The sequence below is a fragment of the Capra hircus genome, chromosome 5 (assembly GCF_001704415.2).
Source record: "Capra hircus breed San Clemente chromosome 5, ASM170441v1, whole genome shotgun sequence".
Classification (NCBI taxonomy): domain Eukaryota; kingdom Metazoa; phylum Chordata; class Mammalia; order Artiodactyla; family Bovidae; genus Capra; species Capra hircus.
In genome coordinates, this window is record NC_030812.1 from 109,493,590 (window position 1) to 109,564,324 (window position 70,735).

The following is a 70,735-nucleotide window of genomic DNA, read 5'->3' on the forward strand; positions in this document are numbered from 1 at the left end:
TGTAAAACTATTTTAAAGGCACAATTTTGCAAAAGAATACTCTCATTTCTACTCTGTGGAGGGAAAACTCTCCAAGATAAGAAGATAGCTCATTTCCCATGAAGACACTACCAAGTGTGAAAAATTCAATTGGTCTTTAAATACTTCTTAAAGGTTGTTTCTGTCACACCTACAGTTTTAGCTATTCAAGGTCAAGGTGCAACATACGTGCTATGAAGATAAATCCTCTTGTCTGAAATGTGAAGGGTCTAAGCCTTGAGTTGTCTGGGTGTCCCCAGGACAGGGGAGTTTCCCAGGACGTGGAGACTTCAGGGCTAAAATCAGGAAGACTCTGGGCAGACGGGGCAGTGGTTGTCTCGGATGTGCTGTAAATGGGATTTCCCTTCTGGTCTGGCCGCCAGTTCCCCTCACCGGGAGTATGAACTTTAGGGGAGGTCAGTGGCGGGTAACAAAAGGTCACAGTCCAGAGACGGTCTCTTTAGCAGTTGCTTTCCAAACCCACCTAAAGTTTTACTGATTAACACGAGGGATGTTAGGTTTCCATTGATGAGATAGGTTTCCACTGGTGAAATCTGTGGCTTTGCTAATTAGAATGCCAGATACCAGAAATGGTTTTTCATTGGTGGAACCGGTGGTGTTTCAGTGAGTCAGCAGGAAATATGGCAAAGCTTTTCCGGCCTTGTAGGATAATGTTACAACCCAGGGTCCAGGCTGTGAGGGCATCCTTGGTTTGGTTCCTGTGTCCAGATGCCAGTTCCGATGCTCTGAGGTCACCTGTGTCTGACGCGATGATAGGCCAAGTGACATTACCGTGGATGGTGGGTCCAAAAGGACAGTGGTCTGAGGCCATCAAGCCTCCCAGGCTTGTTCAGGTTGGCATCTGCTTGGCCTTGAGTGTCCACTTGCGGTGGGGCTCTGGCCAGAGCGTGTCTTCCTACACCTCCCTGGGGTCTGGCAGGAAGGCTCCTGGTTGTATCCACCTGCTTCAATTTGTGCAAAGCCAGCAGCATTTATTGAAAAGAAATGGGATTTATTGAAATCCCATGGACAGAGGAGCCTGGCAGGCTACAGTCTATGGGGTCACAAAGAGTCAGACACGACTTAGTGACTAAACTCCGAAGCCCTGGGGGTGTCTGGTCTACAACCCATCTCCTCTGGCCTCAGGCACCCTGATCGGATTCTGATCAAGATACAGATGCTTGAGGAGGGTGGGGTTAATGAGTGAGTGAGTGAGTGAAGGAATACCTAATGAAGGGAAGACGGAGGTCCTTTCCTTGTGCTACGGGCAAGCTCACATACTAGAACCTGGTGGTTCTGCATTTCCACATGGGCTGGGCCACTTTGCAATGTATTACATGAAGGAAAGCAAGATACGAAATAAAATACTTTACAGAGTACAAGCGTAATGGGCGGGGGGAGAAAAAGCTAAGTGAGTGCTTCCACCAAAAGTGTCTGTGGCAACACAGCCTTGGTGACAGCAGGTTTTCCTGGTCATGTACCTCTGTGCTCTTTCTACAGACAGAAGTGCGATACACACACTTCAGCCAAGAGCGCAAAGAGTTAAAGGGAAAACACCAGCTTCCATCCCCCCACTCCCCAAAGAGAATGGGTTCTGATATTAGACACAGGATTGAGATGCTTGTGGGACCTACACAGAGGGGTCTGGGGCTCAGGACAAAGATGTGAGAGCCGAGGAAGGACATGCCGTGTTCAGCTCTCGGGGCACCCCTGCCCCACCCCAGCCCAGGCATCCTACCTGCGGTGTCCTCTAGCATGGACTGGAGTGGGGGGATCTCTCAGGTCAGAGGTGGGAGGTGGTCTCTGAGGTGGGAGAACTCATGCTCTTCGTCTCCCTCCCCGGTCTCCCTGGTCAGCCAAGAAGGAAGAGACCCTCCCATACCTCCCCTTAAGGGCCCAGGTGAGCCCAAGGAATTGGGTTCAGAATATAACCGAGCCTAGGGTGACGCCAGAGAAAGAACACTCTCTGCCTCTTGGATTTTCTCCTTCCTTGTTGCACAGAAACACAATGAATCTGCTAAGAGAAACGCTGTTCAAGCAGCAGTTTGGCAACCAGCCCCGGGTCCCACCACCTTACTACCGGAGGAAGACCTACCTGTGCTACCAGCTGAAGCAGCTTGACGACTTGACGCTTGACAAAGGCTGCTTCCGAAACAAGGTGCCAATCGGGTCCTCCAGGTGCAGGGCAGGCAGAGGCTGACCCCATCCATGCAGGGGGATCCCAAGGCTTGGCAGAGGCTCAGTTAACCCAGCTTCCCGGGAACGCTCCACCTTCTTCCCCATCCCCAGGCCGCCACAGAAGCCCTTCCCTCCAGCACAAAGTCTTCCTGCTCCTCTTTGAGAAGTTCGTGTTTTCTCATCCTCCAGGGCTCAGCTCAGTCATCACTCTGGGAAGCCAAGCGCTCTTCCAAGGACTGAGCACCTAACCTCACCTGCAAGATCTCCATCACATTTCTGCCTTTCTGCTCACCTTTCTACCTGTCTGTTCCTCCTGTCTCCCTCCCTGACCTGCTCCTTGGTACCCTCAGGTTCAAACATCTCCAGACAACCTCCTGATTGTGTCCAAACACCAGCTCACACTCTACCTGGTGGCTCAGTGGTAACGAATCCACCTGCCAATACAGGAGATGCGGGTTTGATCCCTGAGTTGGGGAGATCCCCTGGAGAAGAGAATGGCGACACACTCCAGGATCCTTGCCTGGGAAATCCCATGGACAGAGGCGACTGGGGGGCTATATATCGTCCATGGGGTCGCAAAGAGTTAGACACGACTTAGTGACTAAATAACTACGAAGTCTGGGGGTGTCTGGTCTACAACCCATCTCCTCTGGTCACAAGGACCCTCATCAGGTTCTGATCAGGATACAGATATGTGGGGTTAATGGATGAGTGAGTGAGTGAGTGAAGGAATACATGATGAGCGAAAGGAGGTTCTTTCCTTGTGCTATCGGCAAGCTCACATACTGGAAAGTTCACAGGATAGAGCCCCTCATCCCCAACTTCACCCTCCACGTGTGACGTCCGGCCTCTGCCTTCTAACCAGCCCTTCCTGCTCTCTGTCCGATACCCTTTCCAGAGGCAGCGGCATGCAGAAATTCGCTTTATTGACAAGATCAACTCACTGAATCTGAACCCGAGCCAGAGCTACAAAATCATCTGCTATATCACATGGAGCCCTTGCCCGAACTGCGCCAGTGAACTGGTCGATTTCATCACCAGGAATGACCACCTGAACCTGCAGATCTTTGCCTCCCGCCTGTACTTCCACTGGATCAAGCCGTTTTGGAAGGGGCTGCAGAAGCTGCAGAAAGCTGGGATCTCAGTGGCTGTCATGACCCACACAGGTAGGAAGAGAGACAGAGCTGTCAGTGGCCTGGAGGTTCTGCAAGTTCCAAGTACGAAAGGCACTGAGTGGGAGAGGGAGAAGAGGGGAGGCTGGGCAGGAAGGATGCAGGCCCAGCCAGGACTCAAGGTGTGATACCACCTGGAAGGTGAAATTCCAGGGAGAGGAAGAGAAAGGAGGGGGAAGGAAGGAGGGAACCTGGGTTGCTTGCTGCTCCTCTGCCCTCGGGGCCTGACTCTATTTCTCTCTCTAATATCTCAAGAGTTTGAAGACTGCTGGGAACAGTTTGTGGACAACCAGCTGAGGCCCTTCCAGCCCTGGGACAAGCTGGAGCAATACAGTGCTAGCATAAGGCGAAGGCTCCAGAGGATCCTGACAGTGAGAAGCTGGCCCTGAGGCAGGCCCTGGCCTCTCCCCTACTCCCTTCCCAGCTTCAGCCTCCCCACTTCTGTCTTCTGTCCTCTCCTTGCTGGCTCCCACCCCCCACCCCTTTCTCTTTTCTCATGACACCTCCCCTCGGCTCCCTCTCCCAGGCGTTTGCAGTTCCTTCCATGTCTCTCTCGATAGACCCTTTTAGTTTGTTTGTTTGCTTCAAGTCTTCTTTGTGGCTTCCCCGATGGCTCAGAGAGTAAAGAATCTGCCTGCGATGCAGGAGGTCCGGATGTGATCCCTGGGTCAGGAAGATCCCCTGGAGAAGGGAATGGCTAGCCACTCCCTTGTTCCTGCCTGGAGAAGTCCATGGACAGAGGAGCCTGGCACGCTACTGTGGACTACAGTCCATGGGGCCGCAAAGAGTTGGACACGACTGAGTGACTGACGCTTCTCTGTGGCACGCAGCCTCTTCGATGCCCTGCAGCATGTGAGATATTAGTTCCTCTACCAGGGCTCCAACTCGAGTCCCCTGCATGGGAAGGCAAACTCTGTATCGCTGCACCACCAGGGAAGCCCCTTAAAAATTCTCGTTAGCGCTCTGTTTCCCTCCAGGCCTCCAGGGCACACTTGAGTTCTTTCCCTTTGCATTTCCAGTCCCTGCATTTTCAGCATCACCTCTCCTCCTCTACCTCCCTCACAGTTTCCTGCCAATCAAAGCTTTCTCATTCCTCTCTCACAGGCGCCAACTTAGAAAAGATCTTCAGAGGCTTGAGCATCAGACTCTCATCCCCTTTTTCATGAAGAAGTGACTCAAGATGACAGTTCCTGGGGCATCTCAATGCTTCATGAACTGCTGACTCTCCAGATCGAGTAACAAGCTCCACGGGCATGCCTGACCCTCTCCCAAGTCCAGAGTCCTTTCTTCAGTTTTCTAAGTGGGAAAATATTTTTTAATTGAAAAAAAAAAGATAAATAAAGACAATTTGAAAGTCTGTAAAACTTTACTTTCTAAAAGGGTTAGGTTAGGATTAGTATTTCCTTCATTAAACGATGAGAGGAGCCTGGTAGGCTACAGTCTATGGAGTCGCAAAGAGTCAGACATGACTGAACGACTTCACGGTCATGTTCACAAAGAACTTTAGTGGTACAGCACTAAGGAAAAATTTGCTTTAGAATTCCTAGTAGAGTCTGGAATAGTGGGATCATTTTGTGGTCCAACTATGCTCTATTCCTTCTCTGTATCTAACATTTGTCTAAATAAATAAGATAAGGACTTCCCTGGTGGTCCAGGGGCTAAGACTCCTTGCTCCCAATGCAAGGGGTCAGGGTTTGAGCCCTGGTCAGGGGACAACGAGATCCCACTTGCCACAACTAAAGATCCTACAAGCCAAAACAAAAAGACCCCATATGTTACAACTACGACCTGGCACAGCCAAGCAAAATAATACTTCAAATGTTGTTAATAAGTAAAGTAAAACTTTATCGCATGAAGTTGACCGCAGACTTGACTGGGGAAACAACACACTTGAAACTGTGTTTTCGTGTTCTTGGTTGAAGCAACAGACATCCCCGACCAACTGAAACAGAAAAAACATTAAAGAGAAAGGTGTTGGATGGTTCACAGAATCTCTAGGAAAGATGAGGAACTAGATTTGGAGGCTTCACTGCCAGGAAGCCTCCAGACTGTGCTGCTAGCTGGTCTAGTGACCAGGACTGCTGATGACGACATGCTTTACCCACAGCAGCTGGATACTAACAAAGAATCCCTGCTTCGACTGCCCCACTGCCAACAGTCCCATCAGGATGGAGGAAAGGGATAGGAAACAGTTACAATAATGAACACAGCATAAGATGAGAAGAGTAAAATCTAATGTTTTACACTGAATGTGAACCGAGGGGCTTCCCTGGTGGCTCAGATGGTCAAGAATTTGCCCGTAATGCATAATAGGTTCGATTCCTGGGTTGGAAAGATCGCCTGAAGAAGGGAATGGCAACCTGCTTCCAGTATTCTTGCCTGGAAAATTCCATAGACAGAGGAGACTGGTGGGCTACAGTCAATGGGGTCCCAAGGAATCAGACACGATTGAGCAACTAACACAGCACAAAATGTGACCAGAATAAACATTTCCACGCTACTTACAAAAAAAAATACTCTTTAAGTGATAGAGCTTGGAAATAAAGGGATGAACAAAAAGACAAAGGGATGAACAATAAGATATCAGGCAAATTAAACTTTATGCAATTAACATTTTTGAAAAATAACAGCTAAAAAAGAAAGCTGAATGCCAAAGAATGAATGCTTTTGAACTGTGGTATTGGAAAAGACTCTTGAAACTCCCTTGGACTGCAAGGAGATCCAATCAGTCAATCCTAAAGGAAATTGGTCCCGAATATTCATTGGAAGGACTGATGCTGAAACTCTAATACTTTGGCCATCTGATGCAAAGAACTGACTCACTGGAAAAGACCCTGATGCTGGGAAAGATTGAAGGCAGGAGAAGAAGGGGACGACGGAGGATGAGATGGCTGGATGGCATCACTGATGCAATGGACATGAGTCTGAGTAAGCTCCAGGAGTTGGTGATGGACAGGGAGGCCTGGCGTGCTGCAGTCCATGGGGTCGAAAAGAGTTGGACACAACTGAGTGACTGAACTGACTGAAATTAACCGGTGTAGAGCTTTGTTCTCCAACCCTGTGGTACAGGCTTTACTTTTTTTAAAAAAAATTAATTTGTTTGGTTTTTGGTCCTTAGTTGTGACATGCGGAATCTTTTTGTTTGCGGCATGCAAACTCTTGGTTGCAGCATGTGGGATCTGGTTCTCCAACCAAGGGTCAAACCTGGGCCCCCTGCATTGGGAATATGGAGTCCTAGCCACTGGATTGAGGAAATCCCCAATTTTAAAATTATTAATTAGTTAATTGTTGGCTGCATTGGGTTTTCCTGGCTGCGGGTGGGCTTTCTTTAGTAGTTGCAGCAAGCGGATGCTGCTCTTCATTGCGGTACTCAGGTTTCTCTTTGCAGTGATTTCTTCTGTTGCGGAGCACAGACGTAGTTGCACAGGCCTTAGTAATTACAGCTCACAGGCTAAGTTGGTCCGAGGCAAGTGGGATCTTCCTGGACCAGGGATCGAACCTGTGTCTCCTGCATTGGCAGGTGGATTCTTAACCTCTGGACCTCTAGGGAAGTCCCAAATTAAGTTTAAAAGGAAAGAAAGAGTGGCACTATTACACTAGGTGGAGTATAAGGCTCAGCTGGTTAAAGAGGGACTAAATATAGTACAAAGGAGCAATTAAAGACTAAAATGTAACAATTATAAACTGTATGTACCAAATAACATAGCAGCCAGCTACATAAAGGAAAAATAATTGTAAACCCTAGTTGAGTTGGAGTGGCAATGCTTATACCCCAGGGGATGGATCACGGTTGGCCTAAGTCTGCTCAACAGTACGATAACCATGAACTTCCAGATGTTTCTCCCTCAGTCAGTCTCTCCCATCTGGAAGCTCCCATAAGCCTCTTATCCACCTCCATCAGAGGGCAGACAGACTGAAAACCACAATCACAGAAAACTAACCAATCTAACCACAAGGACCACAGCCTTGTCTAACTCAATGAAACTATGAGCCATGCCATGTAGGGCCACCCAAAATGGACGGGTCATGGTGGAGAATTCTGACAAAATGTGGTCCACTGGAGAAAGGAATCGCAAACCACTTCAATATTTTTGCCTTGAGAACCTCATAAACAGTATGAAAATGCAAAAAGATAAGACACTGAAAGATGAACTCCCCAGGTCATAAGTGCCCAATATGCTACTGGATATCAGTGGAGAAATAACTCCAGAAAGAATGAAGGGATGGAACCAAAGGAAAAACAACACCCAGCTGTGGATGTGACTGGTGATGGAAGCAGGGTTCGATGCTGTAAAGAGCAATATTGCATAGGAACCTAGAATGCTAGGTCCATGAATCAAGGCATATTGGAAGTGGTCAAACAGGAGATGGCAAGACTGAACATTGACATTTTAGGAATCAGCGAACTAAAATGGACTGGAATGGGTGAATTTAACTCAAATGACCATTATATCTACTACTGTGGGCAGGTATCCCTTAGAAGAAATGGAGTAGCCATCATGGTCAACAAAAGAGTCTGAAATGCAGTACTTCTATGCAGTCTCAAAAATGACAGAATGATCTGTTCATTTCCAAGGCAAACCATTCAATATCACAGTAATCCAAGTCTATGCCCCGACCAGTAATGCTGAAGAAGCTGAAGTTGAAAGGTTCTATGAAGACCTATAAGACCTTCTAGAATTAACACTCAAGAAAGATGTCCTTTTCTTTATAGAGGACTGGAATGCAAAAGTAGGAAGTCAAGAAACACCTGGAATAACAGCCAAATTTGACCTTGGAGTACAGAATGAAGCAAGGCAAAGGCTAATAGTTTTGCCAAGAGAACGCACTGGGCAATCACCCCCTTCCAACCACACAAGAGAAGACTCTACACATGGGCATCACCAGATGGGCAACACCAAAATCAGATTGATTGTATTCTTTGCAGCCAAAGATGGAGAAGCTCTATACAGTCAGCAAAAATAAGACCGGAAGCTGACTGTGGCTCAGATCATGAGGTCCTTATTGCCAAATTCAGACTCAAATTAAAGAAAGTAGGGAAAACTACTAGACCATTCAGGTATGACCTAAATCAAATCCCTAACGATTATACAGTGGAAGTGAGAAATAGATTTAAGGGCCTAGATCTGATAGATAGAGTGCCTGATGAACTATGGATGGAAGTTCACGACATTGTACAGGAGACAGGGATCAAGACCATCCCAAGAAAAAGAAATGCAAAAAAGCAAAATGGCTGTCTGAGGAGGCCTTACAAATAGCTGTGAAAAGAAGAGAAGCAAAAAGCGAAGGAGAAAAGGAAAGATATACCCATCTGAAGGCAGAGTTCCAAAGAATAGCAAGGAGAGATAAGAAAGCCTTCCTCAGTCATCAATGCAAAGAAATAGAGGAAAACAATAGAATGGGAAATACTAGAGATCTCTTCAAGAAAATGATACCAATGGAACATTTCAAGCAAAGATGGGCTCGATAAAGGACAGAAATGGTATGGACCTAACAGAAGCAGAAGATATTAAGAAGAGCTGGCAAGAATACACAGAAGAACTGTACAAAAAAGATCTTTATGACCCAGATAATCAGGATGGTGGAAACACTCACCTAGAGCCAGACATCCTGGAATGTGAAGTCAAGTGGACCTAAGCTAGTGGAGGTGATGGAATTCTAGTTGAGCTATTTTTAATCCTAAAAGATGATGCTGTGAAAGTGCTGCACTCAAGATGCCAGCAAATTTGGAAAACTCAGCAGTGGCCCCAGGACTGGAAAAGGTCAAGTTTTCATTCCAGTCCCTAAGAAAGGCAATGCCAAAGAATGCTCAAACTACCGCACAGTTGCACTCAGCTCAGCTCAGTTCAGTCGCTCAGTTGTCTGACCCTTCGTGACCCCATGAACCACAGCCCGCCAGGTCTCCCTGTCCACCACTGACTCCCGGAATTCACCCAAACTCATGTCCATCGAGTCAGTGATGCCATCCAGCCATCTCATCCTCTGTCGTCCCCTTCTCCTCCTGTCCCCAATCCCTCCCAGCATCAGGGTCTTTTCCAATGAGTCAGCTCTTCGCATGAGGTGGCCAAAGTATTGGAGTTTCAGCCTCAGCATCAGTCCTTCCAATGAACACCCAGGACTGATCTCCTTTAGGATGGACTGGTTGGATCTCCTTGCAGTCCAAGGGACTCTCAAGAGTCTTCTCCAACACCACAGCTCAAAAGCATCAATTCTTCGGCACTCAGCTTTCTTTATAGCCCAGCTCTCACATCCATACATGACCACTGGAAAAACCATAGCCTTGACTAGACGGACCTTTGTTGCCAAAGTAATGTCTCTGCTTTTCAACATGCTATCTAGGTTGGTCATAACTTTCCTTCCAAGGAGTAAGCGTCTTTTCATTTCATGGCTGTAATCACCATCTGCAGTGATTTTGGAGCCCAGAAATATAAAGTCAGCCATTGTTTCCACTGTTTCCCCATCTATCTGCCATGGAGTGATGGGACCGGATACCATGATCTTAGTTTCCTGAATGTTCAGCTTTAAGCCAACTTTTTCACTCTCCTCTTTCACTTTCATCAAGAGGATCTTTAGTTCCTCTTCACTTTCTGCCATACGGGTGGTGTCATTTGCATATCTGAGGTTATTGATATTTCTCCCAGCAATCTTGATTCCAGCTTGTGCTTCTTCCAGCCCAGCGCTTCTCATGATGTACTCTGCATATAAGTTAAATAAGCAGGGTGACAATATACAGCCTTGACGTACTCCTTTTCCTATTTGGAACTAGTCTGTTGTTCCATGTCCAGTTCTAACTGTTGCTTCCTGACCTGCATATAGGTTTCTCAAGAGGCATGTCAGGTGGTCTGGTATTCCCATCTCTTTCAGAATTTTCCAGTGCAGGGGGCCAGGTCTTGGTCCCTGGTCAGAGACCTGGTTCCCACAGGCTGCAACTAAAGATCCCACGTGCTGCCACTAAGACTCAGTGCAGCCAAATAAATAATTTTTTTTTAAAAAGAAACAGAAATTAAGGAAACAATCCCATTTACCATCACAGCAAAAAGAATAAAATACTTAGGAATGAATCTACCTAAGGATGCAAAAGACATATTCTTGGAAAACTGTAAGACACTGAATGAAGCTGAAGCTCCAATACTTTGGCCACCTGATGTGAAGAGCTGACTCATTTGAAAAGCCCCTGATGCTGGGAAAGATTGAGGGCAGGAGGAGAAGGGGACGACAGAGGGTGAGATGGTTGGATGGCAACACCAACTCAATGGACATGAGTTTGGGTAAACCCCGGGAGTTGGTGATGGACAGGGAGGCCTGACGTGCCGTCCATGGGGTCGCAAAGAGTCGGAGACGACTGAGCGACTGAACTGAAGTGAAGACACTGATGAAAGAAACTGAAGATGACACAGATGGAAAGATAGACGGTGTTCTTGGCAATATTGTTAAAATGAGCACGCTACTCAAGGCAGTCTACAGATTCAATACAATCACTATCAAAATGCCATGGGCTTTTTTTTTTTTTTTTTAACAGAAGTACAATGAACAATTGCGTGGAAATACAAAAGACTCCGAATAGCCCAAACTAGAGTCTGCCTTCCAGTGCAGGGGTCAGTCCTTGGGAACTAAGATCCTACGTGCCTTGGGGCAACTAAGCCAGCACAGCATTCACTGCCGCCTGTGCTCCGCGACTAGAGAAGGCCTTGCCCTGCAACAAGAGATGCCTGGGTGCCACCACAGAAACCCAGCACAGCCAAAATTCAGAGAAAAGAGACAGAGAGAGACAGAGAGCTTTGACTAATAAATGTGAAATATGTATGCACCAAGTTGAGCAGTATCCGCCCAAATTGATACCCTTCCCAGGACCTCAGAATGTTGTCCTTATGGAAATAGAGTCACTGCAGAGATAATTATGTGTGGTCAGATCACGGTGGACCCTTCATCTAACACGACTGGTAATCCTCTAAGAAGAGGAAAGACACAGACTTGCATGGAGAATTTCATGTGGGGACAGAGGTGGAGGCTGGAGTAATGATCTACAAGCCCAGGAATGCCAAGCACGAGAAAAAGGCCCCCTGAAGAAGACGTGGGCAGGAGTCTTCCCTAGCGTCTTCATCGGATTCTTTACCCCTGCGCCACCTGGGAAGCCCAATCACTAGCTTATCAGACCACTATTTGTAGATACTTACATCGGACTGGATTCCAAGGCTGCCATAATAAAGTACGGCCAGTGGGGTGACTTTGAGCGACAGAAATGTATCCTTTTACACTTCTGGAGAGCGGAAGTCTGGAATCAAGGTGTGGGCACAAATTAGTGATAACGAATTTAGAAATATTTGTGTGTGTCTGGTATAGGGGATGCTATTCATAACTGTGATAAAATTTATGAAATGGCTAGGATGAGTCTGAAGATGAAATATGTGGTGGTTTAGTTGCTAAGTAGGGTCTGACTCTTGTGACCCCATGGACTGTAATCCACCAGGCTCCTCTGTCCATGAGATTTCCCAGGCAAGAAGACTGGAGTGGGTTGCCATTTCCTACTCCAGCGGATCTTCCCGACCCAGGGATGGAACCCTCGTCTTCTGCATTGCTACTGGATTCTTTACTGCTGAGCCACCAGGGACACCCAAGAAGAAATATGTACACTTTATGAACAGAATTGCAACAATATAATAAAGGACATAAAATAGAGCTACATAAAGTGAAGAAACATTTACTGTTCCCAGGGAAAACATTTTACTTTTCCTTCTCGTCTATAAATTCAAAAGAGTATTAACGAAGATTTCATTTGAAATTCTCACATAATTTGACAAATCCAATTCTAAGCTCAATATGGAAAGAGAAAAAATCTGCAGGAATAGCCAAAATAATTCTGAGAAAGAACAACAATGTTGCGGAAAGAGGAATTGCCTTGTCAGATATTTGAAAACTTTGAACATAGTAAATGTCAAACATACCCTTAAAGCTATAGTAGCCAACTAGGTTAATACTGGCCCAAACTGATAAATGTTGAGCTTTCGAGCAAGTTGTGATAATAATGGAGGACAGTCATTGAATAAAATAGGGAACCATGAATCCATACTAATATAAATAAATATTAATAACTACATTGAATGTGTGATGAGGATTTTCCATAGTTTCAAATTGCAGGCCGACTTCATTTAATCGTGTTGCCCTCTTTTGCGTTTCATAGGCTCTGCATTTTTTGCAAACTGAAGGGCTGTGGTAACCTGCACGGAGCAAGCCCGCTAGCAGCTTTTCTTACAATATTTGCTCACGTTGTGTCTCTGTGTCATGTGTTAGCAATACTTTCAATATTTCAAAGGTTTTCATTATTATTTTGTTTGTGATGGCGATCTGTGATTTTTTCTTATTATTTTTAAAATCTATTTTTAATATAAATTTATTTTAATTGGATGCTAATTACTTAAAATCTATTTTTAACTGGAGGATAATTGCTTTACCGTGTTGTGTTGGTTTCTGATCAGAGATCTTTGACATTACCATTTTAATTTGCTTTTATTGTTTTGTATTTTTAAGCTAAAGTGTGTACTTAAAAAAATTTTTTTTTGGCAGCACCATGCGGCATGCAGGATCTTAGGTCCGAGCCCCCTGCAAGAGGAAGTGCAGTCTTAGTCACTTGGCCGCCAGGAAATTCCAAAGGTATGTACATTCTTAAAAAACGTAATGTTATCGCACACTTAGTAGCCTACAGGATCGTGTAAACAAAACCCTTATATGGGCTAGGAAACCAAAATATTCTTGCGATTTGCTTTATTTCAGTATTCCTTCTATTGTGGTAGTCTAAAACCAAATCTGTAATATCTCCAAGGCATGCATGAACCTTTTCCAGAAATGGTTATTAACAAAGCAAAAGAAGTAACTTCACGGTGGAGAAGCCTGGCAGGCGCCGTCTTAATCAAATAAACTGGAGAACATGAGCAATGGCGCTCGGATGGGGCACCATGACAACACAGGTCACTTTTGTGATGTTCCTGCTGGAGATGCAAGACCTGAACCTGATCACAAGTGATGAAATAAAATTTATATGATAGGGTGGGACAAGAAAAATTAATCATAAAATTTTCTCTGTGTGTGTGTGTGTTTGTTTGGGCCTCCGCCTTCCCGCCCTAACTTGCAATATGCATCTACGCTACACACTAACCTGAGTTTCTCAAAGAAAGGAGTGCCTGCTCAACCATAAAGATCAACTTTTTCCCTTTCTTCAAACGCTGGCAACGTAACTTCTTAAAGAGCAGCACTCTTTCCCGGCTCTGCAGGGACTCATGGTGACTCACTGCTCACTTTGTCCAGGCTTACCTGGACTATGTATCCCCAGTGAACTTTATGTGAAATAGCAGTGTCACTTTGACGTAGGATCCTTTGTCTTAAAAATGTAAATAATTCTGCTCTTGACTTCTAATTAACAGGCAGAACAATTCTAAGAGCTTTCTGGGACTCTCTTCCCCAGGTTAAAATCCTCAGTTTGGCTCCCCCCTTTTCTTCTTAACTTGAGGGTTAACTGAATTTTTGTAGACATGTGTGAAAGTAGCTAAGTCATGTCTGACTCTTTGCAACCCCATGGATTATACAGTCCATGGGATTCTCCAGGCCAGAACACTGGAGTGGGTAGCCTTTTCCTTCTCCAGGAGATCTTCCCAACCCAGGGATCGAGCCCAGGTTTCCGGCATTGCAGGTGGATTCTTTACCAGCTGAGCCACCAGGGAAGCTCCAAGGAAACATCAGAAGAGGCAAATTCAGGGTGACACTTCAGAGCGCTCACTTACCTGCCATAGGTCATACAGCACCCCTTGCTGTGGGCAGCTAGGGAGGGGAACTGAGGAAATGAACCTTTTGCTGGATAACCGCCATTTCCTCTCATCCAAAATGATGAAGGTTCTATTAGCCAGAAGATGAATTGGGTGTCCATAGGCAACTGTTATGAACTGATTTATGTCCCCCCTTAATATTCACATTGGAACTGCTATATTTAAAATGGATAACCAACAAGGACCTGTTGTATACCACGTGGAACTCTGCTCAATGTTATGTGGCAGTCTGGATGGGAGGGGAGTTTGGGAGAGAACGGATACGTGTATATGTATGGATCAGAGATCAAATTACCAACATCCGCTGGATCATCAAAAAAGCAAGAGAGTTCCAGAAAACATCTACTTCTGCTTTATTGACTATGCCAAAGCCTTTGACTGTGTGCATCACAACAAACTGTGGGAAACTGTTAAAGAGATGGAAATAGTAGACCACCTAACCTGCCTCCTGAGAAATCTGCATGCAGGCCAGGAAGCAACAGTTAGAACTGGACATGGAACAACAGACTGGTTCCAAATCAGGAAAGGAGTGTATGTCCAGGTTGTATATTGTCACCCTGCTTATTTAACTTATATGCAGAGTACATCATGTGAAATACTGGGCTGGAGGAAGCACAAACTGGAATCAAGATTGCTGGGAGAAATATCAACCTCAGATATGCAGATAACACCACTCTTATGGCAGAAAGTGAAGAACTAAAGAGCCTCTTGATGAAAGAGAAAGAGGAGAGTGAAAAAGTTGGCTTAAAATTCAACATTCAGAAAATTAAGATTATGGCATCTGGTCCCATCACTTCATGGCAAATAGATGGGCAAACTGGAAACAATGAGAGACTTTATTTTGGGGGGCTCCAAAATCGCTGCAGATGGTGACTGCAGCCATGAAATTAAAAGAACCTTGCTCCTTGGAAGAAAAGCTATGACCAACCTAGATAGCATATTACAAAGCAGAGACATTACTTTGTCAACAAAGGTCCGTCTAGTCAAAGCTATGGTTTTTTCAGTAGTCATGTACAGGTGTGAGCGATTATAAAGAAAGCTGAGTGCCGAAGAATTGATGCTTTTGAACTGTGGTGTTGGAGAAGACTGTTGAGAGTCCCTTGGACTGCAAGGAGATCCAACCAGTCCATTCTAAAGGAAATCAGTCCTGAATATTCATTGGAAGAACTGATGTTGAAGCTGAAATTCCAATACTTTGGCCACCTGATGCAAAGAACTGACTCACTGGAAAAGACCCTGATGCTGGGAAAGATTGAAGGCAGGAGGAGAAGGGGACAACAGAGGATGGTTGGATGGCATCATCGACTTGATGGACATGAGTTTGAGTGAATTTCGGGAGTTGGTGATGGACAGGGAAGTCTGGCATGCTGCAGTCCATGGGGTCGCAGAGTCGGACACGACTGAGCGACTGAACTGAACGGATATGAATGGGTGAGTCCCTTCATTGTTCACCTGAAACTATCACAACTGTCAATCAGTTATGCTCCAATACAAAATAGAAAGTTTTTTAAAAAAAATAATAAAATACAAATTAAAAAAAATCATGTTGGCGATCTAACCCCCAGGATCTCAGAATGTGGCTTCATTTGGAGTAAGAACCTTTAAAGGTGGGATTAAGTTAAATGAGGTCATAGGGGTAAACCCTGCTTCAGTATGAGTCCTTTATAGAGGGGACAGACCCACACAGAAGGAAGGCCGCATGAAAACACGGGGAGAAGACGGCCGTCTACAAGCCATAGAGAGAAGCCTCAGGAGAAACAGCTCTTCCAACTCCAAGACCTCAAGCTCCTAGCCTCTAGAAGCGTGGGGACATAAGTTCCTGCTCTTCAGTCCCTGCCTCACCCCTGCCTGTGGTCCTTGTTCTGGTGGCCTTGGGACACTGATACGGAGACTAGGAGTGTCAGCTTCAGTGTGGTGCGAGGCTGTGGAGGGCAGGGTCTTGAGAGACTCAGCCCAGCCAGGCCTGTCTTCAGCAAGAAGTGGGCACAGGGCTTCCCTGGTGGCTCAGTGGTAAAGAATCTGCCTGCCAATGCAGGAGACACAGGTTCGAGCCTTGGTTCGGGAAGATCCCACGTATCGAAGAGCAACTAAACCCATGGGCCACAACTCTTGAGCCTGTGCTGTAGAGCCCAGGAACTTCAACTACTGAAGGCCTTGCACCTAGATACAGCCCCCCGCCCCGCTCCACAGCAAGGGAAGCCACCGCAGTGAGAAACTCAGGCACCGAAACTAGACAGGAGCCCGCACAGCCACATAGGACCCAGCACAGCTAATAAATAAATCCATTAATTAACTAAAACAAAAGAGAAGAGGGTAGAAGCTCCAGAAGCTCCAGAGGGTCGGGGGGCTTTAAGGCCGTCGGTGTTCAGTAGCTAGGTTGTGTCCAACTCTTTTCGACCCCACAGACTGCAGCATGCCAGGCCTCCCTGTCGCTCACTATCTCCCGGAGTTTGCCCAAGTTCATGTCCATTGAATCGGCGATGCCACCCAACCATCTCTTCCTGTGTCACCCTCTTCTCCTCCTGCCTTCAATCTTTCCCAGCATCAGGGTCTTTTCCAATGAGTCGGCTCTTTGCCTTAGGTGGCCAAAGTATTGGAGAGGGAGTAAGACTGGCGCTTCAGCTTCAGTATCAGTCCTTCCAATGAATATTCATGCTTGATTTCCTTTAGGATGGACTGGTTTGATCTCCTTGCTGTCCAAGGGACTCTCAAGAGTCTTCTCCAGCACCACAGTCTCGAAGCATCGACACGATTCTTCAACCAGCAGCCTTCTTTATGGTCCAACTCTCATGTCCGTACATGGCTACACTGAGTCCCCTAATGCTGGGAGCTGATGTTTCTTCCCCTTTCAAGGACAGCTTCAGAAAGTCAGGAAGGCTGCTGGTTGCCTGTTCCCAGGCCAAGGCCCTCTCCCTCCTCACCTTCTGCGGGTCCTCTTCTCTCCTTCTTGTGGTAGCTGGCCTTGTGGGTCTCCACAAGGCTTCTCAAGGTCAGTGGCCTCCTTTCCTCCACTGTCTTCTCCCCTCCTGTTCCTGGGTTCCATCGGACCCTTGCCTTTAATCCCACTTGCTTTAAACCCTTCCTCTCTTGTCCAGGTTTTGTCTTCCTTCTTGACTTGCTTTCTTTCTTGTTCTTCAGCTTTTCCTTTTTAACTTGTTCTTTTTCCTTTTTGGCTGAGGCATACAGGATCCTACTTCCCCAACCAGGGATTTAACCCATGCCCCCTGCAGTGTGCTAAGTCACTCACTCATGTCTGACTCTTTGTGACCCCATGGACAGTAGTCCACCAGGGTCCTCTGTCCATGGCATTCTCCAGGCAAGAATACTGGAGTGGGTTTCCATGCCCTCCTCTAGGGGATCTTCCTGACCCAGGTATAGAACCAGCATCTATCTCCTGCATTGGCAGGCGGGTTCTTAATCACTAGCGCCACCTGGGAAGCCCATTGTAGTGAGACACAGCTCTCTACGACCTGGCTAGGTGCACCTGAATAGCTAACCACGCCCTCTCTGTTTGTCGCACCCATGAAAACGAGCACAGTAATGATGCCACCGCAGCAGGCTGTGTTCAGGTAACACACCTGAGTGTCAGGCTGCGAATTCACACCAGAGTCCTGTGCGACTTTTCTTGGGGACCCATAATCAGAGTCCAGGCTCGGAGCTGAGGGCAGAGCCCGCTGAGTCCCCTACGCTCTAACAGAGTTTTCAAGGAGCTGCCAGGGCAGAGGCCAGACTCCCCCGGGTCAGGAACTAAGAAGCAGCTGGAACTCACCCACATGCTGCCTTCTCGCCTCCTCCAAACCAACCTTGACCTTGGCCCCGTCTCCGTCACCCCTGTGGCTTTATCTACTGTTGAGGCAATCTGAGCGTGGGTTGGGAAAGAATTTCCAGACACAGAGTACAGCAGAAAAGAGTGAGTTTATTAAGAACAAAGAGCAGAGATAAAGTGGGCACTGCGAGCGTGCGGGACCGACAACTCCTGACAGGCCAGGGAGAGTTGGCTGTGTTCGTCAGTCAGTAGCCAATTTTTATAGCCTCAAGACAAAGGAAATTCCCGCTGGAAGGCTGGCGTTAGATGACTGGTTGGTGCACTATAGGGTATTTACTGGGTTGGGCATCTTTGCCTAACTGGGAGTCAGGAAGCTTGTTGGTGATGTTGGGGGCTTGGGGGCAACAGTTACAAAGGGGCTCAGTCAGCTTCAGAGGTGTCCTTGGTCCTGGGCCCCGCTTCTGTGGCCTTGGTGCAAGAGGCCTGGCACCGGCGGCCTGGGGGCAGGGCCTCAACATCTACCACTTATGTGCCCACTGCCACCTGAAACTCAGAACGCAAAGCTGGCTGGATCATCTTTCTGGCTGCTTGCCTCCTGTCCTCTCGCCCTTATCAATGATTTTAGCCATGGGAGGATGGATGGGCCATCTTCACTTCCTGCCCCATGGACTCTCCTGATACCCTTGGCCTCTAGGTACAAGGGAGTCAGCGCCCCGGCATCCTTGCCAATGACAGACAGGAGGCTTCAGATAAACATTCCCATCTCCAGTCCTCCGGGTGGTGGGGGACCATTTGGAGCAGGGTACTGGAATGCTTCTCACAAAGTCCAGGTGGAATCAACCCCTCCTGCCCACGGCATCAACCTCAGTGACATGCTTTTCCTCCTTCCCCGTCCGTCTCTCCCTAGTCCTTACCCTGCTCCCAGGGACTACCTCCAAAATAAAGTCTCAGACCTATACCCAAGCCTAGTCTCAGACTCTGCTCTCATAGATACAGTAGCAGTTTTCAGGAGCTAGCTGCTCTAAGGAAGTAAGACTGGATGGCTTAAATAACAGGAATTTATTCTGCCACAGTTTGGAGGCTGGAAGTCTGAGATCAAGGTGTTGGCAGGGCTGGTTCCTTCTGAGGCTGAGGGAAGGATGTGTTCCAGGCCTCTCTCCTCGGTTGGCAGATGGCTACCTTCTCCCTGTGTCTGCTCTTATCACCTCCCCTGTCTCGGGCCCAAATTTCCCACCAGTCAATTGGATTACAGTCCGGGGTAATGATATCATTTACATTTGATTATCTTTGTAAAGACTCAATCTCCAAATAAAGTCATACTCTGAAGCCCTGGAGGTTGAGACTTCAACCTGTGGATTCAGGGAGGTGAAGGTGGGGGGGGGGGGGCGCTGTTTCTGGAAACACAATTCCACCCGTAACAGAAACTGAAGCTAAGACAGGGTCGTGGACATGGGTCTCAGAAGCAGATCCGTAGGGTGGGACGTGGAAGTGGGTCCCCCACAGTCAGACCTCTGTGATAATCCCTGACTGTGCTGTGCCCTGGGATGGGCGGCAGAGATGAAACCCTGGATACAAGACGGTGGCCCTGAATGTGGGCTTGGCTCAGTGTGAAAGCTCGAACAAAGAACTGGCAGACCCAGGTCAGCCCACTCTCAACCTGGGCCTTGTAGGTTTTTTCTATTTTAAATATTTATTTGGCTGCATCAGGTCTTAGTTGCGGCCCATGGGCTTTGTTCAGAACCTGGACTTCTCTAGCCGTGGTTCTTGGGCTCAGTAGTTGCCCCGCGGCATATGGGATTCTTAGTTCCAAGATCAGGTATTGAACCCTCGTCCCCAGCACTGGAAGGTAGATTCTTAACCACTGGACTGCCAGGAAGTCCCTCTTCTAGATGTTGTTTTGGAAAGTAATGTTTCATAGATGTATGTGCGTGGTGTGTGTGCCAAGTCCCTTCAGTAGTGTCTGACTTTGCAACCCATGAACTGTAGCCCGCCAGGCTCCTCTGTCCATGGGATTCTCCAGGCAAGAATACTGGAATGGGTTGCCACTTCTTTCTCCAGGGGATCTTCCCGACCCAGGGACTGAACCCACATCTCTTAGGACTCCTGCATTTACCCCTAGCACCACCTGGGAAGCTCCTCGTGTATGTAAATGGTCATTTTTTTGCATTTTATTTATTACAGTGTTTAAAAGGCCCCTGACATCCGGCAGCCATGGGACATACCCTGCAGGCCGTGGGGCCCAGTATTTAGCTGTAAGAGAGGCAGAGCTGCAAAGGAGACTGAACAAACAGCCTCACGGGCCTCTTATGCTGACGGCCAACAGGAAGGAATCAGAACCCGAAGCCCTGGGATGAAAACATTAGGGATAAAGGGTCTAGGAACCTTGCCCACCAGAATCCCGACCCCTCTGGCTGGCACTGTTAGCCTATGGGCCACCTGGTGCCCATGTGAGGGCCACATCTGAGGCAGATACCCCTCAAGGTCACTCTTTTCCTTCTCAATTCCCCGTCATCTCCCCTCCTCATCCCAGCATTGACCAGAGACAGCTCACTCCTTCCCAGGAGGAAATGCCCTGCCCTCCTGAAGAACTGCAAGGCCTGCTGACACACAGGAGAGGCGTGCTGAGACCACGTGTGGGGCTGCATGGGAGGGTCTGAGACTTAGAGGGGAAAATTAACCAGACAGGGAGAATGTAGATATGAGAGCACCTCCAGATCTCAAGGTTAACAAGCTGATGCGGACGCCTGGTGCTGGCCCAAGATGGATCTGGGGCGGGGATGGGTCTGAGAGGTCTGGAGGGCTCACCCCAGGGCTGCAGCTCTTCCCTCGGCATGGCTGTGACGCCATCGCAAGCAATGATCAGGTGTCCAACAGCTTTTTTTCTAAAATCATCTTTAATGTTTTAATAATTTTTTTTTGCCTCATTTACCAGATAAATCATCTAAATAAATAGATGCTATACAGTCTCTTACCAACATCAGTAGAAAAATAAAACCACGCTCTGCATCTGCTCCAGCTCTCCCGGCACATGCTCACTCAGAAAAGGCATGTGCTTAGAATCGACTCGTGCCCCCCAACCCCTCCCAAATACATTCACTTAGTCTGAACAAAGCTCGACGCTCATTCTGTGCAAAGGAAGCGTTCTTGTGCTGAGCCCTGGAGGCCCGGCAGGCCAGTTATAAAGCACAGGCAAAAACCACTGGACCAGCGAAGCGCCCTCTCCCGGGGCAGGAGCCAAGGAGGAAGCTGGCGATGGGACCACCATCCTGAGAGCAGAGGTGGTCCTTGAGTGGCCTGCGGCATCAGCAGGGGAGTAGCTGTGTCAGGGGCAGAGAACATGCCCTTTGCCCCACCCCACAGCAAAACAAAAGTACCAACCGGTCTCTACATTCAAAACAGGTGGGCCTGGGGGAAGGAAAGGTAGGTGGTCCAACTTTTTCAATGCCCCCTCCCCAAGCGAGTACTGGCCTTCTGGGGTGGCTATGGGGTGGGGAGGGAGGGGGTGCCCAGCTTGTCCCCTCACCCCAAGCCCCACTGGGATGCTCAGGGCTGGAGGAGGCCTGAAGGCCACTTCCAACCCCTCGTAAAGGTCTCTGTCCTGTGTCCTGGGTGGGTAGGTCCTAAGAGCTTTGGCTCCCAGGGTTCAGCCCTCCAGACAGCAGGGCACCCTACGGGTCGTGAAGGGTTGAGAGTCAAGCAGTGTTCCACCGCAGCAGCCACCTCGTCCCACAAAAGAGCCCCCCACCCGAAACCAGCACATGATACAAACAGCTCGTCAAAGTGAGGCCGGAGGAGGCCACCTGTCCCCAGGGACGGCGTGGGTGTGACTTCTATCAGAAGCTGGCAGCCAAGTCCAAAGCCAGGGCCAGCATCTTTCTGTCACAGTGAGGCCCCTGCCACCACCCTCCCCTCTGCCAGGAGCCCCTGACCTGGGACAGCGGCCCACTCTGGCTGCCCATCCCCTTCCCAGGGCTCCAGGAAGGAGGGTTCCCCACAGCCCCTCAGTTCCCCGGTACACCCCCACATACTCCTCTAGACACAAACCCCTAGGCTGGGGGTGAATCAAGTGATGGGGTGGGGGGTGGTGCCATCCCCCAATGGAAGCACTGAATTGACCCTGGACAACAAAGGACTGAGGAGGAAGAGGGGACCCACACACAGGGATCTGGGATCTGGGCAGCAAGGAACCCCACAGAAAAATGGGGTTGCAGGGTGTCTTTGGTTTGGGAACTTGGGAAGAAGGGGTCTGGGGAAGAACTGTCCTACTGGAGGAGCCTCAGCAGGATTCTGCCTACTTCCTGAGGACAAAGCAGAGCGTGGAGCTGGCCCTGGGGTGGGGAGGGGGGGTCGGGACCCAGTGCCTGGCCTGAGATGGGGACAGGGGAGGGAGCCAGTCTTGGCACTTGCTCCCCTGGTGCTTACCCCCAACCTGGCTTCTCCCCTACAGGGCCAGGGTAGGAAGAGGTCACTCCTCACTACAGGGAGAAGCCACTAGTCCACAGGACGCATCTGTGCAAACTAGAAACAGAGCGCCCCCTCTTCTGGCAGACACAGGCCCTGCCAGGGCGGAGGCAGGGGGCGGAACTTGGACACAGCCCGACCCACCCTCCACTACAGCCCGATCACAGGAAGACATGACAGAGGTCCCCCCAGGGGGAAACAAGGTTAGTCCCAGCTGCAGCATTGAGGGTGGATGCGGAGGAGACCCAGAACAGGAGGAGGAAGGGTATTAGGAGTCAAGGGCTGCCCTGAGAAGGTGGTGGGACGCTCTCTCCCTCCCTGACCACCCACACCCACGTCTGGTTGGCTGAGTTGGGGGGGGGGGCGCAGAAAAAGAGGGGAGGGGAAGGGCTGGAAAGTCACCTGAGTCAGAGAGAACAGGGGCCCCGGCGGGGAGGGGGCGCGCAGGAGAGGAATGGAACCCAAGTGCCTCCAAGCTTGATGCAGGGCACACATGCACACTTGCACGCCTGTGACTGCGCTGGTCAGGGCACACACACACACACACTTGCACACCCACGACTGCGCTGGTGCAGGGCACACACGCACACACCTGCACACCCGTGACTGGCCAGGTGAAACCACAAGAGGGCATCCCACCCCTGGAGCACTGGAGGCCATCTGGCCGCCCCGCCCCAGCCGGACCCCCACCCTCCACTGAGGGCGCCAGCACGCTGATGGACAGACCCTGTCAGGTGAAGCGCTGGGAGAGGGGGCTGAGTGGGGGTCGCCTATGGCAAGCTCTTTTGTGCTGTCATTCACCCCCCCATTCACCTGGTCAGGGTTTCTATACAGAAGTTTGCAAGACCTGTGCGCGCAGTCATGAGGGCACGAGGGACAGTGCACACGCCTGTGAGGCCAGGTGCGCGTGTGACTGGCTTTCACAGGCCAGGTGGGGTGGGGTGGGCTGGGGAGTAGCTCTCAGCGGAAGGGGCTTATTAGCTGGCAACCACCCGACCTGGGGAAGGGAGAGACCTTTCTGGGTTGTGCCCAGCCATCTCCAACCCTTCCCGGCGCCCCTAACCTCTCAGACCCCGTAGCTTTTGCTCAAAGCCAGTCTCCATCTCCCCCAAAGAGCTGGAGTGCAAAGTTAAAAGGAAAGACCCCTCCCCAAACACACACACAGGAGGTAAAAGGGGTGACCAACCAGAAAGGAGGAGGCAGGATGCTCGGGGGAGGGTTCAGGTCTTCCCGACCTCCTTTAGTCCCGGGACCAGTTGCTCTCTCTCCGAAGAAGGGGGCCAGAGGGGTCTGGGGGAGGCTGGCCCTGTCCCCGTCCTGCCTTGGAGACAGCGCCCCAAGCGACAGAGCAGTGCCAGGCCTCCCCAGGCCTCGTCCCGCCCCAGCTCTGTAAATGTCCGTCTGTCCATCCGTGCAGAGAAAGGGGCGGGTGGGCGGGACAATGTTGGGAGCATCACCCCTTCTCCTGGTCAATGTTTTTGTTGTTGTTTTTTTTTTTAAATAAAATAATTATCCCGCCCTAACCCCCTCCTCATTTCCGGATGTCCCCACCCCGAGCCCCAGAAAACAGTTTAAGAGTTAAAAATGGCGGATCAGAACTTCCCGCTGCGGTCTCGGAAGAAGCCCTCGGCGGCCTGGGCCTCGCGGAAGGTGACGGTGATGGAGTTGGCGGTGATGTCGGTCACTGTCACTTCACTTGAGGGGAGCGTGGGTGTCCAGGAAGGGGGCCCCTCACCCAGGTCTGCTTCTGCTGCAGTCGTGGAACAGACGGATAGACAGACAGACAGATGGGGGGGGCAGCGTTGACAACAAGGTGGGGAAGGTGGGCATGGGGGGCCAAGTGAACCCCCCTTCCAGCCCCCCCACCCCCAACACCAGATCCTCCTCTGAGTCTCCAGCCAGGTCAGAGCCTAGTTCGAGGCTGGCCACACGGGTAGAGGTCACATTTATCTTCCCTGGCTGGACACGCGCTCCTTCCGAGTGGGACCATGGAAAGAGCTCTGGGCTAGGTGCCAGGGTCCCCTGCAGGCTGAGGAGACCCTCTCTGGGCCCTGACAACTCGAGGGGCCTTGCCAGCTCTGAGGGTCCCTGGGTCTGCGCCGGGGGCCGGGCTGCCTTACCCTCCTCTTCGGGGGGCTGCTCGGCAGGCTCCCACTCGCTGGCCGCCTGCAGGACGTCCTGGGCCGGTGACTCCTGCAGGAAGAGCTCCCGTCGATGGCTGTGACTCTCCAGGTTGGGCCCGCGGGGCGGGAACTTCTTGCGTGAGAGCCGCAGGTACTTGTGGGCCTTGCGGGGCTTGCGGAGCGGGAAGGGCAGGGTGGGCACCAAGGGGCCCTTGTCCGCCAGCTCGGGTGCCCCCGCCTTGACCACCCCCTCGGGGCTCCCGCTGCCGAGTGGGCGCGTCAGGGAGAAGCAGAGCTTCTCCTTGCCCTTGGCCTTGTGGGAGCTCCGCAGGTCCATGCTGTACAGCCGCTGCGGGGGCAAGCCAGGGCATGGCGGGTCAGCCCCGCCCTCCCGCCTGCTGCCGCGCCTTGGCTCAAGCCTCCCTCCCGCCCGGGGTCCCTTCCCCAAGTTTCAGGGCTCAGAACCAGCCCGCACCCAACCCGGCACCCCAGCCCCTAGGGCCAGGCCCAGCTCGGCCTTCATCTTGGCCCCAGAGGTGCGGCCTCATCTCAGGGGCCAGGGCTGCAGGGCGCTTTCCTTCCGTCCACAGCAGAGGAGCAGACAAGAGGTACAGATGGAAAACTGACCGACAGAAAAAACACCAGGATTTCTGCGGCCGATAAATTAAGGAGCTATTCATCATAGGAAAGGAATCTTTGCTTCTAACAGGCCCCCAAAGCTGAAACGGTCAGCTGCCAGGGAGATGATGGGAGGCACAGGGCTCTGAAGTTTCTTGGAGAAAGTTAACACAGCACCCGGGTGCACCGTGTCACCCAGCCACAGGGACGGTGCACTGCTGGCAGGCCGCAGACGCCCCTTGGTTCCCCCAGGGCCCTCCTCAGCTCTGAGCCGCAGCGGGGGTTTGGGGGGGGTCCAGACCCGTCGATGCCCTGCCTCATTCATGTTAAAAGGGGCTGCAGGGCACGTGCTTCCATCATTCAAAGGCTGAAGTTTTAAAATCTGTGCACTTGTCTTACTGACTCCTAGGGGAAATTTATACAAATCCAAGAAAGATCCTTGGTGCTAAGATGTTGAGGGCCTGGGCCATTCTGGGACAGGAGCTCCTCTGCTGTCACCAGAGGCCAAGAGTTCCCAGAAGAGAGTGAGGCCCACAGATGGGACCTGCATGTCAAACATCTCAAGCTGGGGACAGAGGTCATCACAGGTGCAAGCTCCATGCTCCAGTCCCACCTGCTAATCCCCATCACTTGGCACAGGCGCGGCTTGTCATGATGATGTGAAGAGGGCCGAACTGGGAGGAGACTGTGAAGCTACGGCACTGCCTCAGCACTGCAGGGCTCACCCCATGTGCAGCTTTATCAGAGACCACTCCTTCAACCTGGCTCGCAGGCCGGGGAAACTCTCATGCAGTTCTGTTCTTCTCTACCTCACCATGAGAGAATTACAGTTACTAATGGGTCTGCGAGCACCAGGAGTCATATCTGGGTTTTAGTCCAGCTGCGTGACTTGGTACTGGCCTCCCTGAGCCTCAGTTTCTTCCATCAATGAAATGAAGCAATTATAGCAGCCAGCCTCCAAGATGGTCCCAAATATCTGCCTCTGGGAATTCACACCTGTGTGGAGTCCCCTCTATACTGAATACTGCAGTGTGGGACTTCCGAGGCTGAGTCACTAAGGACACGATGCTTTGTCCTTGCTCTCTCTGTTCACCCACCCTGGGGGAGGCTAGTGGCCCTACTATGAGGCCAGCCAGCAGCCCTATGGAGAGGCCCAGCACTGAGGAACCAGGCCTCCTGTCAACATCCAGCACTGATGCACCAGGCATATGGGGAGCCATGTTAGGAGCAGATCCTCCAGCCCCAATCAAGCCTTCAGATGAGTGGACTTCCAGCTGACATCATGACTGTAATCTGAGCCAGAACCACTAAGGAACCAGCTAAGGTACTCCCTGATTCCTGACTCACTGCGACTGTGGTGTTAAGTGTTTACTGCCTTAAGTTGCTCAGTAAGGGTTAATTTGTTACACAGCAATAGATGACTGATGCACCCTCCCTGTGGGTTTGGTGTGCAGATAAACTTCATTTGTGAAGAGCATGGAGCGCAGAGCTCAGCATGGAGATGTCTGACATGCTATCTCTTTCTCAGGACCCAATCAACACCAAACCCCAGGGATCACACCCACTGCAGGAAAGGAGACCCATCTAATCTGGCAAAAGCCTCATGTGATCTACAATTTAGAGTCGACAGGAGGCTGGACATGGCTCACACTGCCCATGGACCAAGAAGCCTTGTGTTTTGGCTTTAAAGTCCCAGGTGGGCCTTATTAAATTAAGGACAGCAGGTATTGTTATCATCCGCATTTTGCAGAAGAGAAAACTCGAGCCCAGAGACATGCCTTGAGTCACGGAACTACATCACTCTTGCCTGCATCCTCTTTTCAGTGCAAACCAGCGAAGGGTAGCAGAGTGCCCTCAAGACCTCAAACAGAGGGTTTCTTCTCACTCAAAATGACATGTTTCTAGGACATTCCAAGGCTATGATTCTAAAATTCTATGAATCTCCTTAGATTCTAACATTCCAGACTCCCCTTGTTTCCTCAGCTCTCAAGTTTATGCTCCTAAGGTTCTCAAATATTACAACTTTGTATTTGGGGAATCTGAGCATCAATTTATTTACAAGATTCTAAGCTTTCAAAATTCTAGGATCCCATGAGCCATACATCCACCCTCCCTCCCTCCACTGGATCTCCCACCCATGCTGTCTTCCCCTGGGTACCAGCCCGAATTCTGACTTTTCCCAACTCCTCCCATTGAAACTTACCCACTGAGTGCCCCACCCACCCTCCCCCCACAGTGCCCTGGATGGAGCCAGAGGAGGGTTAGTGGTTTAGCAGAACTAGCCGGTACAAACGCACAGATGGTAGGGCTGGGGGTGGGGGGGGTGGGGTGGGGGGGTAGGAGCAAGTGGCCCTCAGGGGTGGCACCAGAGCTGGCGGGGTTACCTGCAGCAGAAGCCGCTTGGGTTTCGGACCTCTCTTCCTATACCCGGACGCTCGGTCTCTCTCCTCCCTGGGATGCAAAGCAGATGGCAGAAGAAAAGGAATCACTGGAGGCATTTAAGGGCAAGTAAGGCGTCCGCGCCACCTGGCCCTCTGCTGTCTACAGGGCAGGGGCACCCCACCACAGGCTACCACCCACCCTGGGGTCGGGACCCTCCCGTTGCTCTCTAGGCCATGACAGTGGGGCGCAGTGTTCAACTCCCAGAGCTCCCTCTTCTCAACTGACTAAAGGCGAGGGCACAGCCACTGGTCCCATCTGCTGAGGTGGGACTCAGCGGACATCTCCAAAAACATGTGGGTCTTCATGGCCCCAAGGTCAGGCCAGACCTCTGCTCTCCATGCACAGGGAACAACCCCCAGAACAATTTCCAGTTTCCACTCTTAGGAGACTTGTATAGAAACCTCTCAATCAAATTTGCCTTGAATGGGCCCAGAGGAGCTGAGGAGAATGGCGGATTAGTCCTTCTGCACGTGAGGCTCTGCTCAGAACTCCCCACCAATTTGGCATCTGCACGAACCTGGTAGGGAAGACAGGCTCCTGTTGCCTGTATCGTCTGGCTGGGGAAGGGGAGAAAAACTAACTTGCATTAAGTCCCCAGCAGATGTCAGACTCTCTGCCGGATGCCCTCCTCACTTCACACACATGCAAGGCACAAACTGAGGACACATCCAGACACACACAATGCAACACGCCAGATCCCCCAACCATGTGCTGGAAGTGGTGGGATGATGTAAAGTAATTGTGCTTGACTTCATTCCACTCACGCTTTCTGAGGCCTTAGGCCAGTCTCTCAGTCTGAGCCCAGTTAAGCCAGTGGGTCCATGGCTCCTGTCTCCCTCCTTGAGGGAGTGGCTGCTGCCCGCTTCCAGGCATCAACCTCCAGGAGCGCTGGGGGCAGAGCTGTCCCTCCCACCCTGTGGAGCTGGCTTCAGCAGGTCTGCCCTGGGATCCCAGAACCAGTGTTTGAGAGAAGCACCAAGAGCATGCGATACCCAGACCAATCAGGCCTCTCCGATACTGGAGAGTGAGAATCTAATCTCAGAGCCCGGTGCTGGGAACCCAGGTCACCCCTATCTGACCCAGGGGACACCCTGGCTGGCCACCCTCCCTCTCTGGGCCTCAGTTTCCTGGTCTGGAGCACAAGCTTCCCTTCTCAGCTGGGCCTTGGGGCTCCTGCAGGGAGCGAGAGGTCCCTGACATTTCTCAAAGCAGGGCTGGGGGGGCGGAGGTAGAAAGACTAAGATCATAGAGAGGAAGGAAGAGGAAGAAAAAAGAGCAAGAGGAGAAGGCAGTGTGGTGGGGGTGGGGGGAGAAAAGGGCCTTGAGAGAAAAGAAGATGATGACGTCTATTATATTTGTGTAAGTGTTGTTCATTTTTATATTTATTACCGTGTCCTGGGCACTCTGTACAAGGCACTGTTCTCAATGTTGTGACCTTCACCCTATGAGGGAGGTACAGTTTCTATCCTCATCTTACAGCTGAGGCACAGAGAGATTAAGTCACTTAACCGATGCCACAATTCCGACAACCTTCGCTACTAGTGAAGATGCTGAGCTCTGGGCACCGAGCCTGGTGAGGTCAAGCCTGGGAGCCCAGTCAGGGCCAGTGAGGGCAGGCCTGCAGCCTAGGCCATGTGACCTGGCTTCCCACCTGTAGTGCCCAAGTTTCCGCCCTGTAACTGTGGGTGTGGGGGGAGCAGGAGGGTGAGGTGGGGGCTTCCACTCTGTCAGTCCTGACCTACCCAGGGACCAGTTTCTGTCAACCCCGGAACCCTTGTCCCTTCAGTGTCCAGGGCTGTGGGGATCGTGGCCCCAGCCAGGCCTCAGTGTCCCCTCGGCCCCTCCCAGGACGCAGGGACTCCCTGACCAGACTCCTTCTGAGTCCCTTAAAAACACTGCAAAGCAGGTGTTAGAATGCTCATCACCCCCCTTCCACTTCCTTCTCACCAAGACCCAGAGAGGAGGAGGAAGGCAAACCACACTGTGGGTCTGCAGGTCTCGGACAGTGGGTCTCATTTGTCCCTTAACTACTGACTTTTCTGACTCAAAGGAACATCCAAACCCTCTCTACCAGGACTCACAGGTAGAGTCTGAGCTGCACCCAACCCCTTCAGCTGCCGATGCCCACTCCACAATGCCCCACCCCTGCCCAGCTCACACCAGTCCAGCCAGCCACGCTCAGAGCCCCACTCGCCTCCGTGCCGCTCCTCAGCCCAGGGTCTCTGCTTCAGTGTGCTCTCTCCCTGGATGGTCTTCCGTAACATGCCTACTGGGCTCCTTCCCTCCCTCCCTCAGCTCAGGTCTGGTCAAAGGCCAGCACCCAACCACCGGGCTGAAAGCAGCACCGCCGCCCCACCCCGCCCGTCCAAACAGCAGCCACACGTCTGCATCTATGTGACCACTGGCCTACTTGTCACTGCGGGCCTCCACACTGGACTGCGAGCCCCACGAGGGCAGGGACACTTGTTGTTTTTGTGCCTTGCTGTGCCCCAGTCCCTGGAACAGTGCCCAGCACACAGGCCGATCTCCATAAAGACTGGCTGAACAAATGACAGTGCGAGCTAGGTGACCCCCAGTTACCACGAGGAAAACATTCGCGCGCGAGTGTCCGCACTTCATGGCTCGTGACGTGCTTTCACACACCTTTGCTCCCCACGAGAGCCCACGAGGTCAGCACCGTTCTCCCCATTTTACAGACAGGGAAGCTGAGGCTCAGAGAGGAAAAAGGCCCTGCCCAGCACCTCACGGCTGGGGAGCAGCTGAGCCAGGATGCTGATCCAGGCCCTTGATGCCTGCCCAATGGTCTTACCACAATCCAGGACATTCCACAGGGTTCTCCCAGTGTCACAACCCTTTTGGATCAAGGTCCCACCAGCACTCGGGAAACAGAAAGAAGCTGTGGGACAGGAACACTGTGATTTTTAAAGGAAAGACCAGTGGGAACATTTCCTTTCAACCAGCAGCAGGAGGCCTCCTGGGGGAGAAGCGATCAGAAGGGGGTGGGGAGGGCAGAGGAACAGCATCACTGGGAGTCAGGAGGCCCACCCGATAAGCCCTAGTTGGACTGTCTCCCAGCCGTGAGGCTCCTGGACAAGTCCCTTAGCTCTTCAGAGCCTCGGTCTCCTCATCTGTCAAACGAGACCCTCATCCCTGTCTCAAGAGGTTACTAAAAGGAACCAAACAAAAATGACTTTATAAAATGTCCCTGCACTCTACAGGGCCGATGGGTCGGGGAGAGGCAGAAAGATTGGGCAGTCTGCTGGCAGGGAGGCTGGTAACACCAAGGCTCATCAGAAGGGAATGGCTAGATCATGCTCAAAAAGCCCTCCACCCAGGAGAAACGACATTTTCGGCAAAAGCTCTCCATTAAAGGTGTGCCCTCACGGCCCATCGGAGGAGCTGGCAATCGCTAACCCACCCTCAGAACTGCAGCAGAGCCCTGGCAGACATGGGAGACTGAGACTTGGGGGCAGCTTTGTTCACGGCCACCCAGCTAGGAGGGGGCCAAGCAGGAGGGACTGCAACCCAGCTGTCCTAGCTCTAAAGTCACACTCCCCCAACCCAGACCTTTCTTGAGCTTCATCAGACTCAGTGAGAGGGTCTCTAGGGGAAAGCTCTCTCTGGCCCATCGCTGGGCTTGACAGAGCAATACTGATACAGCCACCCCTCACATGCAAGGCATCTCTATGCCCATTTTCACCTTCTCCATGGCAACTGAAACCCCTACCTTCTGGGAAAACCGGGGCAAGTATGGTTAGGGGTGGCTAACAATGGCCAAGAAACTGAGGCTTGGGGTGGTTAGCAGAGTGGCTGACATCACCCAGCAGCAGGAAATGGACAGGACCCTCGGCTGCCCTGGGACCCGGTATCCAGTACCTTTCCCCGGCTGCAGCTGTCCCTGCCAGAACCCTGTCCCCCCGGGCCCATGACCCTTATTCAGAGTCAAGCCGGCAACAGTTCCCCACGAGACCTCAGAGCCTGCCGTCCCCGCCCCAGCCCCGGGGCCGGCTGAGCCCCTTACTTCTCCTCGTAGGCCATGACCAGGCGGGGGTCCAGGATGTGTTCCTCCGGCTCCCACGTGCTGTACCTGGGGAGACAAACAAGCGGTCAGAGCTGCCCCGCCTCCAACCCTGCCTCGCATTCAAAGGCCACAGCTGCTGTGGGCAGGACTTGCCCCTTCCTGATCCAGCCTGTAATTGTCTCCTAATCCCATAAATTGTCCCTAGCCCACCAGACTAGGTTGGGGGCCTTCTGGGGACTTCAACACCAGAACTCCCCTCATCCTGATCACATCACCCTAAAAATGACTTCGTCCAGCTCCTGACTAGATCCCCATGTTCACCTCAGGGTCACAAGAGTCGGACACGACTGAGCGACTGAACTGAAAGAGGGCATGCCCCATACATCCCTGGATTCCCTTCCCATAAGAGGCAAGAGCATGTGGTGAAAAACAGGGGCTCCAGAGCCAGACTGCCCAAGTTCAAACCCCAGCTCTGCCCTGGCTGGCGGCACAACTGTGAACAAGTGGCTCAATATCTCTGTGCTGATTTCCCCACCCATAGATGCTTTTGAACTGTGATGTTGGAGAAGACTCTTGAGAGTCCCTTGGACTGCAAGGAGATCCAACCAGTCCATCCTAAAGGAAATTGGTCCCAAATATTCGTTGCAAGGACTGATGCTGAAGCTGAAACTCCAACACTTTGGCCACCGGATGCGAAGAACTGACTCATCAGAAAAGACCCTGATACTGGGAAAGATTGAAGGCAGGATGAGAGGGAGACGACAGAGGATGAGATGGCTGGATGGTATCACCGACTCCGTGGACATGAGTTTGAGTAAACTCTGGGAGTTGGTAACGGACAGGGAGGCCTGGCGTGCTGCAGTCCACGGGACACAACCGAGCGACTGAGCTGAACTGAAAGGTCTCTCGCGCTGACTAAGTGTGTTCACGCGTTTAATGCAGCCGGTGCACGGCAAGTGCTCTGTGGTTCTTACTGTTGCTGTCCCTAGCCCCCCTGACGCCCCAGCCCGTGTGGGCTCTGCCTGGCCCAGCCGCTCCCTCCCTCCTCAGCACACACCTGCATCATCAAGCCCAGCTCTGAAGGTCCCTTGTCACATAGAAGGAAATCTGGTAAATGCTCAGAGACTGTCTGGTGCAGTGATCCTACAGCAGACCCCTAAGTCTTTCCACAAGGGACTTTCCACCACTCCCAGGCCAGACAGCAGCATTCTAGACAGCCAGGACAGACCTGAGTAATTGCAGAGCTCAGCCATCCTTCTTCCAGCTGCATGATTATTTACCTAGTATCTGCCTTTAACTTAGCTTGCTATTTTATTTGAATAACTTCAAAAGCAAACTTTAAATAACTTCCAAAAGTGTGTGTGGGGGGAGGATGATTCATCATAAATAGATGCTGCTGCTAAGTCGCTTCAGTCGTGTCCAACTCTGCGCGACCCCATAGACGGCAGCCCACCAGGCTCCCCCGTCCCTGGGATTCTCTAGGCAAGAATACTGGAGTGGGTTGCCATTTCCTTCTCCAATGCATAAAAGTGAAAAGTCAAAGTGAAGTTGCTCAGTCGTGTCCGACTCTTCGCGACCCCATGGGCTGCAGCCTACCAGGCTCCTCTGTCCATGGGATTTTCCAGGAAAGAGTACTGGAGTGGGGTGCCATTGCCTTCTCCAAAATAGATGCTAGAACATAAAAAATATAACTTGAAAACATTTATGTATGTATACAGATATGCATACAAATGTGTATGGGCATGTTAAAAAAAAAAAACAAAAAACAGAGCAACAGGCTGTGATTCTGGCCAAGGCTGCCCCCAGGACTGCTGGACAAGAAGGGAGGTGAGTAGGTATTAGGGAGGTATTAGAAGGCAGAGAGAGGCCGGGCCCTGCCCCTGCCATCTTCTAACCAGACAAGCTAAAACCTTCATCCTTAACTGTCCTGGTTACTGTGAAACCTAATAGTAGTCCCGCCTATATCTGAGTGACAAGCTGCCCAACAACAGACCTTTCCTCCTTTCTTTCACTGACACTTCTGCACACTTATTCTGTGTAAGGCCCCGTGAACTCAGCTGTGAAGGTCTGAGCCCGGAGTGTGACATGCCCAGCACCGTCCCAGCTCCTGTCCTTTGCACTTGCTGTGCTCTCCTCCTGCGGGCCCTCTTCCTCCCGGGACCTCCTCACCCTTTAAGAGTCAGGGTCCTGCAGTTTCCCCTGACATCCTCTCCAAGCACAACGAACCCTCCCCTCAGCTGCTCTCCACGGCCTTATTGCTGCCCTTGGCACCTGCCATACATACTGATGAATCAAACTGGTGTCCTGGTTGGCAGGTTGTGACCTCTCCCCAGCTTGCCCAGCCCGGCCCCAGTCCCCATGTGTTCTGGGAATGGCAATAGAAGTCTCTGCAGAGTTCTGCTCATTCTGAAGAACTGCAAAAGTGAAACTGATTATTTTTTTTATATAGTTTGGTAAAGCCCAAACTGAAAGCAATCAGCAGCTGGCAGAGACGTCAACCCTTCCTCCCCACAAAGGTTGAATTTCCTCAATTGTACCTAGTAAGAAAAGAGGGGAATTCTGTGTTCCTCTGTGTGCTCCGCCTGCCCTCCACCCTCCACATCCGCTAGCTGTACAAGTCTCTCCAGTGCTCTAGTCTTCTTTGCGCTGCCCTTTTCCCCACTGCCCTGCCCATTTTTTGGTGATGTAGCTGCTGTGTGGTTTCTGGCAAGTCCCTAACCACCTCTGTACTTCAATTTCCTCATCTTAAGAATCACCATCACCACCGCCTCCACCGTAACGGTTAGGTGCCAGAGCAGACAACCGCAGGGATTCATCCATCCCTTGTAACACCTTTATGAGGTACGTTACAGGCGCTACAGAGGAAACTGGGGCAGAGAGGTGAAGCATCTTGCGAAGGTCACTGTGCCAGTAAGTAGCCAGTCTGTGGTTGGAACTCAGCTGAATCTTGGCCATCCTCTCCCTTTGGGTCCTCACATGGTGACCTGTCTGGCTACCCACTGAGCTGTGACGTGTTTGGGAGAGGGGCACGGTCTGATTGACCACGTCTTCAGTGTCTGACCCGGGGCCTGGCACACAGCGGGCGCAGAGAAAGCGTGAGACTCGGCAGCAGGAGGCCTGGCCTGCTGAGGAAAGGCGGGAGGGGGTCGCTGGACGGCCGCCTCACCCTCTCGGATACTCTCGCCCCTCCGAAAGAGGCGGTCATCAGCAGCCCTCCGCAGTGTGGGGAGCCAGAGGCCGTGGCGAGCGTAGGTCCCGCTTTGTGAACCGCGCGGGTTCAGACAAGGCAGGAGTGCGCGGCTGTTGAGACTCGGCCTCCGCGCCGCCGGTTGGGCCGGAACGCAAACAGGCCGACAGGGGGCTCCACTCCACCGCGCCGTGGGCCCCGCCCCCAGCGACCGGGCAGCCGCGCGGGCACACGCACGCCAGCGGGGGCGCGCCCGCCAGATTACCGGGCTGACCAATGAGGGGCAGGGCGGGGGCGGGGACTGCGCGCGCCGGCTCCGAGGTAAACACGGCCACGTGACCGCCACCCCGCCCCCGAGCCGAGGTAAACAGGCTCGCGGCCGCCCCGCCTGGGCCCTGCAGCGCAGGCTCCCGCAGTGCCAGGGGCTGGGCGCCCCATAGAGCCTGGCCACCTAGCAACCCCCTCCAACTCCGATTTAGAGCCACCCAAATGAGAAGCAGTGTGCCGGGCTCCCAGAGAGACTGGCGGGGGCGGTGGTGAGCAGGTGACTCACTTGCTGCGGCCTCCAGTTCTTCATCTGCGAAGCAGAGCTACCGACAGTCCATGTCTTTTAGAGGGGATGTGACAATCAGATGTGTTAAGCCACATACAGCACTTGTGGTACATAATAAAATGTGGTACATAATAAAAGCAAACAAGCAGTAATTAAGTCAATATCAAAAGCCTCCAGAGCATAAACACACTTGCCAAGACCAAACTCAGGACTCTGCTGCCGCTACTCAGCAGGGTCTTGGAGAAGAAAGAAGCGCCTCCTCTTGTGTCTGGCACTGCTATGAACCCTTCCTTGTGTCAGACTGCCTTCCATGGGGCTCCGTGAGGCTAGAGCCCCATTTTACAGCTGAGGAAAGGGACGTGCCCATAGTTCAAATCGTGCCACCTATATGATCTGGGGGAGGGCCTCCTCTGCTGAGGGTTTCTGTCTCTTCATCTGTCCACTGGGTTGACATTAGGCAAATTACTTACGTGGGCCAATGCCTGATTTTAATAGGGGCTTACTGATATCAGCCTGGTTATTGCTGTACCTTGATAAACTGATACTATCATTTCTAAAGCTCCATGGAGGCCATCCTCCCCACAAATAGGGTAGCATTCACAAGTGGATAAGAACAGAGGGAAAGAAAGTGTTCCCAAAGAGAGGCAGCAGGGTCCCCAGCAGGCTGAGATGAGGGCCTCTGTGGGGCTGAGAGCATGTAGCTGATTATTAAGCTCCTCCGCCCTGTGCCCCCAGCCCCTCCCTGTGCCATTTGCTGTTCTTTCTAGAACAAGCAGAATAGCTCCTCTACCCCATCTGCTGGGGAGGAAGGGCAGTTATTCCTCTCCTGTTGCATTGAGAAAACAGGCAAAGCACCCAAAAGCTCAACAGGGGCCTGGCAGAGTGAGTGCTGGTTTACATCGTGGTTTCTGTATTAATAGAAGGCTCCCTGCCCAGGATGGGGAGGGTGCTGGGAGCAGGAGAGTCTGACTCGCCCTCCCACCCAGGGTGGCACTGCACTAGCCAAGGCTCCCAGGCCTGCAGGGAGCATCTAGTTCCGCTACTCCACTCCCCACCCTCTCTCTCAGCCTCTTCTTCAAGCAAGGCACCCTGAGGAGGGGAGACTAAAGTGGGTGATAAAGAAGCCCTGGTTCTCCTCCTTCTTTCTGTGACTGAATCTACTGTCCCCCAAGTGAAGTGAGGTGGCAGTGGTTGGCATAAAGTAGGCACCATGCCGCACTGTGTTGGCATTTATATTACTGTAGTGACCTCTCCTCTCTGGGCCCCGGTTTCCTCATTTGAAACATGAGAGGACTGATCTGAATGAGGGCTAAAGCTACTTTAGATGGCAGTAGAATCCCCCAGACCCCTCTCCAGCTGGTGAGAGACCTAGGCGCCCAGCTGTGTAACTTACTATTAATAGCAAACATTTACTAAGTGCCTTGTCTGAGTTAAGCATGCACTAGGTACTCTGTATCTGTCATCTAATCCTCACATCACTGCTGTGTTGGAGGATTCATTCCAATTTGGAGATGAGGAAGCAGAGACTCTGCTCTGCTGGGGACCTGTCCAAGGGATCCCAGCAGTTAAGCTGTGAACAAGGACCAAAGTGTGAGGAAGTCGGAGATGCCTCAGGTCTTCTGGCCACACAGGACTCCCTGAACTCCTGTGGGGGGGGGGTCACAAAAGGTAGTCATGAGGGCCCATCTGGTGATCTCAGCATGTTAGGGAACAAGTGGGCCCCAGGGGCATGGGCATAGGCCAGCAGAACTATACAGGGACCTCTCTTGGAATGCCAGGTCCTTCCCGTGACTGCAGCTCTGATGGGCAGACATACTCATTCAGGATAAAGAAAAGTGGCGGAAGGAACTTGAAATAGACAAATACATCTGTTTAGAGAAGGGAATCTACACAGCAGGAAGAATAGCCAACAATGCCTTGAAGGCCAACAGGCTAGTGTCCACAGTCCCATGCAATCAATGTCTTTTGGTGCAGAAGCTAAGAGGGGAGTGACTACCCAGGGAGTATGCCCGCTCTGAGCACCTTCCTTTTCTAGGTTTCCACCTCCTCTTACTGCCCCTTCACCCAGACTGGAAGCCCACCTCTCCTCTGCCTAGTGGAGGAGGGGATTATCCTTCAGTCTCAGGGTGTTTGGGAAAGGGCAGCAGGAAAGGATGAGTGCATTACCTGGTTGGCCAGCCACCAGCCCTAATCAACAGGATGCCTGCAGGCCATCTGGGACACACCCCAGACCTTTCACCCCACAAAGTGAAGAAGCCTGTGAGAGGAGAGCTTGGCCTGGACTACCAAATCCATTTCGCAGAGAGGGAAGCTGAGGCAGCATGGCTGTTTTCCCCTCTGCTGCGTCTCTCACCACTGTGCGTCCAAGACACTCCCAGGGCCCAAACATCAGGTCACCCTCAACAGCAACACAGCAGAAAGCCCCTGGCACAGATAGCAGGGGCTCTGGAACCAGGGGGGACTCCAGGAATCTATCTCTAGGAAGCCAGGCAGGGAGGTGGGGTGCCCACAGGCCAATGGGGAGGCCCCACGACCTGCTCATTCCCTCCCCTCCCCGCAACAACTCCTGCTGGGAGGTGATTGGTTGGTGAGAAGGTTCCTGATTTGGGCTCAGCGGGAGAGGCGGGGCAACTGGGAGAGGTCCTAGACCCAAGTTGGCCCGCCTCCCAACTGGGAGATGGAGGAGGCAAGGAAGAGGGGCTCACTTCAAGCCCCAACTCTGCCTTCCCCTTGCTGTGTGACCTAAGGCCAGCTGCTTACCTTCTCTGAACCTGTTTCCTCATCTTTGGAGATGAGGCCCACAGCTGTCTCACAAGTCTGTGGGGGAACCTGCTCTGCACACTGGAGAGTGCTAGCCAAAGGTGGCTCTGTCCCCAGCTCTATGGCACTGAAGACTCATGCCCCACTGGCTAAACTTGTCTTGCTCAATGCCACAAACTTCCACCTGCCACTGGTACATGCTGCAGCTTGAGGGCCCCTCCACCTTGCAGGGGGCCATTTCCGAAGCCAAAATGCTGGGTCTTCACCACTGAATGCCAGGAGAGGCCAGAAGCAGGGGAGCAGAGGCTCCAACCAGAAGATGGAGCACAGCTCTGAAGGGAAGCTGGCACCCACCTTGACCCTCATATGCTCCAAATCCCTCAGCTGGCAGAGGGGAAACTAAGGCCTAGAAAGAGGACAATTTAATCAAGGTCAGCTGGCCAATTACTAGAGCAGCTGGAGTGAAAAGTGAGGCAGGAGAGCCGGGAAAAGGCAGATGGAAGGAGGTACAGGTAGGCAGACAGACACACACACAAAGGAGCCTTACTTTGGGGGCCATCCTTTCCACTTCACCAAGTATTCAACTTTACCCTGGGGAGAAAGAGAGAAGGAGACACAGTGAGATACACAGATGCCCCGAGGACCACTTGCAGGGCTGAAGGCCCAATCCCCTCTGCAGACAGAAGTCCCCCAACACATATACACAAGATCCCCATCAACCAGAAATCCTCAGTCTTTGGCTGCTCCATGTCTATCCCAGACCATCCTCCCTGCTAGAGCACAGGTGTGCACTGGGCCCTCCCTACACACCTCAGTGGTACCTGTGGTACAAGCTTGGAGCCCATGTCACGTGTGGGGAATGTGCATGGCCAAAGATCCAGTGTCCAGTGTGCCAGTGCAAAGACCATAATTCTCTTTTTTTAAATTAGAAGACTCTCCAAGTCCTAGAAAACTCCTCATTGGGGAGTCCCCCAGGCCTCTAGCCCCATCAGCCCCATCTCTGTGAGACAGTGCCTCTGGCCCAGAGTGGACAGGCTAGTGACTCCAAGACTCTCAACTTACTCTCAAGTCAAAAGACCCTGGCAGGACCCCAGAGAAGGTGGACAATCCTCACTGTGAGAAACAGTGCTCATCCCTCCCTCCAGGAGTGAGAAAATAAGAGCCAGGTTCCTCCCTTCTGCACAGGTGACAGGGGCCTTCCCAATCTGACAAGTGATACCCCTCCACACTAGAACTTTAAGACCAAGATAATGTCATCTCCTCAAAGAAGCCTGCCCTGGCCACCCTCCCTCCCACCTTACAGTTCTCTTTCTGTGTGGCACACAACCCCAGTGGAAAGCATCTGTTTACTTCCTCTTTTGCTGCCTGTCTCCTCTACCAGAATGCCAGCTCCACAAAGCCTGGAGCTCCCTCCCCTGGCACTTAGACTGGTGCCTGGTATATAAGAGGTCCTCAAAATTTTGAATGAATGTGAAAGGAACAATGCTCCTCACTCTCTGGCACTACGGCCCCCTGTAGAAAGGGGTAATTAATGTACCTGCTTAGGCTACACTGCATGGAAAGCATTGGGTTTTGAGGAACAAATTCAAATTAAGGAAACTCTGAGGGAAGGGAGAAGGAGAAGGGGCAGCCCCGAACTGAAGACAAAACTCAACCCCACTGGAGTTGGGGGAAGAAAAGATAAGGTCATGGCCTAATTTGACCCCGTTACCCTTAGCCCAAGATAACAGGGCTGAGTTTTCTCCCTTCAAAGATGAGTTGGCAATGAGCCAACTTGAACTCCGGCTCTGCACTCATCTCTAACTTACTGTTTGACCTTGGTCAGGTCACTTCCCCAGCCCGGGCCTCAGTTTGTGCCTCCGTCAAATGGGAGGAGGTGAACTCCTGCCCTGCCGCTAGAGCCTCTCAAGGGGGCGGCAGGGAGGAGATAAAAGGATAGTGGTTCTAAGTGTTGGGACAGGAAATTTCCCCAAAGCCTTCCAGTCCCAACTTCCAGCCTGGGGCCAGACTACTTCGCAAACGTGTGCACCGGAAATGGGCATGGCCAAAGTCCAGGCTCGAGGCGCGGGGACAAAACACAGCAGAACAGATGCCTCCTTAAATCGCTGGGTGGATGTTTGGGAGGCGAAGGCAAAGGGGGAGGAGCTTTGAGGATGCCGAAGTGCCGTAGGCGGCTTCACCGAGCCGCCGGGCGGAGCTGGGAGTCGGGGAGGGAAAGACTGAGGGGGTGTGCACTGAAGTCGGGGAGAGACGCGGAGGTGGGGGTGTAGAGGGGATCGGAAAAGGTCGAAGTCCAGCAGTTAAACTTAAGAGGCGGGAGGAGGCTTTTCCAAAGCTCCGCCTCCAACTTCAAAGGACTTGGCACCAAGAGTAGAGAGTCCTGAGTTCGAGACCCAGCTCCAATGCGAACACACGTTTCTTCAACTTGGGCCTCAGTCTCCCCATATTTAATGGGAGGAGGGTGAGAACGGATAGCGTTCGAGGTCCCTCCAGTCCGATCCTACTCTCCAGCTCTGGCTGGCTCAGCTGCCCTCAGCATCCTGGGGCGACAACTTTTAATTCTACGCTCCCTACAAGGTGGCGGGGGAAACTGAGGCACGGGCTGGGGATACGGGCCCGGCAGCGCGGGGCTGCCTGGGTCCCCCCGCCCCCACTTTCTCCCTCGCCTCCAGGGTAGAGGGGACAGTACTGGGGACAGAAGGGGACCCCACAGGGGTCCTGGGAGCCGCCCCCCGGGCAGCCTCACCTTCCGCACGCGCTTCTTCCGGATGCTCTCTACGGCGAACACCTGCTCGCCGATGGCTGACAGCTCCATGCGGGGCGGCGGGCGAGCGGGCCCGGGGCCGGGCCGGGCCGGGGGCGGAGCTGCGGGGCCGCGGCTGCGGCGCGCGATGCTCGGGCCGGCGGGGTCCCCGTCACCCTCGCCCGGGCGCGCACGCGCACGCGCACGCGCGCACACCCCCTCGCGCTCCCTCACGCCGCCGACGTTCCATTTTTGAACCTGCGCAACGTTTTCCTCTGCGCGAGCGAGCCCGCGGGCGAGCGCGCCGGGCGGGGGCGAGGGCGGGGCGGGGCGGGGCGGAGCGGGGGCTCGGCTCCCGTCTAGCCGGCCACGCCCCCCTGGCTCCGCCTCCCGCTCGGGCCCGCCCCTCTGGAGGTCCGCCCCCGGGCCTCGCGCGCGGCGTGTCTGTTTCCAAAGCCGGCGGCCCGCGGGACTTATTTGGCTGGGGTTCCGCTAGGCGGGTGTGTCGGACGAGATATTAGCACCCAGGAGTGTTTTCTTAAGTCCTCCCGGTGACTCTGAGGGTCTGGAAACGGCCTGGCCCCGGCTGGGCATATGAGGGCCCGGGGGAGAGCGGTGAGGCCATTTGCCTCGCCTCTCAACAAAGAATAGAGGAGATCGCGGCGCGGACCCTCGGGCGTCAGGAGGGCGGGGACGGCCAAGGTTTCCCAACCTGTCAGGGTGTCTCAGTACCACGGTCTCTCTGGATCCAGGCTCTGGAGCGGTGTGGCTTGCCAGTCCTGAGCAGGCGCCTCCGCGTCCATCCTTAACGTCCGTCTGTCCGTCTGGGCGGTTGTGCTGAGACGCCTGGTCCCCAGGCGGCCGCTGCCTCAGGGGCCCCCGCTAGGCAATACTTGGCGGCAGGTATGGCCGCGGCGAATCTAAGGTGAGCAGCGGGACGGATTTTGACGCCACGCAGCCCCAAGTCCCCAGTCACACGCACTTGACAGTCTGCACGTAGTAGGTGTTCGACTCTGTGGAATGGATGGATCTTGAGATCTCACACAAATCCATTCATTATCCCCATCCACTCCAACACGGTTCTGTCTGTCCTACGGCGCCAGCTTTCCATCTTCACTAGGAACCCGAGTCATCCATGCCCCTTGGGCTCCCAACCGCCTGCCTCCGTTGACCCCCCAAGTCCTGCCTCTCTGACCTCCTCCCATCCACACCCCTTGTCCTTTCTCTGGACTGCAGCAACTGCCTTCTCACTTCTCAATGCCCTCCGAGTCCACAGTGCCCGAGTGCGCTTTCTAAAATGCAGATCTGACTGGATCACCTCAGTGCTTTAAAACCTTCCATAGCTCCCTGTGCCCCTCAGAATAAAGTTCAGACGCCTCTGCCTGGCGTCCGGGGTAGAAAAAGAGAAAAGAAAAAGAAATGATTTGCACGGACTTTTTATCAGGAGCAACGGAAGCCCGGAGGAGGTAGAATGATACCTTCAAAGCACTGAAAGAAAATAACCGTCATCTTAGAAACTGAGTGAAATTTTTTTCAAGATTTATGTACCCAGTGAAAATGTCTTTCCAGAACAAGGGGAAATAATAACATTTACAAATACAAAAACTGACTTTGCCAGTAGCAGACCCTCCCTAAAGGAAATTCCAACGGAAGAACTGCAGGCTGGAGGAAGATGATCACAGACAGAGGTCTGATGCAACAGAGAATAAAGAACAATGAAGAACATTGATAATACAATAACAATGTCTTCTGGATAAAAATAGAATTAAAATACACAACAATGGCATAGAACTTGGGTGAATGGATTAAAGTGTTCTATCTTTCTAGTCCTCAGAAGGAAAATGAAAATAGATAGCAAATATACTTGAACTCTGATGAGTTAAGACTGTAAGTTGTCATTAACAGGGTAAACAGAAAGAATGGAAATGCAGTATATAATATTTAGCCAGATTATTAGAGGGGAAAAACAGAATGAGAAAATCAATCCAGTCAATCCTAAAACAAGCAAGAATGGAGAGAAAAATACAAGATAGATGAGACAAATAAGTTATAAATTCAAATGTACTATAAAACAATGCAAGTGGACTAAATGTTGTAGTTAAAATACGAAGATTACCCGGCAGGATAAAAATCCAACTACCTGTAATTTACAAGAGACATCCACAAGAAACATTTCCAAAACAAAGACACTGAAAGGGTGAAAGGAAATGCGTAGTTAAAAAAAAAAAAATTCTTGTAATACAAAGGCTAAGGAAAAGAAGACTGGTGCAGTTATTTTAGTATCAGAAAACAATCACAGAGATTAAAAGGTCACTGAAAATGGTCCAACTGACCAGAAGGAAAGAACAATTTCAAACTCATATGAAAAGACCATAGTCTTAAAATATATATAAAAAAAAGAGAACTCTACAGAGAAATAGAAAAACCCACAATTATAATGGGAGATTTAAAAACACATCCCTCTGTAATCAACAGAACAAGCAGAAATACATTTAATGATAATATTAAGAAACTTGACTAGGGGACTTTTACAGAGCAGTGTAGCTACAAGTGCAGAATATTCTCCTTTCAAGACATAGGAGATATTCACAAAAGCAGCAAAGTTAAGGGCAGAAAGTTATCAGCAAAAGCAAAAGTTATTTCTATGAAAACACTAGCTGTATTGAATTTTTCCATGGACAGAGGAGCCTGGTGGGCTACAGTCCATAGGGTCACAAAGAGTAGGACACAACTGAAACAGCAGGCAGGCATACCTCAATTTGAAAATCCTGGGGAAAATGCTACCATTCATTAGCAATAAACACTGCAAAGCAAAAGAAAAAAAAATCAGTTAACGTAATTCACCATTAGTTAAGGAAGCAAGACATATTGTTATTACAAATGATACATGGAATGTTTAAGATCTGTTTATGTTTTAAAACCTGTAGCAAATTAGGAATACAAGGGAATGACTTTATCCTGGTAAAAGTATCTACAAAAATCCTACAGCAAATATTCTAATTAATAGTGAAATATTGAGATTAGTAAAAAGGCAAGGATGATTGCAACCCCCATTTACATTAAACATAGCACAGAATATATTCTAGACCTGTGTTATCCAATATGGTAGCCACTAGCCCCCTATCACTACTGAGATCTTGAAATGTGACTAGTCTGAATTGATGTGTAAGAGTAAAATTAAACATGTTGAATTTTAAATAGTACCAAAAAAAACCATACCATAAAATGGTCTCATTAATAATTGTATGTTGATTACATATTGAATATTTTAATACACTGGGTTACATGAACTATTTTACAAAAATTCATTTCACCTGCTTTTTAACATTTTTAGCATGGCTATTAATTTTAATTTTAAAATATACCTGCGGTCTGCATTTATGACTCACATTAGATTTCTGAACAGTGTTGACTAGACAGTAAGATAATAAATGAAACTAAGGGAAAAGGATTAGAAATAAAACTGTCACTATTTTCTGGTTTTGTGTAGAAAATCCAAAATTTCTTCAAAATATTAGAATTGAAAAGACATGTTAGCAAAATTGTTGGATTAAAAAAGTCAGTATACAAAAATCTGTTGTGTTTTGTATTCCCCTATGCAGCAGTAAATAATTAGAAAATATCACTTTTAGTATAATAAAAATATGTACAGGACCTAGAAATAAATATACTGATTTATACATCTAGGTCCTTCTGGAATAAAATCATAAATTTTCATTGTGAGACATTAAAGACTATCTAAAAATGGAGAGTTAAACCATGCTCATGGATTGAAAGATCTAGTCCTGGAACCACGACGATTCTCCCCAAATCGGTCTAAGTCAAGAGTCAAGGCAAGCTTAATCAAACTCACTGGAGGAATTTTTTGGGAACTGGATAAACTGAATGTAAAGTTTGTATGGAAGTGCAAAGGGCCAGGACAAGTCAAGGTGCCCTTGAAGGAGCTGAAGAGAGAGAGGCTGGTGGTGATGAGATCACCCCTAGCAGATACCAAGACATTATAAAGCTAAAGCAAATAAGACCGTGAACTATTGACACAAGAACAGATAAATAGGACAGTGAAACCAAAATGAAAGCCCAGAGGACTATAACCACAGACAGATCAATCTATCTAGAGAGAAGGAGCAAGAGGCTGAAACTGCTGGTCAGTGGGTATGAACTTTTCAGTAAAGGGTAACTGGAATTATCAATTCTCCATATTGGGGTGGGGTAAAATTAGACCTCCTCCTTACCCCAAATTAACTCCAAGCCTCAATGTGAAAGGCAAAACTCTGAAATTTTTAGAAAATAATATTTTAAAATATATTTATTAACGTAAGGTAGAGGCTAATTTCTTACACGAGAAACAAGAGTGTAAGTCACATCGGAAACAGTTGATAACTGCAGTTACATTCAAATTATGAACGTTCTTTTTCAAAAGACTATGTAGAGAGTGAAAAGAGAAGTCAGTATTTAAAACACTGTAAATGGACAGAGGAGAATGTGTAAGGAATTCCTGTGGACCTGTAGGAGGATAGACAACAAATTAGAACAGAAATCCAGGAGCGGGGAAGGTGGGCAAAGGCTGGAACAGGCGCTTGTAAAGAGGAAACACAAGTGATCAGTCAAATGAAAAGGCATTCACCCTCACAAGTGATGCAAATACAAAGCCGCAGTGAGATATAGCTTCACTCCGACTTGCTAAGCAAGGATTGTGAAGGCTGATAATGGCAAGTCCCGACAAGAACTCTCAGATACTTTCTGGTGAGAATAAAAGTGGACTCAACCACTTTGGAAATCAGTTTAGTGCGACTGAGTAAATGGAAATTTGCATATCGCCTGGGAGCCAGCAGTTTGTCTCCCAGGGACACATGTGAGGACGATTTTTGCACATGTGCAACAGAAAACTCATTTTAAAATGTTTGCAGAAAGGACATTTGCAAAAACTTGAATCTGGAAACAGCCCCAACATCCACTAGGCTGGGCAAGTCTGGAATATTCACACACTGGATTATTACCTAGCATTGAACTTGAGTAAACTACATACAGTGATACACATCTGGGTGAATGAGTCTTTCAAAATAATGTTAAACAAAAGAAGTAAGAATATAAACCATACGGTGCCACTTACATAGAGTTCAAAACCAGGCAAAGCTAAACACCACTTTGTACAGGGATGCAGGTGTGGATGGTAAAAACTAATGAGGGAACAAGAAAACTATGATTGCAGAGAGTGGAATAGTGGTTTTCTTTTGGGGAGAGATATGAAAGTGGATGCAAGGGAACCCACGGTCCTGGTGATGTCCCCTTTTCTGATTTGAAGGCTGTTTATGTGGACGTCAGCTTTACTATTATTCTTTGAATGTCCGTAAGTTTTATACACTCTTGTAAGCGTGATGTGTCACAATCCAAAAATTAAATTTAAAGGAAATCTTTCTGAAACTATAGTTAGGGACCAGACTCTACAGGGCATTTTAGACTGTGTTAAGGATTTTTGTCTTTATCTTAAAAAGTACTAGATTGTTGAGGAAAAATTGCAGCTGAAAGAGCGATACAAAGAATAGTAGAAAAACTGACTCAAAATAATTCAGGGTATAAGATAACTTTGAGATGAAACCTCTTCAGAGATATTTTAGGAGATCCCACATGTGAAAAGCAGAAACAAGCTGCTTTGAGAAGGTAGCGATCGGAAAATAAGAAAGAATTCTTGAACATAAAAAACTGCTGAAATTTAAAAAATGAACAGAGGAGTTAGCGGATTCTAGAATATAGAACCAAAAAAAAAAAAAAAAAAAGGAGAATATGAAAGAAAAGACCAAAGCTAAAAGGAATCTATGGGGTCTGACATCTGTATCAGGAGTTCCAGAAAGAAAAGGCAGGGAAAGCAAAGGGGAGGAAATGACCAAATAGAAAAGAATTTCCCAGAAGTGAGTAGAGACACGGCCATCACGTTGAAAGGATTTATCAAGTGATGAGCAGGGTAGACACACACTAACAAATGTCTGAACATCAGGATAAAAAGAACATTAATTTAAAAGCTTTCTGTTTAAAAAAGGTTGCAAAGAAAAGAACACGAATCAGTCTGGCATTACCGGTAACAGAGGCCAGAAGACAGCAGAGAAAGGTCTTTGAATTCTAAACAAAAATTACTTTGAATCTAAAAGTATATGCTTTCTGGGCCAGTTTAAAATGTTCTATTCAACGGAAATTATGACTTACAGTGCTGTAAACAAATAAGAGGCTACTCTTCTCATCTAACCAGATGAGGAAGCATTGCTTGCTTGTTCAGTAGACCAGAGACATCAGGGACAGCATCTCTGTGATTCCACAGGCTTTAGCTTATATTTGTTGCCATCTGGTGATAAGATGACAGCTTCAGCTCCAGACAACACACCCATGTTCCTTTCAAGAAGGAGGGTAGAGGGTGGTGCCATGTGCCTATGTTCCCTTTTATCCTGATTTTAGCAGGAAAACAAAGCTTACCCAGAGAAACTGCTTATGGCTCAGTTGCCAGAAATGTGTTGCAGAGCTTCTCCCGGTTGCCAGAGAGGCTGAGAAAACGGGTATTCAGCCAAATTACATTGCTGCCTCATACACAGAAAAGGGGCAAGAAATAAGTAAGGGAATGGATACCAGGTAGGGAACTAACAGGTTAGCCTCACTAGCCAAACTCAAATGTGATGGCTAAATAAGACAATTTTCAGACCTGCAAGAATTCTGAAAATTTAATTCCTGAGCATCCATCATTAGGAAATTATTTGAGCATCTACTTCATCAAGAATGGCAAGGTGTTATTCAGGGTAAGTAAGGCTAGCTATCAGACCAACACACATGCACACACACACACACACACACACAGTCCCAGTAGTTAAATACACCAAGGATTCATTTCTTGACCACCTTGGAGCCAGTGATGGTTACTGAGGCCAGGGAGGGGCTGGGGGAGTCTGCTCTGCATATTCATTTATGACCCAGACTTCTCCCATCTGTGTTCTCCACAGGGACATCAAGCCAGATGACAAGGGAAGCGAGTAAATAAGAGACATTCTCTTCACAGAAGTCTAATAAACCTCCCAAGCACATTCCATCGGCAAGAACTAACTATGCATGTGACCCAGTGCAGGTGGAAGGAAGTGGGTCATCACCAGGTGCCAAGGAAGCAGAGGAGCTGGTGGGCTTTGGTGAGTAGCTGCAGTCTCTGTACAGGGTGGATACTGAGAGGAAGCTGTAGGAGATGAAGCAAAGAGATTTGTCTAGGAGTCCAGTGGAAAGCTTCCTTGGACAGCAAAGAGATCCAACCAGTCAATCCTAAAGGAAATCAACCCTGAATATTCATTGGAAGGACTGGCGCTGAAGCTCCAATACTTTGGCCACCTGATGTGAAGAGCTAACTCTTTGGAAAATCCCCTGATGCTGGGAAAGATTGAGAACAGGAGGAGAAGGGGGCGACAGAGGACGAGACGGCTGGATGGCATCACCGACTGCATAGACATGAGTTTGAGTGAGCTCCAGGAGATTGTGAAGGATAGGAAGGCTGGCATGCAACAGTTCATAGAGTCGCAAAGAATGGGACATGAGTGAGCAACTGAACAACAACCAGTGGAAAGAACTTTCAGGAAAATACCTGTTGCAGCAAGCCTAGAAAGCAGTTTTCATGTCTCATGGGTAGAAACCTAGGAGTGGAATCATTGGAGTGTAAATGGCAACTTTCTAAGAACCTGTCAAACTGTTGTCTACGATGGCTGGACTATTTTACATTCCCTTCAACACCCAGAGGTCCATTGCTCCACGTCCTTGCCAACACGTGATATCATCAATCTTTTCCATTTTAGCTATTTGTTGCAGGTATACTGATAGAATTTGCATTTCTCTAATGACGATATTGAGCATCTTTTCATATGTTGATTTGCATAGCTCAGTTGGTAAAGAATCTTCCTATAATGCAGGAGACTCTGGTTCGATTCCTGGGTTGGGAAGAATCTCTGGAGAAGGGAAAGGCTACCCACTCCAGTATTCTGACATGGAGAATTTCATGGCCTGTATATAGTCCATGGGTTTGCAAAGAGTTGGACATGACTGAGTAACTTTCACTTTCACATCCTCTTTGGTAAAATGTGTCTTCAAACATTTTGCCCATTTTGCAAATCAGCTTCTTTGTCTTATTTTCCGTTTATAAGAATTATTTTAATATCCCAAGTCCTTCGTGAGATATATGTTTTGCAAATATTTCCTCCCAGAAAGCTTGTCTTTTCATTTCCTTAGTGGTGTCTTTCAAAGAACAAAACCTTTTACCTTTAGATAATGTGATTCATTATAAGTTACTTTTTGTATGTGATATGACGCGAAGATCAGGCTCATTTTTTTCCACATGGTTATCCATCTTGTCAATTTCTCCCAAAAAAGACTGATAGAATTTTTATGAAGATTATTTTGAACCTGCAGTTTGATTTGGAAATGACCGACATTTCTATATATGTAGTTTTATTTATTTATTTTTGGCTGTCCTTGGTCTTCGTAGCTGCATGGGCCTTTCTCTTGTTGCAATGAGTGGGGGCTATACCTGCTTGCGGCTGGGGGGCCTCTCCTTGAGGTAGCTTCTCTCGTTGCAGAGCTCAGGCTTTAGGGCGAGTGAGCTTCGGTGGCTGCGGCACCTGGGCTCAGTAGCTGCCGCTCCCGGGCTCGAGAGCACAGGCTCGGTAGTTACGGTGCACAAGCTTGCTTGCTCCACAGCATGTGGAATCTTCCCGGATTGGGGATCGAGCCCGTGTCCCCTGCATTGGCAGGCAGATTCCTTACCACTGAGCCACCAGGAAAGCCCCTAACTGATATCTTATTATTGAATTTTCCAATCGATGAAAATGTTATGACTCTCCATTCAATAGCATTGAACGTTTAGTTTTCATTTGATTTTTTTCAAAAATGTCAAAATGGTCAGCAATGTTCAGTAGCTTCAAGGGTGCACTTGCTACACATCTTGTCAGAGCTATCCTTAAGTGTTTCATGCTGTTATAAAGTGGTGTTTTAAAATTTTAGTTTCCAATTGTTCATGACTAGTATAGACAACTAAATTTGATATTTTGTATTGACCTGTATCATACAACATTGCTAAGCTCATTTATTAGTTCTATTAGCTTGTTTGGTAAATCCCATCCAGTTCTCTATGTAGGTAATCTTGTCCGTGAATAAAGAGTTATCCTTTACACCAGTCTGTATGGGTTTCTTTTTCTTGCCTCGATGCGCTGGCTAAGACATCCAATGCAGTGCTGACTAGAGGCATAGAGGGCAGACATCTTTGCATTTCTCTTGATCTTTGGGAGAAAGCACTCAGGGTTTTATTACATTAGTTACAGATTTTTTGGAAGACACCGTTTATTAGATTAGGAGAGCTTCCTTCTAGTCCCAGTTTGCCGAGAGCTTTTATTATAACGGTGTTGAATATTGTCAATACCTTTATCTACATCTATTGGGATGCGCCTATGGCTTTCCTTGTTCATTAACAGGGTGAATTAACATTTGACTTCTAAATCAATAGTAAAGTTAAATATATTTTTATTTTTTAGTATTAAAATAGATACTCTCAGGCCCTGAGGGGTGTCGCAGACTCTCTTTCTGACTCACTTCCGACTCATCTCTCAATTCCATCCTTTCCTCCCGACCCTGTGGTCACCAGCACTACCTCCACCCTCAGACCAAGCCTCCAGAACCTCGCACTTCAGTCCTTGACACCTCTTTCATCTGGCACTGTGGCCAGAGTGACCATATCCTTCCCTACTAACCACTTGCGATATTATGATTCTAATAAGAAATATCAATTTGGTTTCCCCATGTCTGGCACAGAGCTCCTAAAACCCTTGGAATTTCCTAAGTGATAAGAGTGATAAAGGTATCCTGATATTTATAACAAACTTCTTTCAACCACATCTGAGTTTATGTTCATAAGGTGACTTCTGGAAAGTGACTAAAGGTAGGGACTGGTTGCCAAGGAAATTAACCAGAGGCTTAGAGGGCTGGAGCTTTCAGCTCCAAGGAAAGAAGAGCTGAAGGTTGAATCAATAGCCAGTGGCCACTGATTTAACCAATCGTGCCTATGTAATGAAGCCTTCATAAAACCCCGAAAGCATGGGGTTCAGAGATCTCTGGATTGGTGAATACCTGGAGGTCTTGGGTGAATAGCCCACCCAAAGAGAGCGTGGAGGCTCCACACCTCTTGCCCATACTTTGCCCTGTGCATCGCTTCCACCTAGCTGTTCCTGAGCTGTATGCTTTTATAATAAACTGGCTATCCAGTGGGTAAGCTGTCTTCCTTAATTCTGTGAACTGCTCTAGCAAAGTAATCAATCCAGAAAAAAGGGGCTATGGGGATCTCCGACTTATGGCTGGTGGTACAGAAGCATAGGTGACAACCTGGACTTACTATTGGCTTCTGAAATGGGGGACGGGGTGGGGACGGCTGGCCTTGTGGGACTGAGCCCTTGACCTGTGGGATTTGACACTGTCTCAGGGTAGAATTGTTCACTGTTTGGTGGTGCTGGAAAGACACACAGGATCACCATTCAGTGGCTCTCAGCTCAGGGCCTCTATACATACGCTGTTCCCTTCGTGACTTTCTCCCCCAGTCCCTCCTCTGATTGCTAAGAGCCTAAGCCAGTCACTGTTGTTTCCATCCTTCAAAATGAATCTCAAACATTTCCTCCTTCATGAAGCCTCCCGGGTTACTCTTTCCCGCCCCAGCAAACCTTGCTGGGCTTTGCTCGGTGACAGCTGTGCCCCTGCTGCCCGTCTGTGTGCGCCTCCTCCATTGGACTGGGAGCTCCTCCTGGAGGACAGGGACCATGTTCGATTCAGCTCACCATCCTGGTGCTCTGCCCAGGGACAGGCTCACAAGAGGGGCTTTGCATTTGTTGAGTGAATAAATACATGCTCAGTGAGAGACTGGCCTTCCGCAAAGCCAGGGGAAGAGGGCACTAAATGGGGGCTTTGCAGTAGGAGGCGGGAAGGCTGCTGAAGAGTCAGCCTCGGGACTTTCCTGGTGACCTTGTGGCTAAGACTCTGTACTCCCAATGCAGAGGGCCCTGGTTTGATCCCTGGTCAGGAAACCAGATCCCCACGCCATAACTGAAAGTCAGAGGCCTCAATGAAGATCAAAAATCCTGTGTGTTGCAACTAATACCCCATGAAACCAAATAAATGAATACAATTTTAAAAAAAAAGACTGGCACAATCATTTTTTTAAAAAGGGTGGGGAGGTGAGGGGAAGAGGCCCTGTCGATTGCAGAGGGAAGGCTACAGGATGTCAGGTGTCCTCTTAAGCCTGGGAACATAGCAAGATGCGCTCTGACCACCAGGTGGCGCCAGGCACCCAGGTGTCTGACAGCCCAAGACGTGTTCCTCGACTTCCTTCATAGGATAGACGCCCAAGAAAGCCAGAGCCAGAACCTGCAGGACCCACCGCAGCCACACAAGAGGGTTCTTCTAGGCCGGCCCTTGGTGTCACCTCAGGTCCTCAAGGGGTCCTGCCCATCTGCTCTTCTGTGCCTGAGATCCCACCTACTGGACTTGGGATGACTCCGCTACACTGCAATCCCCCTGCTCCTCCCCCAGCCCAGGGAGGAGTGCCTTGGATGATGCGTGTGTCACCAGAACAGCAGAAAAGAATGGGACATGGATCTAGGGTCCCTGGGTTCAAATCTCCACTCTGACACTTACTGGTCGTGTGACAGGTACCCAGCACTGAGGCTGGGTCTTGCTATGAGCAGGCACATTCTGAGCACTTTACTTGTGTTACTCCATTAATCCCTCCATCACGCTATGGTGTAGGAACCACCATTAGCCCCATTTTACAGATGAGGAAACCGAGGCACAGAGAAGCTCAATAGCTAAAGATTACATAGCCAGGAGGTGGGTCCTGCCAGGGAGGGATTAGGCGTGGATGCAATGCCCAGGGCCGGGAGGAGAGAAGAGGGTGGGCGTGGAGGCACAGGAAGTAGGCCAGAGGGTCCAGGCTATCAGGGGAGGCCAACCAGACTGAGGAGGAGCTGCCCAGGGGTCAGAGGAGAATGGCTTGGGAGGTGGGGGGGGCACCTTGGAACCAAGCAGGAGAGACATGTGGAAGATGCTGAAGGCTGATGAGAGATGTACCAGGCTAAAGAGTGACCGTGAAGGTGGAGTGGTGGTGTGGACAAAAGGAACAGCGGAGAGGCATAGGTGGGAGTTGGGGGTCCAGAGGCTTGTCTGTTTTCAGGGCAGACACTTGAGGGTGTGTCTGGGCTGTAGGAGAAGGAGGCAGACCGGGGAAGAACCAGTAGAGAGGGGGCAGCTGATGGGAGGTGTGGAGCTTATGGTTCTGGAAGTCGGGAGCGGAACAGCACCGGGTGCACCTCCTGGCTGCAGGGTGAGCGGCCCACATCGATGAAGTCCCTGATCCTCACGCTTCCAGCTCTCACTCTACAAGGAGCACACAGAGGCCTTCAGCGACTCACTGAGAACCCCAGGCCATGCGCTCTCCTCCCAGGCCCCACTGCCTCCCGGGGACTCAAGCCCCCACCCGGTCCAGGGAGAGAGGCCATGGAGCAGGACCCACAGGCTCGACCCACCCACGATGCCTATGATCAGGGCCAGGAGGCCGAGGCTGAAGGGCACGGTTCCGACCTCTGGGTCAGACAGTTTCCCAGTGTCTCTCCCTGTTTCTCCTCGGCCTGTTGCCCTCTGTCCTCAGGGCCAGGCTGGGCACAGAGCCCAGAAATGGAGTTGTCTTGGGGATCCCCACTTAGAAAGCATCTTAGGATGGTTTCTAGGCTCTTATAACCATAGCCGTATCCTGTCTTCATAGGCGTGTTACTTCTCTGGTCCTCTAGCACCCCAGGAGGTCCACCCTGTTACAACCCCCTCCTTGAAGGTGGGAAACAGCACAGAGATGTTGAGCATCTTGTCCAAGCCACACAGCAAATGAACGATGGAGCCAGAACGTTCCACGCTGCAGACCACATCGGATTCTGTGTTATTAAAGCTTCTCACCCTCAGGTCTATCTGGTGTGGCTGCGGAGGCAGGACTGAGCCCCGCTGGTCCAGAGGCCGACACACTCTTAAGTGCTGGCCCAGCCTCCTGTCTCTCCAGAGAAAAAGAGCCCCCATTTCACAGATGGGGAAACTGAGGCCCAGAGGGGAACAACTCGACAGAGACCCCACCCCTGGGGTAGAACAGGACTCTTAGCCACCTGTGATGACCCTCTGCTACTTTCTGTCCTGGGAGACCCATCCCATTCCCCTTGGGGCCTCTCCCTGCACCGCCCAGCCCTTCTCCCTCCCTCTTGCAGGCACAAACCGCCCACAGACAGCCTGTATCCCTTTTCCTGTGGCTCATTCAGCAGCCCCCAAGAGGATTTCCTGGGGCAGGTGCGTGTGGGGCGCCGGATGAGGAGGCAGGAGGACAGGTGTGGGCAGACCAGTCCTTTCTGAGTCCCACCTGAGGGCCTCAGGTGCAGCCCCAAAGCCCAGACGCTGCTCTGTCTGGGGCCCGGCTTCCGGCTGAGCGAGCCCAGGACCCAAAGGCCAGGCTCTGGGACTCAGATTCATTTCCTCCCGGGCCCTGAGCGCACCTGCTCCCGCCCCTCACCACATCTGCTTCTCCTTCCTCACCCCCAGCCCTGGTCTCGGTTCCTTTTCCTGTGGGGACACCCCGCGGTTCTCTGATCTCTTCTCGGAACCCTGGTCCCCTCCTCCATCCGACCTGGGCCTGGGGCAGCCTCCCTGCCCTCCCTGGTGACCATCTGGCTCCTGCTTCATCGAGGCTGGTGGTGGGAGAACTTGGAGGGGCCTTGGCCTTCCTCCACTGCCCCTCAGACTACGGCTGGGAAAGCTGAGGCCACCAACCCAGGGGCTCCTCAGAGGCATGGCAGGGGCTTGACATCTGAGTGTCTCTGTGGGCTGGCATGGGGCCAGCATAGGGGCAAGTAGTGCAGGGTGGCATGTCTGAGATGGCAGGTGGGTCAGCTGAGTTGGAATCCAGTTCCACCATGTTGTGCTGTGCAGCCTGGGGCAAGATTCTCAACCTCTCTGAGCCCCCCTTTTTTTTTTTTTTCTCATTTGTAAACTAGGAAGAATAAGACTTACTTCACAGGGCTGTAGTGAGAATGAACAAAACAATGTGTGCAAGATAAATATCTCAGTGTAAGGTGGCTATAACTCGTTCATTCAATAAATATTGACTGAACGCTTATGCGTCATTCTCAGTTAGTTCCAAAGAAAAGAAACCAAGTCAGCAGTGCCCAGGTTCCCTGATCTCCCATCCTCTTCTTTCCTGATATGTACCCCCCCTCAACCCAATTCCTACTCTATCTAGAGCAGGCAAGCAAGCTTAGTTGCTCAGCAGTTCGACTTTTGCGACCCTTTGAACCATAGCCCGCCAGGCTCCTCTGTGCATGGGATTTTTCAGGCAAGGATACTGGAGTAGGTTTCCATTTCCTTCCCCAAGGGATCTTCCCAAACCAGGGATCCAACTCACATCTCTTGTGTCTCCTGCATTGCAGACAGATTCTTTACCCACTGAGCCATTGGAGAAGCCCCTGTCCAAAGATGTCTCCCTAGATTATCCAATTGCAGATATGCCTGCCATGCTCGGAAGCCACCAGTGGCCTCTAGTGCCTAGAGTATCAGACCCCAGCTCCCAGGCCTGATAGCCCTGGGATAGCCCTCTGATAGCCCTCAAGGTCATTCCTGATCCGGCTCTCGCCTCTCTTTCCCATGAGGTCTCCCCTTATTTTGTGACACCTCTGATTGTCCAGTGGCCCTGGGTAGAACAGCGATCCTCTTCCTCATTGCCAACAAACTTCTATTAATTTTTTTGGTCTGTTTCCTCCAGGGGCCCCCACGGCCTGCATGGAGGTGGTTGTGAAGCTCGGTCAGCCTCTTCATCTAAGCATCCACCTCACCCCAACCACCACCACCCCACCCCCACCCCCACACACTGCTTCCTTCCATCACCAGCTTCGGCAGGAACTGCTGGGCCTATCACACATACTGGGGCGATCATTGCAGAGGGTGACCTGCGCTCTGTCACCATTCAGCCAGTGTTATTCATCTTCATCATGTTCCCAAGGCCTTGGATGCTGCCCTTCTGCCCCTGAGCCTTAGCTTCATCCGAGGTCCTGGTCCCCTTCCAGATAACGGGCACAGTGCCTCCAGCTGCCTTCCAGAACTGTCAGGGCCTAGGAGCCAGACTGTATCATCCAGGCACAGCGCTCAGCACGTGGGAGGGAGAGAGCCCAGAGGAACCTTCACCCCCTCCCCGCCCCCCCGCCCCCGATCCCACGGCTCACTCTTCTCTCTAGGATCCTACCAAGTTTTCCCAACCTCTGCTTGCCCACCTCCATTGACAGCGCTGCCCCTCACGGGGCTGCCTGTCCGTCTCTGACTCTCAGTTCATTCTGAACTGAAAATTGCCTCCATGAACCTCTGCTGATTCATTCATTCCTTCACGAGTTCATGCAACACGTGCCGCGCATCTATGCGCATGCGCCAATCAGTGAGGCGGGAGGAGGATGCTGACGTGGTGATGAGGGCGAGGATGGAAACGAAGGAGGAAACTGAGGCTGGAAAGAGACAGGTCACCACACAGAATCTCCAGCCGGGGGTGGGAGGTGGGGGGCGGCCAGGACTTGTTTCCATCTCAGTGCCCCAGGCCTCTGCCCTTTCTTTCCCCTGAATTAATGTACCCCTCGTAGGACTTGGGGAATAATAATACCTGGCGTGGGGTGGGGAACTAGCCCATCTGCTCCCCAGAATTTGGGGGGCTCAACAGAGGGGCCACTGGGAAGGATCCCCCCCCCCCCGCGCCCCCGCTCCGGCCAGGAGCCTCCTTCTGAGAAGGAAGTATTATTTAACCGACATTGTGTCAGGAGGGGAAACACGGGGTCCCTGGAGCTCAGCCAGCCTCCTGCCTTCAGGCTGTTTGGCTTTGTTTGTTTTTTCGGCCCCTTTTTTTTTTTTTCCTTTTTCTTTGGGCTAATTGTTCTCATTAAATCTTTTTGTCCTGTTTTGCTTTTTACCGAGACTGACAATGCTGCGCGGTGCTCAGCGCGCTTCCTGTGTTTCTGCCCCAGCTCAGGCCTCCACTGGGGCCTTGCTTCCTGTTGTGAGCGGTTGCCATGGCGACTCGAGGCCCCCCAGTGGGCTCCAGAGGGTGAGGGGGGTGGGCAGAGGGGGAGACAGGGTTGACATCATCGGGTGAGGAGGCAAGGGTCCGAGGTCTGGGGGGGGGGGCGGTGAATGGAGGCCGGGCAGGCAGTGGCGGGAGCCTGGCGGCGTTGTTGAGGGGTGACTCATAGCCTGGGAAGGGGAAGAACGCCCTCACATTCTTTCGGGAGGTAAACAAGGTCAGGGAGTGCGGCAGGGGATCCTGTTTACCTGACCCTGGCCCCCCTCCCCCTGGGGGACCAGGAGCCTGTGCAGGATGACACACTGGAACAGACCCAGACAGACCTCAGGGGCCAGGGGAAGGTGGGGGGCCTGGTGACTCCAGCTCAGACCCCCTTGGTGAGGGCTGGTGGGCCCCAGCTGCAAGGTGGCCGCTCTGTGAACTTCAAGCAGGCCACTTGCCCCCTGAGCCTTGGTGCCTCTGTTTCTAACGGGTTGGCCCTCCTGTGTCGATGACCCCTTGTTCTCCCATCACCTGGGTCTGGGTCTGGGTGCGCCTGGCTCTAGGCAACCTCTGCAGCACAGCCCTTTGAGGCGCTGTAGTCTGTCCCCACCCACCCACAGTGCCTGATCCAGGTCAGGGATGGGAAGGCTGCATCTGAGCCGGCCAGGGTGATGTCCGAGAGGGGCGGCCCAGACCCAGGGCCAGAGCAAGCAGGGAGAGATGGGTCTGCAGCCTGGGGTGTGGGGGGCACCTCTAGAATCTCACAGCTGGAGCCTGGTGCCCCTCACTTCTCCCCCCTCCACCCCTGAATCTCCCTTCAGCCTTCCCAGAAGGCTACCTCCTATCCCTGCCCCTCTGACAAGTGACAACCCCCCTGCTCATCACTGAGGGTCCAGAAAGAGCCCCTCCTGGATCCTGAACCCTGGTCAAACTCCTGGATTCCCTGATGCTGGGCTTCTGCAAGAACAGGGGTGGGGGTGGGGGTCAGAGCTGAGCATCAGCCCCTGTATCTCAGAGACAACCTCCCACCTTGATCCTTTGCCTATTGCCAAACAGACAGCTGCCCATGGGGGGAAGGGGCTGCCTCTCCGCAGCATGCCCCCATATTCTGCAGGTGTCATGGGGGGGCCCCAGGAGACAGCCTCTAGGGGCCACAGTGGAGATGAGGCCAACTGGCCTGGTGGCTAAGAGCAAGGGCCTCAACTAAGAGCAAGTTGGCTCAACTATCAGACTGGCTTGGACCAAGTCTGCCTTTGCCACTTGCCAGCTGGTACCCTCAGGCATGTTCCCTGGCCCCTCCTAGTCTCCGTTTCCTCACCTGGGAGAGAGCACCTGATAGGGTTGGTGTGATTGACTATCAACCCGTGAATGAAGCACAAGGTACATAGTAGGTCCTCAACAAACATCCATCCTGCACAGGCCCGCTGTGTGCTCCCCCTGCGGTGCCAGCCCCCCAAGGCTCTCCTGTACCGAGTGCCCATCCCAGGGCAGGAGTGCCCATCCCAGGGCAGGAGCGGTGCCCACCACATGCCCTGTGCCCTGTGGTTTTCCCATAAAGGGGATGGCCACAGGCTTCCCTGGACAGGGAATATCCTGTTCTCGGTGTGGGGGGAGGAAGAGGAGCGGGAAGGACACAGCCGCTCCGCATTCCTGGCATTCTTGGCCGGAGCCTGTCCAGCTGCCTGGAGCAGGCGCTGCCGGGGGCGCTGGCCCAGTGCCATGCTGGCCTGGCCTGGCAGAACAGCATCCCACTTGGGGTGCCCCTTGGACTTGAGGGGACAGAGGACCCCTCTCTTGTACCATCCCACTCACCCCAGGCTATCACAGAAGCAGACAAACCCCAACCCAGGAAGGAGAGACCTGGGGGGCCAACAGGGGAGAGGGTGTTTTTTTTTGTAATTTGACTGGCTTCTTTTTTTTTTAATTTATTTTTAATTGAAGGATAATTGCTTTACAGTATTGTGTTGGTTTCTACCAAACATCAACACTAACCAGTCACAGGCTTACTCATGTCCCCGCCCACTTAACATCCCTCCCTCCTCTCTCCCCATCCCAACCCTCTAGGTTGTTACCTAGACCCTGTAGGAGTTCCTTGAGTCATATGGCAAATTCCCATTGGCTATCTATTTTACATATGGTAATGTTCATTTCGTTGTCACTAGGGAAGAGGATTCTGCTTTCAGTTCTGCCTGTGGGGCTCCCCAGATTGTCCCCCATCCCCAGGGAATGGGATTTTTGTCTGTCTATGGGATTTTTCAGGCAAGAATACTGGAGTGGGTTGCCATTTCCTTCTCCAGGGGATCTTCCCAACACTGGGATCGAACCTTTGGCTCTTGTGTCTCCTGCATTGGCAGGCAGATTCTTTACCACAACCACCCAGGGAAGCCCTGGAGAATGGTTGGGGGGAGCAGGGGTGGCTGGGTCAGGGAAGGAGAGGGAGAGGCAGAGGGCGCCAAAATTCTAGTCTTTGGTACCTGGGACACTTACTTTTCCTTTATGGGACTCAGTTTCTCCATCTGCAAAATGGGAGGGTTGTCTCCCTCCTTTGGGCAGTCTGCCTTGCTACCCTGTGGTGTCACGATCTGGTAACTGCCTCTTTGCAGAGCCTCTTCCCCTGATCAAGAGCAGAAACCCAGCTCCTCTGTGCACTGAAGAGCTGGGGCAGGTTAGGGTGATTTCCACTGTTTATCTAGGCCGACTCCATTTGCAGCAATGATCTGCAGACTTCTGAGACTCAGAGAAAAGCCAGAAATGGTGCAGTCCCAGGGTGGTCAGTCTCCAGAGTCTCCTGCATGGGTGTGTCTTGGGGGGTCCTGGGAGGGAAATGACTTGTCCAAGACCCCACAGTCAGCCATGTTGAGCTGACCCTGGACCCCATGCATTCACTGTTCCTTCCCCAGACTGCCGAGAGCTGAGTTCATTCTTTTCCGTGTTTTTCTGCAAACAGAGCAGAGCAGTCTCCTTCTGCAAACAGAAAGAGCAGGGACAGGACAGCTCCCAGGGGTGGATCTCAGAAACTCCTATCCTCAGGAGACCACACCCATGCACAAGTGACTGTAGACATGGGCCCCTGTCCGCTCTGAGCTGTCCTCTGCACTGGGGGACCCGGGAGATCCCCCAAGGCTAGGTGGGGAAGGGTGGGAGGAATGTGCTGGAATGGACACATTGGGGGTCAAATCTGGGGCGCCGGTGTCTGGACTCCCTCCTTCTCTCCTCTCGTGCAGTTCAAGAGCCACCCCAAGCCCTTCTGCCCAGTCCTAGAGACCCTGTGAGCTGTCTGCCCTCCTTCCCCCTTAATGCAATTCAAAGCTCTTTGCTGCTCTTGGGACAGAGACCAGGGAACTCTGGTCCAGGCCACATGGGGAGCCAGAAAAGGCTCTTTGCTGGAGTCAGGAGCCCTGAGAGGTCTCAGCGCTGGACCTCCGCGCCTGCATTGGCCATTGGAGGGCAGAGCCTCCAGGGCCCCAGGATTCTGAGGGTCGAGTGTTCCGCTCTGCATGTCCCTCTGTACACACTCTTCCTCGACAGAAGCAAAGAAAGCCCCATCTGTCAGCTGCTCTGGCCCGCGGCTTTCCTGTCAGAGCGCAGCCCTGCGGCCCACCGCCCCACCTTCCCCATCCCGGACCTCCTTAAAAGCCCAGACACCCCAAAGCCATTGCATCTACTTCCCCTGACCCCTGCCTGTCTCCTGTCTGCTCTCTCTGTCTGCTGTCTGCTGTCTGTCCCGACATCTGTCTGTCTGAGGGACAGTAAGAGGAAAAGGCTGGAACCCCACCCTGCTGGGTCCACATGACCAGTGCACTGTTCACCCCGGGCTGGGAAATCACCTCCATTGTGAAGATGGGGAGCTGCCGGAGTGTGTGTCAGCGCATTTACCACACAGCGTGCCGTCAGAGTGTGGGGGTGGATGGGTGGGGGTTGTGTATGTGTGCAGAGGTCAGGGGGGCAGTGTGTGTGAGCCCTCGGTGAAATAAACCATGATAAACTGACACAGTGAAATATTATGCAGCCATTCAATATGACGACTTTGAAGAATAGTGGTGACATAAGATGTGGTCACAATATAAGATTTAATAACAGAATAAAATGGGTGCCCAGAAGAAAAAGTTGAATGCTGACAATGCTTATATCTGGATACTTAGCTAGTAAATGCTAATAATGGTTATCTTTGGATTGTTAAATTAAGAGTAATTTTGTCTTTTATCAGTTCAGTTCAGTCGCTCAGTCGAGTCCGACTCTTTGTGACCCCATGAACCACAGCACGCCAGGCCTCCCTGTCCATCACCAACTCATGGAGTCCACCCAAACCCATGTCCATTGAGTTGGTGATGCCATCCAACCATCTCATCCTCTGTCGTCTCCTTCTCCTGCCCCCAATCTTTCCCAGCATCAGGGTCTTTTCAAATGAGTCAGCTCTTAACATCAGGTGGCCAAAGTATTGGAGTTTTAGGTTCAGTATCAGTCCTTCCAATGAACATCCAGGACTGATCTCCTTTAGGATGGACTGGTTGGATCTCCTTGCAGTCCAAGGGACTCTCAAGAGTCTTCTCCAACACCACAGTTCAAAGGCATCAATTCTTCGGCACTCAGCTTTCTACACAGTCCAACTCTCACATCCATACACAACCACTGGAAAAACCACAGCCGTGACTAGACGGACCTTTGTTGACAGAGTCATATCTCTGCTTTTTAATATGCTGTCTAGGTTGGTCATAACTTTCCTTCCAAGGAGTAAGCGTCTTTTAATTTCATGGCTGCAAACACCATCGGCAGGGATTTTGGAGCCCCCCAAAATAGTCCGACACTGTTTCCGCTGTTTCCCCATCTATTTGCCATGAAGTGATGGGACCGGATGCCATGACCCTAGTTATACCCTTGCATATTTTACATGTTTTCTGCAATGAGTACGTGTCAGTTTTAAAAGTTTTAAAAAGGAGAATGAAGGTACTAAAAAACATTAAAAATAAACTAGAAAATAAAGAAACAGGACTTAAACTAAGGCCTAGTAGAAAACACTGAACTTAAAACTAAGCCATATGTTCAGCTTAAAGTCAGCCAACACTGAATGAGCACCTACTGGGTGCTGGGGATCAGTGGAGAGATTATAGAAATGCTCAAGATATAGCCCTCCCTGGCGAGTGCACTGTCCACTGGGAGTGTGGGACAGTCACCAGGCACAGACAATCCTGACATGGATGGAATGTGTTCCCCACGGGAAGGCAGCAGAGAAAGAGAGAGATGGGTGAATCAGGAGGGCTTCAGGGAGGAAGTGACTGCTCACAGGAGGGCTTCAGGGAGGAGGTGACTGCTCACAAGAGCGCTTCAGGGAGGGCAAGGGGTAACAGGGAAGTGCAACAGGGTGGTGTTAGGAGACCTGCCCTATGTCTGGAGCATCATTTAACTACAGAGCAGGAGGGACATGCAGGCTGCAATTCACTAGAAGCCTGCCGTGCTGAAGCTAAGTGGGCATTCAAAGGATTGGTCAGCAATTCACTCATTTATTCACTCAAGAAACACTCCTGTTGTTAAGTATACTATACGCCACGCACTGTTTGGGCTTCCCAGGTGGTGCCACCTGCCAGCGCAGACGACATAGGAGACTAGGGTTCAATCCCTGGGTCGGGAAGATCCCCTGGAGAAGGAAATGGCAACCCACTCCAGTATCCTTGCCTGGAGAACCCCATGGACAGAGGAGCCTGGCGGGCTACAGTCCATGGGGTCGCAGAGTTGGACATGAGTGAAGCAACTTAGCAAGCACGCACACGTACTGTTCGGGACCCCCAAGGGCAGCTTCTATTCAAGGGGAGGAAATCAGGCAATAGAACCATTAGTGAGTAAAATGTATGAAAGACCAGATGGTAAGAAGTGCTCTGAGAAAAGATGAGGCTGAATGGGAGGCGGCAGTTCATTTGCTATGAGGTGGTCAGGGAAGGTCTCACCTGAGCATGGTATTTTGATCCCAGACTAAAGGAAGTGAGGTGTGGGATCTGGAGGAGGAGGACTTGGGGAAGAGGCAGAGGGATGGCAAATGCAGAGCCCGAGGGGAGAGCAGGGGAGGTGAGGTCCACTTGGGGCCCATGGTGAGGACCTGCAGCAGCCTGAGGTTGGGTGGGTCAGCAAGGGACTGGGGAGAGGCAGGGGCTGGACTGGGCTGGCAGCCTGGAGGTGAGGAAGATGAGGAATCTGACATGTGTTTGAAGGCAGAGCTGACACTGCTTGCCCCATCGGCCAGAGACAGGTAAAGGAAACGGAAGGCTAATTCCAAGGTTTGTACCCCAGCTGTGGGAGGCTGGCTGGCTGGCTGGGTGGGGCAGTGTCGGGATGGGTGGCAGCAGGGAGGCAGGCGCTGAGGTTGGACAGGTTGAGGCTGAGATGCCCAGCGATAAATGCAAGTCATCCATCACTCCCGGTGGAGCTGGCATGACATTTAGGTGTCATGGGCTTGTGGGTGGTAATTAAGCTATGAGAGAAGATGGGATCACCTAGAGAATGGGTATAGGCAAGAGGTCCACTGACTGAGCCCTGGGCTTCCCCCAACATTTAAAAGTCAGAGAAGGAAGGACGGACCGGCAGAGCAGCCTGAGAGGAATAGCCAGGGAGGTGGGGGCCCAGGAAAGCAGGGTGGAGGGGTCGGGGTGGTCCTCAGCCAAGGTGCTCAGCCTTTAGCAGCATGCAAGTGGATGGGGACACAAGAGATACAGTTCCTGCAAGCGATGGCAGCAAGCCTTTTAGGAAAGAGAGGGTTTGAAAAAGAATAGAGCAGAGAAAGTCAAAAGGGCAAGTGAAGCCAACACTTCTCGGGAGTGTTGCTGAAGAGGGGGGCCACTGTGCCACCTGAAACCTAGACAAGAGGCTCAGAGAGCCCTACGCGGGCCTCTTCCCAAGGCGTGTCCAGAGGACAGCTGTTTGCTGCAGGGGTGGGGGCGGAGGCAGGAGGCATTGGACAGAGCTTGGTCTGAGCTAGGTGTCCACACACAGGTGCTCAGGGCCATTCAAGGTGTGGGTGGAGCCAGGGTAAGAAAGAAGGGGGCTGGGCTGGGAACCAGGGCAAGCGCCAAGGCCAAGGCTGGTTGTCCCCTGCGACCATGTTCAAGGAGTGGGAGAGTTCTGAATCCAGACACTTCGTTAAGAAGATCAGCTTCTCAAGTAGAAAGAGGACAGGTTTAACAGCTAGTCCACGTGTTCACATCATTTTGATATTTTGGCTTAGGGTATGTGGGCCTCTCTCCTGTGCTCTTCTCCCGGGCATTGCAAATGTGACGGCAGGCTTGGGAGCAGCGAACCTGAGTGATGGGGTGAAGACAGGGTTGTTTTAGGGTTTGACTCATTTTCTTTTTTGTTTTTAAGACGGGAGAAGAATTAGCATTCTCTTCTGAAGAGTTTTCCTGGAAGAGAGGAAATTGATGGTGCGAAAGGGGATGCAAACTGCAAGAAGAGGATAAAATCCAGGTCTTAGGTGGGCGTTAGGGAGACTCTCAGATACTCCATCCACAAGACCAGGGGGATGTCAATGTGAGCAGGTGCGGGGCCAGGTTGTAGGAGCATGTGGGCATTCTCCCATGATTCCTTCTGTTATTTCAGTGAAAAAGCAGCAAGATCATGGGTCATAAATAAGGGAGGAGGGCCCTGGATATTTGCAGAAGGAGGAGAAGGTGAGAAAGAACCCTCTCCCATGAAGGGGAAGCAAGCAGACCAGAAAAATGTGTCAGCATCACCCATCCACACTGGCCAATCGTATTTTTCCCAAGATGGGAACATCTCCCACCCCACAAGCTCTTCTAGAACCTTCCATGCCTCCGCTAAGAAATGGAGTCTAATTCTCCTCCACTTGAACCTGGGCAGGCTTGTGACTTACTCATTACTGATGGAATGGGTGGAACAACAGTACAACCCTTCTGAAGCTACATGAGAAGAGCTTCTGTCTCGTAGGATAACCATGCTGGAGCCTTGAGCTGCCATACTGTAAGGAAGGCCAAGCTAGCCCATGAAGAGACAACCTGGAGAGTCTCTAAGTCCATGGAAGGAGAGACATGCCCAGTCAGGGCTCAGATGTTCCAGCCTCAGCCACTCAGTGAGACCCTGAGCAACACAGATGAGACCCTCCCAAATCCATGACCCACAGAATCCTTGTGAGACAATAAAATGTTGTTGTCTTAAGCTTTTATTTAATGATGCAGCTAATAGTTGGAAGAAATACCAAAAGCCTAGAGATTCATGATCATGACTTTAAAGTGATGCAACCCATTGGCTCAGCGATATTGAACAGATTTTTGCAGGGACAAGGCCTGCACATTGGCGACAAGTTTCCCCTCCTTGGCTCAAGGGAGGAGTAGAGAGGATGAAGAAGAAAAGAGAGAAGGGATTGGGTCTCAGATGTCAGGATAAAGTCTTGGCCTTGACCCTGTAGTGCTGGGGGCCAGCGTGAGGAACTCCGCCCATGGCAAAGGTCATGAGGAAGGAGGCTTGATCACACCTTTGCGCTGACCCCCGGCACTGTAGGCTACTGAGAGTACCCCAGTGAGAGCTGTGTACATTCTGTGCGCATGCCAGGCCCACTGTGGTGGTAGCAATACAGAATACAGCCCGCCTCCTCAGAGGACCTGGAGTTGGGGGTGGAGAGGCCTGGGGACTCAGCATGGCTGCATCCTCAGTTCCTCCCATCTGTCTGAGGCCTCCAGCAAGAAGTCCGTAGAAAGGAAAAGGGGTGAGGAGTGATGAGCCTCAGTGCTTCCATCTGAAAAACGGGGGGCCCTGGACTTAAGGCCTGTAAATGTTCTTCTGGCTCTGAGACTAAGGATGGGGCAGAGACATTTTTGGTGCTGGGCTGGATCCTGGGCTCCGTCCTGTGAGTGGGGCATGCAGGGAAAGGACTCGAGGCCTGGCCCTCATCATTCTACAGGCCTTATTCAGGATTTCTGGGTTCCAAGAAAGAGAAAACCCAACATATAGGGGCAATTTAAGCTGAAGCTTTAAGACTTTGGCCACCTGGTGCAAAGAACTGACTCATTGGAAAAGACTCTGATGCTGAGAAAGATTGAAGGCAGAAGGAGAAGAGGGAAACAGAAGATGAAATGGTTGGATGGCATCACCGATTCAATGGACATGAACTTGGGCAAACTCTGGGAGATGGTGAGGGACAGGGAAGCTTGGCGTGCTGCAGTCCATGGGGTCTCAAAGAGGCAGACACGACTTGGCAACTGGACAACAATGGGGGCTTTTTAAAGACTAAAATCTATGGGCTATATAGTAACCCAAAAGCACAGGGGTTTTTGAGGTTTCAAGCAAAGCTTGATCCAGTTAGCCAAACAGGGTGACAGGACTCGGTTTCTCTGCCTCCATCTCTCGGCTCCACGCGGTCACGTTTGCTCCTTTCCCAGGGTGGCTCTCCCCTGGGGATCTCAGGATGTCCTCCACTCAGGCCTGGGTCTACTTGCTTCTCTTCAGGTCCAATGGAGAGAAAGTCGACCTCCTGGAGACCTCAGGGAGAGGCGGTTGCTGTGATTGGCTCTGCCTAAGGCAGGTATCTATCCCTGAACCAATCACAACCACCACAGGATGAGATGTAGTAACTGGCTTAAACCAATCAGGGCCTATTTGGAGCTGGGATGGGGTCTACCCCATCCAGCTATGGGCTGGGGACCAGGGGGTGTTGTCAGGATGGAGGCAAGGGACTGGGTGCTAAGGAGAAAAAAGTGAAAAGTGAAAGTATTAATCATTCAGGTGTGTCTGACTCTTTGCGACTCCATGGCCTGTAGTCTGCCAGGCTCCTCTTTCCATGGAATTCAGCAGGCAAGAATACTGGAGTGGGTAGCCATTCCCTTCTTCAGGGAATCTTCCTGACCCAGGGATGGAACCTGGGTCTTCTGCATTGCAGGCAGATTCTTTATCATCTGAGCCACCAGGGAAGCCCCAAGGGTGTCAAGGAGGACCCCTCTGCCCCCCTCCCTCCGGCAGTGTCTGCTACTACAGGACACTGGAGAACAACAGACAAGGGCTCAGCCCATGTCCCTCGGTCCCAGCAGCAGAACCTTCTAGAGACTGCGTGCTCTGTCAGAGAGGAAGTGGTTGAGCACCGGAAAGGGGGGGAATCTCCTATCAAGGCCATTTCCAGTACCAGCTGCCCATCCGGCCGGCCTGGAGCCCTGGGATGGGGGCGGCCACCGTTGGCCGGAACCCAGGGTCTGCCTGGGACACTTGGGCAGCTGGAGACTGATTAAGCTGAGAAAAAGGCAGGCTGGAAAATGCGGGGTTGGGGAAGCCATCTGACTCTTCCCTAACACCAAAAAAGGGAACAGAAAAGGTCAGCTTAGGCACTGGGAAAAAGCCAAACAAGGAGCGCATGACGGAAGCAGACAGCCCCTTCCACCTGAGCTCAGCTCTGCAGGGGGCTGCCTCACCAGAACCCGGGAAGCAAGGCTGCATAGGGATGACCTTGTCGCTCAGATGGGGAGGTGGAGGCCCCGAGAAAAGTGACTCACCTTGCAAGGTAGGGCAAAGCCCAAGTATGAACCTGAGCCCTCTCAGGACTCCCCTCCTCCCATAGCACAGATTAGTCATGCCCATTCCCACGCACAGAGAGTCACGTGATGGTGAGGCCACGGGGTGGGAGGACATCCAAATCCCCCTACACCCCTACTATTCCAGAGGCCAGGCAGAGAGAGGAAGGGGGCTGCAGAGTCCAAGTGGCCCAAGTTCAAATCCAGCCTCTGCCACTCTGGCTGTGTGGACTTGGACAAGTCAGGGTCCGCATTTATAAAATGTACCCAATACTTTCCTGAGAGGTCGTTGGGAGGAGTGATTGACATCACATATGCGAAGCCACTGACACAGCGCAGCACATGGTGAACGCTCCATGCCTCATGTAACAGAAGCAGAGTTTGTCAGGTTTAATTACCATATCACCGCAGAAATGCTGTGATCTGCTGAACCCCGTGCAGCAAGCTGCAGAGGGCAGGGGAGGAGCTCTCCCAAGTGAACCCTGAGAAACAGAGTGGGGGCCGGGGTGTTGTCAAGAAATTCACCAGGACAAGAGATGGGGGGGGCCTGGCTTTCTGGGAGGGATTCAGAGCGCTGTTCCCGCTGCTCATTGGAAGCCAGACACTGCGGGATCTGTTTCTCCTCTTTCCCCAGGGGTTGCACTAGGACCCTCATCCCCTGAGCCTGGGCTCACCAGGGGTGAGAAGGTTGCAGACAGGGGGTCATTGTCCACTCTGACTGGGCCCAGATCTCGCAGCTGCCAACCCCTCTAGGGCACAGGGTCTTGTTGGACCAGCCCAGCCATGTGTGTGTGTGTTGAGGGGTGTTTATCCCCCAGTTGCCATGGGAGACCCAGATTCTACACTGGGCACTCTCTCCAATGTCCTGACGGTGACCCCAGAGCATCTCTGACCAGCAGGCCTGGGTGGGGCCTGGGAGGACAAAGCTGCCTTTGGCTGCTGGCGGGCGGGTGGGCAGAATGCGTCAGCTTGTCGGCCAGCCAGAGAAACCTGGAAGCCAGCCTTGACATCCCCTCTCTTTGTCACCACGCATATCTTGTTTTTGTCATGACATGACATGACAGATGTTGCTTGCTACTGCTGCCACTGAAGTCGCTCTAGACTCCGGCCCCACCGACTAAGCCACAGGCTGCTGCCCTTGGTCACCTCCACCGCTGCACCCCTTCCTCCCCGTCTCACAGTCAGCCTGCCCTGCATCCACAGCCAGGGGGAGCTTTGAGAAACACAGTTCAACCACATCAGTCCCTGGTGTTGAGTCCTTCAGTGAGTATCTACAAAACACGTACTCAACAAAGGATGCATAACCAGAATATACAAAGAACTTCTACAAATCGATCAGAAAAAGAGAGGCAACCAGTGGAGAATGGGCAAGAGACTTTGAACAGGTCTGTTGCAAAAGAGGTTCTCCAAGGGGCTTGTAAACACATGAAAACATTATTAGTCATCAGGAGAATGCAAAATAAAAGCTCAACACCTGCCACTTCACACCTGCCAAAATGGCTAAAATAAAAATCATAGAAAGTATCGAGTGTTGGTGAGGATGTAGAGCAACCGGAACTCTCAGAACACGCTGCTGCAGGGACCGTATTTGGTACAACCACTGTTTGGCCTTGTCTCACTGAAACTGGACAGATGCTCACCCCGAATCCAGCAATTTCACTCCTGGGCATAGGCCCAACAGAAATGCACGCACATGTTTGTGGAAAGACATGTACAAGATGTTTTTCTTCCGCTTTATTCAGTGCAGCCACAATCCAGAAATAATGTGAATGTCCATTATCAGTAGAATGAAATGAGATTAAACGTATGTCACAGTGTTGAGGGGAAGAAACTGGTCACAAAGAAGTATATGCTGTGTGATTCCATTTATGTGAGCTTCAAAAACACCAAAGTCAGGACAGTGATATCTTTGAGGAAAAAGGAATGAGGGGAGACGCGAAGAGGATTTCTGGGGTGCTGGTAATGTCTTGTCTCTTGATTTAGGCACTGGTTACAGAGGTGTGTTTAGCTTATGAAAATTCATCCCAATGAATGCTTACGATGTAAATACTTTTCTTTACATATATTGCTCTTCAATAAAAAGTTTAAAGAAAAATCCTCCACCTACATTGCCCAAATTCCTCTGTGTTGGTCCCCAACAGCTTTGCCGGGGTTCCCTGGACATGCTATGTAGTTCTCTCCACCTGTAATTTCTGACTCCAGTTGGTAAACATTCTGTCTGAGGTCACCACCACCACCAGCAAGCCCTCCTTTCTGGCCCCAGACAGAGAGGGTTTCTCCCTTCTCTAAAAAGCCATAGGTAACTCCTTACTCATCTGACAGTCACTTCGAAGGGTTTATTAACCACTCGTAATGTGCCAGGCACCTACATGTGTGTATGAGTGCCAAGTCGATTCAGTTGTGTCAAACTCTATGTGACCCTATGGACTGTAGCCCTCCAGGCTCCTCTGTCCATGGGGATTCTCCAGGCAAGAATGCCAGAGTGGGGTGTCATGCCCTCCTCCAGGGGATCTTCCCAACCCAGGGATCGAACCCGTGTCCCTTAGGTCTCCTGCATCGGCAGGCAGGTTCTTTACCACTGGCACCACCTGGAAAGCCTGTTAGGCACCTACCCTTGTGAATTAAAGAGTCCTAATTTAGCAGGTTAGATTTTTTTTTTAATTTAATACATGCAGAAATAAATAGACATGGAAAAATTGCAATAAGTGCCCCCAAAGGGAAGTTCAGACAAGCAGTGGAGAAAAATGCAGGGGATGGGAGAGTGGGATGGGGTTGGTTTACCCTGGATGATCAGGGGAGGGTGTCCAGTGCAGAGGCTGAGATACCAAAGGGAAGCCAGGCCAAGATTACTTGAGAGGAGTCTCAGCTGAGGGCACTACACTGATGAAGAACGTTAACCTTTGAGTGTCCTGGGGTTGGCACCGTTGGCCTGTTAGGTGTCTGGGAGTATTCATGAATGAATGATGGGAAGCTGGGAGAGACAGGCAGGGAGATCATAGATAAAGGTTTGGTGGTCCCAAGGACACAGGTGTCTCTTTTCAAGTGTGCACCTCCAGCCAGCATGGCCAAAGTAAGAAATAAAATTTGAGGTTCCCAGAAGCATAGACCCCCTCTCCCAGCAAATGTGCAGAAACACAGGCCAATTGCTCCTTCATTTACTCATTTATTGTGCCAGGCCCGATATAGGGACTGTCCCCTTTGCCTCCCATTCACGCCAAATCCCCAGAGGTTATTTTAACTTCTGGGATCTCTGAGGCTTCAAGTCTCGC

At 51.0% G+C, this 70,735-nt stretch overlaps 2 protein-coding genes across 3 annotated transcripts in view; one reads left to right on the forward strand and one right to left on the reverse strand.

The window, feature by feature from the left end:
- The window catches only part of LOC102184324 (DNA dC->dU-editing enzyme APOBEC-3C), a 15,033-nt gene extending 10,308 nt beyond the window's left edge, over window positions 1-4,725 (forward strand). The window contains exons 5-8 of one of the 2 annotated variants that reach the window (XM_013964351.2): window positions 2,020-2,176; window positions 3,095-3,362; window positions 3,624-3,739; window positions 4,473-4,725. In XM_013964351.2, the coding sequence (XP_013819805.1) occupies window positions 2,020-2,176; window positions 3,095-3,362; window positions 3,624-3,739; window positions 4,473-4,484 (553 nt within the window). In that variant the 3' untranslated portion in view covers window positions 4,485-4,725. Of the gene's footprint in view, window positions 1-2,019; window positions 2,177-3,094; window positions 3,363-3,623; window positions 3,759-4,472 lie in introns of both variants that reach the window. The other variant, XM_013964350.2, reaches the window with a different exon arrangement.
- CBX7 (chromobox 7) lies at window positions 20,824-41,103 on the reverse strand. Its single transcript, XM_013964352.2, has 6 exons — window positions 40,860-41,103; window positions 38,661-38,704; window positions 31,614-31,679; window positions 27,535-27,601; window positions 24,530-24,881; window positions 20,824-24,159 (listed from the first exon to the last, which is right to left on the reverse strand). Exons 1-6 carry the CDS (start codon window positions 40,926-40,928, stop codon window positions 24,002-24,004), a joined length of 756 nt encoding a protein of 251 aa, XP_013819806.1. The 5' UTR covers window positions 40,929-41,103; the 3' UTR covers window positions 20,824-24,001.

What these genes read in the sequence shown, in the direction of transcription:
- CBX7 (XM_013964352.2), bottom strand. Translation starts at nt 40,928, where the DNA reads ATGGAGCTGTCAGCCATCGGCGAGCAGGTGTTCGCCGTAGAGAGCATC. An exon ending in TGGAAAGGATGGCCCCCAAA is followed by an intron (nt 31,680 to 38,660) that starts GTAAGGCTCCTT and finishes TTGTCTCCCCAG; the next exon opens with GTACAGCACGTGGGAGCCGG. An exon ending in GCAGCCCCCCGAAGAGGAGG is followed by an intron (nt 24,160 to 24,529) that starts GTAAGGCAGCCC and finishes CCACGACTGCAG; the next exon opens with CAGAAGCAGACCTGGGTGAG.